Source organism: Symphalangus syndactylus, chromosome 2, assembly GCF_028878055.3.
Source record: "Symphalangus syndactylus isolate Jambi chromosome 2, NHGRI_mSymSyn1-v2.1_pri, whole genome shotgun sequence".
Classification (NCBI taxonomy): domain Eukaryota; kingdom Metazoa; phylum Chordata; class Mammalia; order Primates; family Hylobatidae; genus Symphalangus; species Symphalangus syndactylus.
Genome location: NC_072424.2, coordinates 118,096,596 through 118,168,684, shown reverse-complemented (window position 1 = coordinate 118,168,684; position 72,089 = coordinate 118,096,596). Strand labels below are relative to the sequence as shown.

The 72,089-nt window shown below is 36.1% G+C and overlaps 1 long non-coding RNA gene across 2 annotated transcripts; it reads left to right on the top strand.

Annotated features, from left to right (window-relative positions):
- The first annotated feature begins 46,164 nt into the window (after nucleotides 1-46,164).
- LOC134735882 (uncharacterized) lies at nucleotides 46,165-70,106 on the top strand. 2 transcript variants are annotated; one of them, XR_010119447.1, is made up of 3 exons: nucleotides 46,165-46,232; nucleotides 52,161-52,401; nucleotides 53,614-55,582. It is a non-coding gene; the product is annotated as an uncharacterized lncRNA (long non-coding RNA). The 2 variants fall into 2 exon arrangements; XR_010119448.1 differs by lacking the exon at nucleotides 53,614-55,582 and adding an exon at nucleotides 69,991-70,106 and having other exon boundaries at nucleotides 46,171-46,232.
- The last annotated feature ends 1,983 nt before the right edge of the window (nucleotides 70,107-72,089 follow it).

Below are 72,089 nucleotides of genomic sequence, written 5' to 3'. Positions count from 1 at the left end.
CTGCCCCACATTAACCAAAACCCCAAAAAACATCAAGGTCTCTTCATCCCTATCCCTATCTTACTGAGCCATACATTCATCTGCCTTCTCTCCACCCTAGCATCTTCCCAGACCATTTCTCCATTCTTTTTCCCATGTAGAACAATTTTGTTCTCTCTGCTTTTCCAATTTAGTAGACAGAGAATTCACCTTTAAAGAAAGGATTATAAACGACAGACAATATTATTTTTTCTGAGACATTGTTAGACACCAACAATGTCTTCTGATTTTAATAAAATAGTGAATACAATTTTACTACCAGGAAACCTAATTTCATTAAGAAACAAGTAGTTAAATATATACTGTGGATATTACTCTCTTGATCGGGCAGGAACAACTCATACTCTCTACAGGCCCCCAAGTTCTGTTGGGGCATTAGCAAAAGTATGCCTCAGAAAAGCCCACCGATCATTCAGTATCAGTTTCCATGTTAAATTCACAGTGTCTACTTTTACTTCCATTTGTGACAAGCTCTACAAGCTGCTTGAAGAAGATATATCAATACTCCTGTCCAGCCAGAGTAAGCATCATAAGGATACCAAATTCCACGGCAAAATTAGTCTCTCTGGATATTCTCAAAACCCCCATTAGATGTCAAAGAAGTACTGGCCTCCCTGTATAACTACTGTGAAATTAAGAAGAGCCACTGGGATGTTAGATTTGTGATTCGCAAAATACCTAATTTATTGCCTCATTTGGTTTTATATCAGCGCTTTGATGCTGTAAACAGGTTAAAGTGTATTAAGTGTATCTCCCAAGTTCACAGAATTATTAAATCATGGGGAATAAGACTCAAACCCTGGCTTTTCTTTCCAATGTTTCTGTTGTTTTTCACTTTTGAATAAATAAACTAAAAAACTTTATTTGTAGATTAATGCTTTTTGTGGCAGCTACCTTAGCAAAGTTGTCTAAGAAAAACTTAATAGGCATTGATAATTTTAAGTAATAAAATAGGTACATTATATAAATTCAAATCTGTCAGGAAAAAAAATTCTTGATGCCAATAGTTGATAAACTATTTTGCCAAAGTAGCATTTCCTCTGACTTGCCAATATGCCAAAATTTTTGAAAATAATTTCATAAAATCACTACAATTGTACCTTGTAGTTCAAAAAGAGTAATAGTTTTAAATAAATGTAGATTATTTAAATACATTGTTACAATAAATAATTTTAACAAATCAAATTATTACAAATTATTTAATACCAATATAAATGACACCTTATCATTTGTAAAACATATGGAGAACTCAGAAAAATAAACAACACAAAAACTAAAACTCACAATGATTCAGCACCTAGATATGACATATGACCTAAACTTTTTGAGATACTTTTTAGCCAGGAATCAATGATACAAAAGCATTTACATGAACTAATATAATCCAACAACAGAAATGAAACCTTAGAACTGCTAAAACAAACATACAGAAAAGACATGAGAGAGAGAAACTTTGTTATTTAGTATCTCAGTTGGATAAATGGTAATTTATAGAGGGAATAGCAAATTTAGATTAACTTCCAGATTGTAAGTATCACAGAACGAATGCCTATTGCACTATTTATGGCAAATTAAAAATCAGTTGTCTAAAATAATGAGCTATTGAAACAAAAAAGTGTTTGTTTCCCCCTAGGGATGACAATCGAGGATTTAGGGGAAAGGGAGAAAGAAAAGAAAGTGAGCCCCACTTATGATAACAAGTAGGTAGGTAGCTGTATATGTATGGCAACACACAGGAAGCATCAACTGCTCAAAAATAGTCTCCCACTGGCTTGTCATATAGTCTGAAATCCCACTACTAGAAATTATGCTTGGAGGTCTTAAAGGTCTTAAATAAATTTTCATACTCAAATAGAAGTATCTTGGAATGTAACAATTTAGCTTTGATTAGTCAATTTTATGGAGGACTTGGATTATTTAGTGAGAACCAGTCAAATAACGTTGATGCAGAACATCAATAAAGAGAGAGATTGCCTTGAGAAACAAGTAGGTAAATAATATTTGACATAGTTTAACTAGGACCTCAAGTCTGTTCTTTGAGCTCAATTAATCAATGTGATAATACCTATAGAATGTGTATGATGTGAAAGTCAAGATGTCAATACTCAGGAAGATCAAGAAAACCATAAGAAAATATCATACTTTTCTAAGAAATTTGCTTTCTTGTTGGAAAAATAAGACATACATCTGAAAAAAGTAACTTGCTGGTTCTAGACATAAACTGGTAATTTACACCACAGTGCATGGATGAAAATGTCCTATAAGAATTGAGAGGCATATTTTATTTGCCTGTATCTGGAACACTCCATTGGAAAACAGAGAAGCAAAAGTGATCTAATGTGAGTTCAATTTATTTAAATTGCAGAAAATTAAATTTTTGTATGATCTGGAAAACTGTATACATATAAATATCAATGTAAACACACAGAATAATATATTTAGATATAGCAAAAGTGAGTGAGTCAGCAAGAAAGAAATTCCTTGTCTTGAGTAATACCAAATGAGGTCCACCCCATTCTGCCAACTTAGTAAATTTTTCCTGCTCCTCTCTGATTCATAACTCTACTCCTATATGTTAATTCTTATTATTTTCTTTTGCTTTTATTGATACCTAATATTTGTACATATTTATGGGGTACATGTAGTATTTTGTTACATGCATAAAATGTACCATAAATAAGTCAGGGAACTAGGATGTCCATTACCTTGTGTATTTATTATTTCTATGTGTTGGTAACATTTTAAGTTCTCTTTTCAAACTATTTTGAAATAATATATTGTTGTTAACTAAAGTCACCCTACATTAGAACTTATTCCTTCTATCTAACTCTATGTCTATACCCATTAACCAATGTCTCTTCCTCCTGCTACACCCTTCCCTGCCTCTGGTAACTATCATTCTACTCTCTTAACTCCAAGAGATCAACTCTTTTCCTTCCTACATGAGTGAAAACATGTGATATTTACCTTTTTGTGCCTCACTTACTTTCACTTAATGATTTTCAGTTCTATACATGTTGCTGCAAATGACATAATTTCTTTTTTATGGCTGAATAGTATTTTATTGTGTATATAGACCATATTTTATCATTCATCCATTGATGGACAATTAGATTGATTCCTTATCTTTGCTATTATGGAGAGTGCTGCAATAAACATGGAGTGTGCCAGTATCTCTTTCATAGGATGATTTCCTATCCTTTGGATAAATATCCAGTAGTGGAATTGCTAGATTGTACTGTAGTTCCATTTTTAGTTGTTTTTGAGAAATCTCCATACTGTTTTCTGTAACAGCTGTAGTAATTTACATTTCCACTTACAGTGTATAAGAGTTTCCTTTCGCTTCATCCTTGCCAACATACATTATTTTTTGTACTTTTTATAATAGCCATTCTAACTAGGGTGAGATGATATTCTATTGTGGTTTTGATTTGCATTTTCCTGATGACATGATCACATGACTGTTGGTCATTTTATACATCTTCTTTTAGAGTGTCTATTCATGCTCACTTTTAAATGTGATTATTTAGTGCTTTGCTATTGAGTTGTTTGAGTTCCTCATATAATCTCATTATTAGTCCTTTGTCAGAAGAGTAGTATCCAAATATTTTCTCCCATTCAACCAGTTGCTTCTGAACTCTGTTCATTGCTTTCTTAGCTGGGCAGAATCTTTTAGCTTAATATAGTCTCATTTGTCTATTTTTGTTTTTTGTTGCCTTGGCTTTTGAGGTCTTTGACATAAAATCTTATTTTTAGAAGACTATTCTGAAGTGTTTTCCCTATGTTTTCTTCTAGCAGTTTTATAGTTTTTGGTCTTACATTTAAGTATTTAATTCACTTTCAGTTTATTTTTGTATAAAGTGAGATATAGGGGACTACTTTCATTCTTCTGCATATGGATATCCAGTTATCCCAGAATCATTTATTGAAGAGGATGTCCTTTACCTATTGTATATTCTTGGCACTTTTATCAAAAATAAGTTGGCTGTAAATATGTGAATTTCTGAGTGCTCTCTTTTCTTACATTGGTCTGTGTGTTTGATATCATGCTGTTTGGGTTACTACAGCCTTGTAATATATTTTGAAATCAAATTGTGTGATGCCTCCAGCATTGTTCCTTTTGTTTAGGATTGCTTTGGCTATTCAGGCTCTTTTGTGGCTTCATACAAATTTTAGGATTTTTTTTTCCATTTCTGTAAAGAAAGTCATTGGTATTTTGACAGGGATTGCATTGAATCTGTAGATTGCTTTGTGTAGTATGATCATTTTAATTATATTAATTTTCCAATTAATGGGCATAAGATGTCTTTGCATTTATTTATGTCCTCTTTAATTTATTTCATCATTGTTTTGTAGTTTTCCTTGTAGAGATATTTTATCTCCTTGGTTAAATTAATTCTTAGGTATTTTTGTAGCTATTATGAATGGGATTGCCTTCTTTCTTAATTTGTCTTCAGCTAGCATATTATTTGGTATATAGAAATGCTACTGATTTTTGTATGTTAATTTTTTATCCTGCAACTTTACCAAATTTATGTATTAATTCTATGAATTTTCAGGTAGAGTCCTTAAGGTTTTCTAAACATAAGATAATGTCAACACTGAAGCAGGAGGATGGCTTGAGTTCAGTAGTTTTAGATCAGCCTGGAAACATGGAGAGACCTTGTGTCTACAAAAACACAAAAATTAGCCAGGCCTGGTGGCACATGCCTATAGTCTCAGCTACTCAGGAGGCTGAGGTGGGAGGATTGCTTGTGCCTGGGAGGTGGAGGTTGCCATGAGCCAAAATATCCCCACTGCACTCCAGGCTGGGTGGCAGAGTAAGACCCTGTCTCAAAAAAAAATATGTATATATATGTATGTGTGTGTGTGTGTGTGTGTGTGTGTGTGTATTATATATATACATATTCTGCAAAGAGGGACAAGTTGACATCTTCTTTATTTGGATGTTTTTATTTCTTTTTCTTGCCTGGTTGCTCTGGCTAGGACTTCCAATACTATCTTGAATAGAAGTGGTGAATGTGAACATTCTTGCCTTTCTTTGGTTCTTAGAGAAAAAGTTTTTGTCTTTTCACTACTCAGTATGATGTTAGGTGTGGATTGACCATATATGGCCTTCATTATACTGAGGCATGGTCCTTCTATGCCTAGTTTGTTCAGAGTTTTCATCATGAAGAGATGTTGAATTATGTCAAATGCTTTTTCTACATCTATGATCATATGATTTTTGTCCATATGAGGTGTGATGTATCACATTTATCGATTTGTGTATGTTGAACCATCCTTGCATCTCTGGTATAAATCTCACTTGATCATCATATGTTATCTTTTTTATGTGGATTTTCATTACCTTTTCTATAGGGTTCACTTGTATTTTGGCTACAACTTTCACATCTATGTAAATCAGGGATTTTGGTATGTAGTTTTCTTTGTTTGCTGTGTCATCGTCTGCTTTTGGTACCAGGGTAATCTTGGCTTCTTAGAATGAGATAGGGCAAAGTTCCTCCTCTTCAAATTTGGGAATAGTTTGAGCACTGGTGTTAATTCTTCTTTATATGTTTGGCAGAATTTGGCATTGAAGCCATCCAGTCCAGGGTTTTTCCTTCAGGGTAGAGACTTTTTATTACTGATTAATTCTCATTACTCATTATTGGCCTATTCAGGTTTTCTATTTATACCTAATTCAATCTTGGTAGGTTGTATGTGTGCAGGAATTTTCTGTTTTCTCTAGGTTTTCCAGTTTGTTAGCAAATATTTATAATAGTCTCTGATGATCTTTGTATTTCTGTAGTATCAGTTTAATATCTCCTTTTTCATTTCCAATTTTGTTTATTTGAATATTTTTTATATTATTCTTGGTTAGACTAACTAGTAATTTATCAATTTTATCGTTCCAAAAATATAATTTTTTATTTTATTGATCTTTAGTATTATTTATTTTGCTGATAGTCATTATTTTTCTTCCAGTGATTTTAGGTTTAATTTGTTTTTGGCTATCTAGCTCCTTGAGAGACATTTTTAGATTTTTTTTTTTTATGTAGGTATTTATCTTAGCACTGCTTTTCTTGTATTCCATAGGTTTTAATTTGTTGTGTTTCCACTTTCATTTATTTCAAGAAACTTTTTGATTTTCTTAATTTATTAATTGGCCCAGGGGTTATTCACAGAGAAAGATTTTTAATTTCCTTGTATTTGTACAGTTTTTGAAGCTCCTGTGGTTAGTGATTTCTAGTTTTATTCCACTGTAGTCTAAGAAGATAGATGATATAATTTTTAATTTTAAAAATTTCATTGAGACTTGTTTTGTGGCCTAACATATTATCTATCTTGAAGGATATTCCATGTGCTGATGAGAAGATTGTGTATTCTGTATCTGTTGGATAAAATGTTCTGTAATGTCTGTTAGGTCTATTTGCTCTAAAATCTAGTTTAAAATCAATGTTTATTTGTTGATTTTACATCTAGACCATCTAATGCTAAGAGCAGGACATTGAAATCTCCAACTGTTATTGTATTGAAGTCTATCTCTCCTTTTACATCTAATAATATTTGCTTTATATAGCTGGGTGCTCTGGTGTTGAATGCATATATATTTAGAATTATTTTATTCTCTTGCTGAATTGATACCTTTATGTAATAACCGTCTTCATCTCTTTTTATTATTTTTGACCTAAAGTTTGTTTTATCTGATATACATATAGCAACTCCTGCTAACCTTTGGTTTCCATTTATTTGTATGGAATTCTTTTTGTATTCCTTTTCTTTTAGTCTAAATATGTCTCTACAAATGAATTGAGTTTCTCATAGATAGCATGTTGTTGGGTCATGTTTGTTTTAATCCATTCAGCCAGTATACATCTTTTATGTGGAAAATTTAAATTTGTTTATATCCAAGGCTATTATTAATTTGTGAGAACTTATTCCTATCATTTTAAAAATTGTTTTATTTGTTTCATATATATTTTCTTTCTTCTTTTCTTGTTTATCATTGATTTTTAGTGGTAATGCTCGAGTCCTTGTTCTTTTTGTCTTTGCTCTACCACTGAGTTTTGTCCCTTTCTGTGTTTTCACAATTATAGATATTGTTCTTTCATTTCCAGGTGTAGGTATCCCTTAAGTATTTCTTGTAGGGCCAGTCAGGTGGTGAAGAATTACCTCAGTTTTTGCTTGTCTGGGAGAGACTTTATTTCTCCTTCATTTAGGAGGGATAGTTTTGCTATGTTTAGTATTCTTGGTTAGCAGTTTTTTCTTTCAGCACTTTTATTATATCATCCTGTTCCTTTCTAGTCTGTAAGGTTTCTGTTGAGAAATCCGGTATTTGTCTGATGGAGGTTCCCTTTTATATAACCAGATGCTTTTTTCTCTTGATATTTTTAGAATTTTGTTATTGCCTTTGATTTTTTGGCATTGAATTGCTTCAGTGGCATCTATGATTTCCTCGGTGGCTTAGCTGCAATTTTTAGTGATGGCTGTGTTGAGGCTTTGCTGAGGATAAGGACGCCAGGTAGGTCAGACCTCAGGCTTCATGAGGCCAGTGGTGAGCCAACTGTGTCTATCCTTGGGCTTCCATGGGGGCATACACGGGCAGTGGTGTTAGCAGGTATAGGTGAGCCAGCTCTTGGGCCTCCTGGAAGCTCACTCATGTGCCAACTGTGGCAGGGGTCAAGGAGATGATTGGGCATATCCTAGGGCTCCTGAGCTGCATGCCTAGAGTGGGCAATGGTAGTAGTGATGGGCTCCTAAGCTGCACTCATTAGTGTTAGTAGTGTCTATTGTGGGCTGGGAAGGTCAGTACCCAAGCCCCTAGATGGTATGTGCAGGTTGGTGCCACCAGTGGTGTTGGTTGGAGGCATTTTGGGATGCCTCAAATATAAATTCCTTAGGCCCTTCCTCAGGTAACCAGAAGCACACAGATGCTGGTGGTGGTAGGCTGGGAAGGGTGATCCTCAGTCCCTCAGATGACCTATTCTGACACTGAAGGTGTAGTGCCAGGCCAGGCAGGCCTGTCATCAGGCCCCTCTGTGGTGCATAATGGCACAGGCTATGGTGGGTAGGGAAGGGAGATCCATACCAGTGGGTAGGGAGAGCCTTTCCTCAGAGTACATGCAAATGCTCAGCAGCCCTGCTGTTGGGGGACAGGGTTGCAATCAGTGGGAGTATCCCCAGGCAGGCAGGTGGGTTTCAGATTCTGGAGAGCATGTACTTTGGCCCCCTGCAACAGCAGCAGGCAGGGTACACAGGGAAAGCCTGTCTTTAGGAAACATGCTAGTGCTCATTGGCCCTGCTGCTGTGGGTGGGGACAGGGTAGTTGGGGAGCAGCCCCAGGCAAGTGACTCTCAGAATCTAGGTAGCACAAACTTGGTTTCCTTTGTTTTAGGGGCAGCTTCTTTGTTGCATTGCCCTGTCTATTCCCTGCGATGTAGAACTCTGTGTGGGCTAGAGTGCTGGGACCTTGCCACTGCCAGGTCCAGCCAGTGTTGTGCCACTACAGCCCTCCCAGGTGAATACAGGATAATTTCAGTGGAGTTCCAAGGATGTGGAGGTTCTAGGGCTGTTGGTCCCAAGGCATGATAAAATCTAATTGAGCTAGGCTCTCAAAATGGCACTGCCCTGCAGCTTCTTAGGTCTCAAGGTGTATATGGGATCCAGCATAAGCTTCCTCCATACAGCAATGCTGTTATGCAGTATCCGATAGCTCCCTTTGCAAGTCTCAGGACCAGCAAAGGATGAGGAGTTTTCCCATGGCTAGGGTTGCAGGAGTCCCTGGTGGGAATGTGGACCACTGAGGCTCTCTCATTTACCCTTTCTCCACACAGGGGAGCCTCTTTGGGTTCTCAGCCAATCCAGGCAAAGTTGGCTGCCTGGCTTCCCATTCCTTGCATGTATCAGGTGTTTCCTGTCATTTCTTTATTGAATTTCAGTATTATCTGTTAGATGTTCTATTCAAAATGTAATTGTCTATTCCCTGTTTTTTTACTTCTTTGTGGAGGAAGCAAGTGCTGGATGTTTCCAGTCAACCACCTTGATCCTTCCCCTCCTGTTAATTCTATTTTGTGGCAACACTGTGCATAATCTGTAATGCAGGTGCAATGTCCTAATATGTTATTTTATATAGTTTTCCCTAAAATTTCTCTGTGATAGGAAATTTTCCCCCTTCTATTTAAGTACTTTCTTGGCAATAAGAACAAAAAAAAAACAAAAATCTTCTATTAGCTGTTTTGCCTCCTCTACCAGATCATGAATAAGTCCAGCTGATGTATCAATAATCATGATTTTTGGATGCCTCAAACATAAATTCCTTAGGCAAAAATCAGAATGGGCTCATCTAAGTTGTCTTTTTGCATTGTGGAAACGTATTACCAAAGGGAGAGCAACAGAGCAAGTCCACTGATGATAGTTTTTCCATAATCATTTTACACCAAGGTCAGAAGGGTCCTGATAAAACCACACTGGTCTAGACTGACTTTTCTAGTTTAGAGCCAGAATGAAATGATATCCTCTGCCCTCTTGTCCCATGGGAATGTGGTTTTTGAAAGAATAGATGAGTCCTGTGTTTCTTAGGCCTTTCAACCCATTATATTCTTGTCCTTCCGCTGTGAATGCTACTTTAATTCTAACATGCTTACCAAATGAGATATCCTTATAGGTAACAACAAATAAATGTTATTACTGTTGTTGCCTGTGAATGTCAGCTCTGTTGAGCATCTGAAACTAAGAAAACAGTTGATTGTATTTTAAAGCAGTAAAAAGGTAAACTGGCACCCTAAATATCTCAAAACTGTACTGGCACCTTCCTTTCTATTTCCCCCATCACAATAGGTATAAATCACCATTGCCTAGTTTAATCAAATCCTATTCAAATATGCATTGCACAGAGTTTCAGAGATCTGATACATCTTATAAAATTGAAACAGTTCAGATCTAATTTCATCACTTTCATTAGAAAAACCAGTCATCGTAAAAGTGAAGTAAAATTAAACTATGATCAATAAGACCTGTTTTGGTATGGATAAAATGATCAGTGGTCAAAATAACAGACTTACACAGCCAAATTCATCTGGAAGAGTTGCAAACTGTTTCTTTTTTCCAGCTATCTTTTTCCTATACTCTCTAGTCTATCTTTCTAATTGAAAACAATTAGACCATAGTGCAAACAAATTTCTAATTAAAATTTCATGGCATTTTATTCTTAGTACTGGATGGCTGGACCTGCTATTGCTACTTGAACTATGAGACCAAAGGACATGGCAGGGACTGATTCTTGGTAGAAATGCAACATCTGCAGATAAACAAGTGTCTGGCATTTTGTTTTATGAAAGAAACCCCAAACAAGCTAGATTCTCAGTGAGATCATATAAAGCACTGGCTGGCACACAAGAGATTCATCATCACACTTCATTTAACATGGAGGAGAAAGGTCTCTGGCCCTAAATTTATAACTCTGAAAATGCCAGGTTTTATCAAAAAGTTATTGCACGAACCTTTCTCCTATTTTCAAAGTGATGATATAATTCAATATTACTAATCAATAAAACAGAACAAACTACTGATACATCCAATAGCATGAATAAACTTCAAATGCATTATGCTGAGTGAAAGAAGCCAGATTCACAAGGCTATGTACCGATTAGATTTTAATAATATTCTTGCAAAGGCAAAATGATAGGGATAGAAAACAAATCAATGGTTTCAGGTGCTGGAAAGTGGAAGGGAGGGTGCTTGACTATCTGGAGGCAGAGAAGAATGTTTTGGAGTTATGGAACTATTCTGTGTCTTGATTTGTCAAAACACACAGAACTGGCACAAAAAGGTTAAGTTTTACAGAATGTAAGTTACAGCTTAACAAGAAAGATAATCTCTGTTTCAGTCGCATGACTGAATCAAAGACTTAATCTCCACCCAGTGCTCTAAAAGGGAAAAGAAAGAGAGAAAGAGAATTTTACCACAACTGTTCTCCTTATTCCCTCTCCTGTGGACCCAAAGTGAGGTGAATATATCAGGAGACAGGTATAATGTTAATAACCCTCCTTCATCACAGTTGAAACATTATTTTTCTGTGCTTTGTAATACAGTAGCTAAGACACCACTTATGTCAAAGGACTAAAGCTGTCATATCTGAAGGAAAAGTTTAGTTTCTCCTTAGTGGTTTCATGTAATGTTGATGAAACAAATGTAATGCATACATAGAAATTAAAAATTCATAGCCCAAAGTCAGTAGCTCTACTGCATAATTTCTGATTATTTATAAAATTTAACAAGCACTCACTATTAAAGAACAGAAACATATTAATTATTGCTTTCCCTGGTGAGATAATCATGGCAATATTTTTTAGAAAATTCCCTACAAAATAAACATTCTTTTGTTTACCTTACAACTTAACAGGAAATATGCACCAGCGTATCTTTAAAAAATATGTCCTGTGTAGGGTCATACTTACACAAAGAGGATGTTTTCTATGGAATATCAGTCCCAGAAGGCAAGCTGCAATGATCTGGGAGGGTCAAATATTGGAGGAGCGGGGAAGACAATAAAGCAATCAGTATTTTGTCAGTCTCCTTGTGCTCACTCAAGAGTTTATTATGGCCTCGATGACACACTTAAATCAAGTATTTTCTAAACCAAGAAACACATTACTGATTTTTTAGGTGCTTGATTTTTAAATCTTATTTGTGGATTTTAGAAGATTCATAAATTCTCTTGAATTGCCCTTAAAATTTATTTTTGTATCTGTGTATATGCTTTTTGGGTTTTTGTTTGTTCCTGGGAAAAGAATTCTTCATTCTTTTCAAAGAAGCTCGAATCACTACTTGAGAAAGTATCAAGAGGTGTTCACATTGTACATTGCCAAAAGATTACCATTGCATTAGAAGATATCCAGAATATGGCAAGAACAGTATGTATGGGAAGGCTGGCATAATGGTCGTGTAGGCAATTATCCAGAGTCTGAACACAATCTTTCAATGCCTGAGCCACAGAAAAAATAAATGTAATGATGGTAGGCATTATGTAATGGTCCCTATCACACACACACTCACACACACACACAACACACACACACACGCGATAAGAATCATTTTACATATGTCCTTCTTTTCCTGTCCTTTTATCCCTAAGTGCTAGATTAAGTTATAGTGAGTATAGGGGTTATATTGTGATACCCAGTGATCACTTTATTTCTATACCGTAATGGTCTTGGAAATTACATTTGAAAAATATCAAATTAATTTTAGATAAAATAAGGCTTAAGAGAAAATAATTTATGGCATAGTTGGATAACATCTACTTAGGACGGTGCTGCATGCTTGATGGAGGCTTAGAAATAGTTTGTTCAGCCATTTGGGAGGTTGAAGTAGGAGAATTGCTTGAGCCCAGAAGTTTGACGCTGCAGTGAGTTATGGTCACACCACTGCACTACAGCATGGATGACAAGTGAGACCCTGTGGAAGGAAGGGAGGAAGGGAGGAAGGGAAGAAGGGAGGAAGGAAGGAAGGAAGGAAGGAAGGAAGGAAGGAAGGAAGGAAGGAAGGAAAGAAGGAAGGAAGGAAGGAAGGAAGGAAGGAAGGAAGGAAGGAAGGAAGGAAGGAAGGAAAGAAGGAAGGAAGGAAGGAAGGAAGGAAGGAAGGAAGGAAATAAGAGAGAAATAAAAGAGAAAAAGAAAAAGAAAGAGAAAAAAAGCAAGCTTGTTCAATTTCCCAAGAATTATGCTTTTATTCTAAAACATACAGAGCCTGATAAATAACAGACACTGCTCTCTCAGTCTGAGTTCTAAACCATTTGTTAAATGATAAAAAAAAAATCATGTGTATAAAGAGCAAAATATCATTGATTACCAGTGAAAATTAGGTAATCAATTAGGTAAAAAAAATTAGGTAAAAATATAGGACATAGCAAAGGTGTATGTTGTAACAGTGGACTTTCTAATATCAAATGGCATAATTTGATAGATATTTCCCCCCACTGTACTCCCAATCACAGGCAATGCTATAAAATCCCTCCACAACTCCCTTGTTTATGAAACATTACAATTAAGGCATGGTGTTGCAGTACAGAATCTGTGTTAGTTAAGCTGAAGGGAGGGAGAAAAAGACTGTATACTCTTTATCCCCCTAACTTATCAGTAAAGTAACTCTCTTTTCCTTCCCTGGAAGAAGCCAGGAGTGTTACAGCAATGTAGACCCCTCTACACGAAGGGAAATGTGTGTGGTAACAGTGTTGTCTTCTTACAAGAAAGGGTCTTATGAGCTCAGAGGCTGTTTGTTAGCCCCAATCCATGAAGAGATGGTGTTACCAACACAGCTGTAGATCTTAGCTGTGCCTTCTCCCAGCACATTATTTCCCAAATATTTGTGGTAGCAGGAAGAGGAGGAGGCAACTCTAACCCCAGAGCAGCTGAGTTAGCTACAATCACCAAGTACAGCCACGTCTCCTGGGATTTGCATGATTTGAGAGAGCAGCTGCTATCTTATTCTAACATTGGTATAAGAACATGGGTTCAAGGGAAAATCAAGTAGGTTTTCTTCTTTTTAATTCCCTAAAAAGACCTTGTAGCTAACATCTTCCTAAGCTTCAAGTAAGGGGGAGGGGAATTATGTCCTTCAAATTGAATTAAAAATAGTGGATTATTGATCTTCCTATAAACATTTTTCTAATATTTGAAAATATCTGCCATTTTCCATCATAATGTTTAACCTGAGCATTGCTTCTTACATTTGAACCTATGACTTTATTGTTCTTCCTTGGTTACCAAAGTGAACAAGCTTTCTTTTTCCTTATCAGCTCAAAAAAATAGTACTTTTCAGGCTTGTAGATTGCTATCACGCATCCTGTAGATATCTATTTCCTATACTTGTGTCATTTTATGTTGTACTTTCTGTGGTCATAAGAGGTCATATAAACTTTATTAAGCATGTGTGGTAAAATACTATATTCAGAAATACTAAATTTATTTCCCAAGGCTTCACATTGCTATCTGATTGTTGGTGATGGTGTAGTTTAGTGTCACACTTAAGTAGATTTTTGTCATAAATATTGTACAGAGTAAAAGAAATCACAGATACAACCTAGACCCAGAAATGAAAGTGAGGATACCAGACATCAACAGAGAGCTCTCCAAATTATTTTTGATTTCTGTTTCATCAATCCTGTAAGATGATATTCAATGGATACCTCAGCACTATTGCTTTAAGGAATACAAAGGTTGAAATAGAAGACCAAAATCAGATAGAAGGTGATTAAAAGATCGCAGTAAGGTTCTTAGCCAAAGTTTGTACAACAAACGTAGTGCCAGTCCAAGTAATCACCTCCCTAAGCAAAACCAGACATCCACCCAGGAGTTTTCTTAAACTATTTCTTGAGGATCCTATCAGTGAATCCAGTGTCCAGCTACTACCCCTACCCCTTTCCTTCTAAGTCTAACATTAGCTTCATGCTGCCTCATGGAACTTGAACAAATTAAACATGGATCTTTAAAATCCTTAGTCAGACAAATGTTTCTAATTTTAGAGGGCTTAGCAAAATGATAAAATTGTGAAAATGTGCAAACCTAAAGTAATCACTACTGGTTATAATTCAGAGAAAGAAGAATAACTTTGACATCAACATATTTTATCCTAAGGGGTAATAATAAAAAATAGTATAGATAAAAATTCCAATTTCTTATTTTAATCCCAAAAGCTCCTTAGTCTATACATTTAAGTTATTTTGTAAGAATATTTGTAAGAAATAGCTCTCATGCAATTGTTTTTTGGACCAAAATATAAAATCATATATGAAGATTCTGGTCTAAGTCATGCATTTGGAAAATAAAGAAAACAATATGTTACATAATAGTAAGTTAGAATTAATCTATTAAATTCATTTTATTAGAATAGCTAGATGGCAGGCAAACAGGAAAGACCCTTGCCAGTTTGGATAGCATAAAACAAACATATCAGAAGGACCAAATTGGAATATGGATCCTCCAAAATAGAAATCCTGGGTTTCAGATAAGCCGAAGTATGAACAGTCTGAGTCTTTCCAACATTCACATGGCATTTGAAATACAGAAGCCCGCTATGGCATGCTAGAACTAACTTGTGAGTGCCAATTGTTCAATGTTCAGAATTGTTCAAAACCATTTAATGTTACTTTGGTATCTTGCAATAGGCCAGAATAGAACTATGTACATATGGAAAATCTCTAATGCTACAAATCAGAGCCATTTTGCTTTCCTTTCAAAGAGCTGGTTATTAAATATTTACTCGCAAAAAATAAGAATATCCTATCCTAAAACAATTATTATATCCATTAGAAGGTACCATGATCTCTAAAACAAACAACTACATTAAATAGCTAAAATACATATTTTGGTTACCTGAAAAAGGAATATTATGTTCTATCTTCAATACCAGACCTAAAATAAGCTCCATTAAACCAAAGAATGGTAGTAAATCATGTAAGAATACAATTATAAAACGATCTAAATGTGTTAGAAAATAGTTGGCTGAAACTGAAATAGGATGAATGGTACCCAGTGGGAATATAAATAACACACTGTGGCAATGTTGCAAGACTTTACTTGTGTTCCTCCCTCAGGGGTGATGAAAATGTGAAAAACAAATACACCTGCAGATGAAACTATTTGATTTTACTGTTGTTAGAAATTAACTAATGCTGAAACCAAGGATTGCTTTATCTGGATTTTATCTTAAATGTGACAGAAACAAAAGATGCTTTGTAAAGTAAAAATAGTAGAAAGTTATTAATGTGTAAGAATAGTGGCAAAGAACAAATATGGCAGTGTTGACTTTCTTAAGACAAGTCAGTTTCTTACCATAGGTCATAAGAATTATGCAGAAATATTTCACATCCCAAAAGAAACCAAGAAAATACTAGGAGAGCTTATAACCTAACAGATTATGTATACTATAAAATAATAAGTAAAAAGTAAAATGTTATTTTATTAATGTCAACTGAACTGCCACATAAAAGTGAAATGAAAGCCTTTCACAAATAACAAATATATCTATCAAAATAAGAAAATATTATAGAAGAGCACATTTTTATTCCCTTTTAAAGTTATGCCCTTAGGAACAAACTCACTTATAAATAGAGTAAAATCTATCTTGAAGAGGAAGAAAAATATTGCAGGAGTAGCATACACTTTGAATTAGTAGATAATAGATTCATTGTTAGGTGCCTAGGAACAAACTATATAAACTATTATTTTATTCAGACTCTATGAATAAATTAGTAGATAACAGATTCATTGTTAGGTGCCTAGGAATTAGTGGGTAACAGATTCATTGTTAGGTGCCTAGGAACAATCTATATAAACTATTCTTTTATTTAGATCTATGCCTACAATATTTTACTAGAGGCCATTAAATTAGTATTTATTTTGATAGTTTAAGGAAATCAGATTATTATTGTTATTATTACTATTATTATGAGACAGAGTTTCACTCTTGTTGCCCAGGCTGGAGTGCAGTGGCACGATCTCAGCTCACTGCAACCTCTGCCTTCCTGATTTAAGTGATTCTCCTGCCTCCGCCCCCCCCGAGTAGCTGGGATTACAAGTGCCCACCTCCACGCCTGGCTGATTTTTGTACTTTTAGTAGAGACAGGGTTTTACCATGTTGGCCCAACTGTTCTGGAACTCCTAACCTCAGATGATCCACCTGCCTCGGCCTCCCAAAGTGCTTGGATTACGGGCATGAGCCACCACGCCCAGCCCAGATTATTTTTATATTAATAAAAATGAAATAATAACAGAAAAATAAGCAATACAGAAAAGTATAAGGAAATGGATAAAAATGATTCCAAATCTCTTCAGGTGGAGATTATAGTCACTATGTTTTCATACTTTTTTAATGCACATGTACATACATATGTGCTTTTACATAAATTATTACATATTGTTTGTTCATGCGGGAATGTAATTACATGCAGTTTCTAAACATTAACTAAAGTCCATAGTTCACATGAGGGTTTCCTTTTTGTGTGGTGCAGTTCTATGAATTGTGACAAATGTACACCATATATTCACCATTATAGTATCATGCAGTGTACTTTTACCAGCCCAAAAATCCCCTTTCACATATGCATCTGTCACTTCTTCCCCCAACCCTTGAGCAACCACTGAACTTTAAATGTCTCCATAGTTTCACCTTTTCCAAAATGTCATATAATTGGAATCATAGACTAGATATGACTATTTGTTTCTTTCACCTAGAAATACACATTTAGGGTTGCTCCGTGTCTTTTCATGGCTTGGTAGCTCGTGTGTTTTAATTGTTGTACTGTTGTACCCCTGTTTATTTACCCATTCACCTATGAAAGAAACATCATTATTGCTTCTAGATTTTAGCAATTATTAACAAAACTACTATAAATATTCATGTGCAGAGTTTTATGTGGATATATGTTTTCGACTCATTGGGGTAAAAACCTCTGAGTTCAATTACTGGAATGTATGATAAGACTATGTATAGCTTTGCAAGAAATTACATAACTGCCTTCTAAAGTGACCGTGCCACTTGCGTCCCTAAGCAATGAATGAGAGCTCCTGTTGCCCTGCACCATTACCAGCAGTTGGTATGTGTTAGTTTTACAGATTATAGCCATTCTACCAGGTGTGTAGTGGTTACTCATTGGTTTAACTTAAAATTCCTTAGTGATATATAATGTTGAACATTTTTATATGCTTATTTGCTATTTGTATATCTTCTTTGGAGGTATGTCTGTTCAGATCTTTTGCATATTTTTAAATTGCATTGTTTGCTTGCTTTTTTTTCTTTTTTTTTCTTGAGAGGGCATCTCGCTCTTTCACCCAGGCTGGAGTGCAGTGGCGAGATCTCAGCTCACTGCAACGTCCGCCTCCCAGGTTCCAGCAATTCTCCTGCCTCAGCCTCCCAGGAACCCACGACCAAGCCCGGCTAATTTTTGTATTTTTATTAGAGGCAGGGTTTCACTATGTTGACCAGGCTGGTCTTGAACTTCTGACCTCGTGATCCACCTGCCTCGACTTCCCAAAGCGCTGGGATTACAGATGTGAGCCACTGCATCCAGCCGCATTGTTTGCTTATTGTTGAGTTTTAAGAGTTATCTGTATATTTGGGATACATATCCTTTATCAGATGTATCTTTTGCAAATATTTTCTCCCAGCCTGTGGATTCTCTTTTCACTCTCTTAGGAGTGTGATTGACAGAATAGAAGTTTTATTTTCAATGAGGTCCAAGTTTTCACTTTTTTTCTTTCATGGATAATACTTTTTGTTATACCCAAAAATTCACTACCAAACCCAAGATCACTTAGATATTTCTACTATATTATCTTTCAAAAATTCTATACTTTTCCAATTTTATCTTTATCTCTATGATCTATTTAAGTTAATTTTTATAAAAGGTCTAAGGTCTAGGTCTAGACAAATTTCTTTCTTTTGTGTGTGTGTGTGTTTGTTTTTGTTTTTGCACTTGAACGTCCAGGTTATCTCACATCATTTCTTGGAAAGACTAAATTATTTTACGTATTTGTTTGGGTCTGTTTCTGAACTTCAATTCTGTTTTATTAATTTATTTGCCTATAATTTCACCAATAGCAGACTGTCCTTATCAAAGTACTTTTATAACAAGTCTTGCAGTAGGGTAGTGTCAATCCTCTTACTTTTCTCTTCTTCACTATTGTTTTGGCTAGTGTGTGTCTTTGCCTTTCCATATAAACTTAAAATTAGTTTGTTGATATCCACAAAATAACTTGCTGGGGTTTTGAGTAAGATTGTGTTGAATTTATGGATGTAGTTGGGAAGAACTAACATTTTAACAATATTGAGTCTCTCCATGAACATACAATGTCTCTCTATTTTTTAGTTATTCTTTGATTTCTTTCAAGGTTGGTAGGTTTGTTCATATCAATCTGGTATATAATTTTAAAAATGTATATCTCAGCATTTCTTTTTCTAATTTTAAATTTTTGTGCTAAAATAAGTCACATTGTTTTAAATTTCAAATTTCTATAACTCATTGTTGTCACATACAAAAGGAATTGACTTTTGTATATTAGGCTTGCATCCTGCAACCTTGCTATAATCTATTAGTTCTAGGAGTTTTCTTGTTGCTGTTGATTCCTTGGGATTTTCTACATGGACAAACATATTGGGTACAAATAAAAAGTTTTATTTTATTCTTACCAATATATATTTTTTAGTTCTTTATCTTATTGCATTAGCTAGTACTTTCAGTATTATCTTGAATAGGAATAGTGTTAGAGGACATCCTGGCTTTGTTCCTAATGTTATAGGAAAATTATGACCATTGAGCATGATGTTAGCTATAGTTTTTTATAGATTTTCTTTATCAAGTTGAGGAATTTCTCCTCTATTCCTAGTTTGCTAAGGGTTTTTATCAGGAATGAGTATTCAACATTATCACATGCCTTTTCAACACCTATTAATATTATCATCTGATTTTTCTTCTTTAGCCTATTGATACAATAGACGACATTATTTGACTTTCTAAAGTTGAATGGAACTTGCATACATGTAATAAATTCCGCTTGGTTGTGCTGTATAATAGTTTCTATACTTTCTTGAGTTTGGTTTGCTAATATTTTCTTGGGGATTTTGCATCAATATTCATGAGAGATATTATTCTGTATTTTCTTTGATAGACATGAGCACATTCAGATGATTTATTACTCATTGGGTAAACTTTAGTAGGTTGTGCCTTTGGAGGAATTGATTCATTTTATATAGGTTATCAAATCTGTGGGCATACAATTGTTCATAACAGTCATTTATTATGCTTTTAATGTCCATGGTATCAGTAGTCATTGATCTTTTTTCATCTCTGACAACATTAATTTTTTCTCTCTTTTTCACTTGATTACCCTGACTGGAGGTTTATGAATTTGAACTTTTAAAGGAACCAGGTCTTTATGTTGTTGATGTTCTCTGTTAATGTCCTGTGTTTAATTTTACTGTGCTATGCTCCAGTGTTTATTATTACTTTTCTTCTGCTTGTTTTAGGGATATATTGCCTTTCTTTAGATTATTGGTTTTAGATATTTCTTGTTTTTAAATACACGCATTCAATGCTATAAATTTCATTCTAAAGACTGCTTTTGCTAATCACACAAATTTTGATGTTCTATTTTCATGTTTATTTAGTTCAATATATTTTTAACCTATCTTGAGACTTATTCTTAATCCATTTGTTATTTAGAGGTATGTTTAATTGCTAAAGCAATTGGTTTTTTAAGAAAAGTAAAAATTATCAGTATTTACCTACTAAAGAAAATAACAAAGAATGCCAATCCTAAAACTGTCTTTAGTGAAATCTATCAAAACGTCAAGAAACTGATAACTTTACTATGATAACTTTACTTCTAGAACATATGTAGAGAAGAAAATATTTCAAATTTTATTTATGGAGTGATTTTTAACATTAATATACAAAGCAGAAAAATATAGTAATGAAAACTCAATGACATTTACAAAATACTTCACAGTGTCAATTATAATGTAGTAGTAACATATTAAAATGCAAAATGCCATTATCAAATTTGTTGCATGCTAAGGTTTTACAGTATTAGAACAGCTATTATTGAAACTTATCACGTTAATAGGAAAAGGAAATAAAACAATATTGTCAGCCCCATGAATTCCCAAAAGTCATTTGAAAAACTCCCACATTCATTTCTGACAAAACTCTTAATAAAAAAGAATAAAGGGTCACTTAATATTATCAAAAGTACGTGATATTTTGAAGCAAAAGTCAGCTTTATACTAAAGAGCCTGATAATATACGGTAGTTCTCAAAGTGGGGCCTTTTTCCGAGTGTGTCAGATGCACCTGAGAACTTGTTGGAAATATATATGCTTTGCCCCATCCCACACCTACAGAATCAAGATTGGTGTGGAGAGCAACAATCTGTGTTTTAACAAGCCCTTTGTATGAATTGTTCCATGCTAAAGTTTGAGGACCATTTGTCTAGGTGGCATTAAAATCAGAAACAATAGAAATATGTCATTAGGACCACTACTGTTTAACACTGTAACACAAATATTAGAAAATTTTACTGGAGAGTAGAATAAAATATATGTGTAAAAACTGAAAAACAAGAGGAAGACTATCATTTTAGAAGACTTTATAATTTTATACCTGGAAAACATTTATAAATTAGCTTTAAAAAGCCTTAGAAACTACAGCAAGTTTCAGTATGATGGAGGCTGAATATGAAATTAATCTATAAAAATAAACCGCTTTTCTACATAGAAACTAAAAATAGTTATGTTTTCTATGTATTAGACTAAAGAATCCTATTAAAAATAAAGAATATACTTTTATAAAATCTCAATTAAAAAGTCAGCAGTATTTTTTGGAAAGATAAGAAAGCTAACACTAAGATTTGTTTGAGAATAATTAGGAAAATTTTGAAAAATGATGAGTAATGAATGGGGACTAATTCAATTATGCATCATAATGTAAAGAGCTATAGCAATTCTAAAACTGTGGCACTGGCACAAGAAGAAACAGAGTACTTGAACAGAATAAAGAAAAGCAAAAATATTTAAATAGTTAATAAATAATCAAAATAACATTTTAAAGCAGTGCAACAATAAGATTAATTTAACAAACTCTTTTGAGTTGACTGAGCTTTTTATTTAGGAACTAAAATCCTGATTCTCAACTTATAATGTATATCAAAATAACTTTTTCATAAATAAAATATTTAAATATAAAATATAAAATTGAAAATGTGCTGAGGTAAACATGAAAAGTTATTTTAGAAATGTCTATGGATCCAGAAGTCATACAAAATTACATTTAACTGCATAAAATCTAAAAGCCTTTGAACAACCATTATAACAGAAATCATAAAATATAAACAAGAAACTGAGCAAAAATAGCTACAATAAGGATATACTATTAAAATGAAATTTTCTAATATATTAATTTTTTAAAAGAAGGCAAAAAAAGTAAGTAAAATCCTAAGATGCAGTGGATCATGCCAAGCAAATAGTGAGATACATCCTCTCACAGATACGGAAATTAAATGACTGTGTTGATGATTATGTGGTAAATCACATATAAGCACATACTCTGTTGAAAACGTATATTGGCAAAATTATTATGTACAGCAGGTTAAGAATATCTATAAAACATTTAAAAGACATTCCTCATTGAACTAGAAAATATAATTGCATGAATTTGCTCAGATATATTTATCCATGCATTAAAATAAACACACACAGTATAATATGTGTGTGTTTACACATATTTGAATATATCTGTGTGAATAGATGTATGTCAATATATAATATGTGTATTTGAATATGTGTGTGTATCAACACACACATATAAACATTATTTAATCATTCTATATATGTACATGATTATCACAGCATTGATTATGATTTAAAAAAAGAAAGAAACAGCTTAGAATCCATGAATGAAGAGACTGGTTATGTTTACACAAGGCAACTGTCAAAATCAATGAGCTTCTCCTATATTTAGTGAAATATAAAACTGTCAAAATATATTAAGTGAAACAAGGGTAAGGTATAGGTCAGTTTCTATTAGTATGTGCTGATTTGTATTAGAGAGAAAAGAGGAAGTATATACATGTACATGCATAGAATATGTGTGAAACTATGCCCACAGAACCAGAGATGGCCATTTATCTCTGGAGACTTAGGACCATGGACGGGAGAGGAGAGTGGGTTTCTCTTTCCATTGCATGACCTTTTGTATTATTCTTTGACAGTGCATAAGATATAAACATAACTTAAAAATAACCAAATCAAACAATATTTAAACAATAAAATACCACTGTAAATTCTGGGAAGTATGAAATATCAATAGCTAGTATATTGGGAGATTTACATGATTGACGTTCTTCTAATGGTTCAGATATATTAATTCCTTAGTTGTAAAGAATATCCTAAAAGCAGTTACTTGAAACTAGTAGTTAAACATTTTACATTCAAGAGAACAAAGAATAGAAAAGTTAAATCATTGGTCAAACAGCTGGTGACCAGCAAATTAAGAATTCTGACTCAGGTAATAAAATCCAACATTGAAGCCCATAGCTGCTAAGCTAATCATCTAGCAAGCACCCCCGGCATATGTTAGGCTGTCAATAGATGTTTGTTTGTTTGTTTATTCTGTCTTTATTTCATGATTGAATTGATTCATGGATCTATGTCAATCTAGAAGGGGAAATCTATCAGCCAATCACAGTATTGTCCAATTTAACACTTGTATTAACTACTTGCACAAGAGCACAGAGGGCTAGGCAATTAATTTTACTGAAAGATATTCAAAACATGAAATGAAAGAAAGTATATTCAAATGATAAAAATAATATTGCTGAGATAGCCAACGAGTTATGTAATGAATGGAGGTAGATGCAAAACTCTGGCAAGAACTCATAGCTTCAATTTGAATAATTATCTATATCCAAGGTCACTTAAAACAGATTTCAACTCTATTTACACATTTTAGGGAGAAAAATGTAAAATCTAGAAGTGAAATTTAAATAATCTGCATTAATCACTCTAGATATCTGTAATTAAATGACTTGTGAGACAATTATTTTTCTAATTTTTGAAGACTTCATGTTATTCACAATATAGTAAATAATAAGAGCAGAATTAGTTTTTTTCTCTTGAAATATATGACAAATTTAAATTGAATTCATATCATCAAAAGATTTAGAATCAAAACATTATAGAAAACTCAGCAAATTTGATTTGAGAGTTAAAATAATCATATAAAATATAAATGATTATTAAATACTGTTAATATAAAGAAAAATAGTCATGAGATCCATGTTATTCTAATATTTTATTGCCTTTTGCCATGTAAGCCACTGAGGTCAGAGAGCATTGTGGAAGAACAGCTTGACTTAGGTTCTTTTAATCAACTGTCATGTAGAAGGTTGTAATTACAAACAAATTCTTAGGGATAATGTTTTATTAAATAGTTGAATTTTCAACAGTACCTAACTTATGATTTACCCTTTGTACGTAACAGAAACTAAAATTAATGATTTTATCATTCCTCTATGAAAGACATCTGAAAATAATAAAAAGTTACAGGTTAATAATCTCATATAGCGAAGGTCAGATGCCAGAAACTTTTTACAGCACTTTCTAAAAACAACTATATATTACATCAAAATGTAGTCAATGAAGCCAGCCCATAAATTTGCAAGGTGTCTAGGTTCAACAGACCTAAAATCAATAAAGCCATTGAAATCAATACACCTTTCTCATGAATACAGTCTGTTAACTAATCAGGGTTTAAATGGTTTAAATGATCTTGCCTGCTGGAATGTAAATGTCTCACTGCTTTGAATGTAATATTTGAATCAAACCGTTATTCATTAACATGCCAGATTCATTAGAAATAGCCTATTGATTCCACAATCAATGAAGCATATTCACAAATTGCTGAAAAGATTGTTTATTAAAATCCTGTATTATAAATAAATTCATTGATCTCTAACTATTTGGGTAATGGGTAAACTAAAGGTATACACATTTAAAGTCTCTATATACTGTAGAAATAAAATGTGTTACCAGGCTTTATACTTTTTTATAATAATTATTAATTTTTTCAAATTCTAAATGTAATAAATGTTGACTGCAGAATTGTTTTTAAATATGGAAGATCATAAGTTAAAGTTTATGAATAGTCCTATCATATTCTAATAAACACACATACATACTTATATGCACAAACATGTATGTGTGTGTGTGTGCACATATTTAATTTATTTAAATTTCATTTCTGAATTTCACATTTTTCTGCCTAAAGTGTGTAAATAGAGTTGAAATCTGTTTTAGGTGACCTTGGATACAGATAATTATTCAAATTTAACCTATGAGTTCTCACCAAAGTTTTGCATCTACCTCCACTGGTTACATAACTCATTGGCTATCTCAGCAATATTATTTTTATCATTTGAATAAAATTTCTTTCATGTCTTGAATATCTTTCAGTAAAACTGCCTAGCCCTCTGTGCTCTTGTGCAGGTAGTTAATACAAGTGTTAAATTAGACAGTACGGTGATTGGCTAACAGTTTTCCCCTTCTAGATTGACACATACACACACGCACACCCACACCCACACACACACCCACACACATATATACACTTTAAAATTAAACAAAAACAGGTATTTTGTTTTCTTTCTAAACAAACGCACTTCTAATTGTTTCTAAGCAGAAATTAAGGCTTTCTTAAAAATTTAACTGTGTATTATGTAAATTTAACTTAAAGTATGCAGAGAAGAAGAAAGGATAGTGTAATAAACCCTCTGTGATCATCACTCAGCTGAAAGTATCATATTTTCTCAACATTTACTTCTATATTCTCTGTTAGTATATTTGGACTCTACATATCTTATCACTCGACATATTTTAAAGGGATCAGATTTATCATAAACATTTTTATTAACAATATGTAGAAGGTGTTTTTGTAGAAGAAAATATTCTTCCATCATATAATTTCATAATGGTGGCAGAGTATTTGAATTTTTCACTATTATATAAGTTACCTACCCTTTCCCTTGCTTTTGAATATTTATTTTTCACTATTCTAAATACAGTTTTTAAACTATATTCTTTTCATTAGACCTTTGCACATATTCATTATGGCTTCCATTGAATGAATTTCTAGAAGCTGAGGTTCTGGTCAAAGGGCATACTAAGTCTAAAGGTTTTTTTGATATATATTTGACACTGGGCTGTATTTAAAATGAAAAGTTTAATATTAATGGGTTAAATGTCGAATTATTCATTAAAAATATGACAGATAACTTCAGACTGAATATCTTAGCTTTTAAAATCTGGCATTGGCTTGTGGTATATAACAATGTTTGGGTTTCCTTTATGATGTGTGCATTTCTGTGAAGGAAAAAAGCTAGACTATGTAGATTGTCTTTGCAAGTATCAACCAATTAATTTTCCCTTTAAACCTATTAGCAAGGCAATATTATTATTAGCCTCCCATCTTGTTACTATGTTAATGAAATAGTATAGTCGACTGTCCTGGGGCCATGTCCTATTGATCTTTTAATGCAGATGATCTGAGCACAGAGATTGGCTACTTATGAATAAAGACTTCAGACCTGGTTTTTAGACAGGCTTCCAGAAAACAGAATAATAAAAAGAACAGCCAGAACGAGGAGTTAAATTGGAATTGGTTATCAGATCATGATGAATCAATAACTAATAAACACTCAAAATGACTAGAGTCCCATCTAGCTATAGACCACAAGAAAACATGATCAATGTCTTCAAATAGCTTAAAATATAAGCAAATAAAAATGAGTAAAACATAAATAAAGCAACATGATTTTGGCCATATTAGCTCCAACTACTTTTTAGGCAATTTATTAAAGTAATTTTTATAAAAACATTGTGGTATCTTTAATCCCATAACGTGTATAAATATAAAATGCAATTAGTAAATAATTTTCTTCTAGAAGTTGGCACAGTTTTCAAGAAGAGTTTTTTTCTTTCACTTAAAATTTTAGGGTTGCTTTTTTGGCATTTATTATTCAGTATCTGGTGACATGTTTCAGAACAACAACAGAATGAATAGTTTGTTCTACTCTCTGTTCTTCGCTAAACTTTTCTACAGATTTCTTGTAGTGCTGCAAACACATCTCCCTAAAAAGCAATTTAAAACAAAACAAAACGCTACAGAGACAGCCTGTTCTTAGCAAAATTTGGTGTACAAGTCATAGAGAGCAGGTGGTTGATTCAAAGAGCCTTACACTTGAGTATTAAACTATGCGGTACTAATGTGGGAGGCAAACAAGGGAGTGAGGGTTGGGGGGCTCCTAGAAAGCTAAAGGAAAGAATTTACAAGAGCCAGTCAAAGCCCTCTTGGGCAGGTGACTTTGTAAGTATCTATTGCTGCCTTCTTATGAGCACAAGAGAAGAACAGAAAACAGCCATTTATAAATAGAGATTAGCATAACCTTTTAACCTGAGGAAGTGTGAGGAAGTGTGAGGAAGTGAAAGCCAGAGACTCATTCATTTTCTATAGCCTCTATGAGAACAATGTGACAAGAGGGGAAAATCTAGCCAGCTTGAGAGAAAACAGACCAGATTTGGCCACAGCTGATTCCTGAGGAAAGATGGAAAATTAAAGCTGTTTTCTGACATAAACATAGCGTATGTCAATAACATACTATAAATACATTTTGGAAATGAATAAATCCTTAAAAGAACATTTTAAAGGGCTGAAAGTACATTTCTATAATAAAAATATTCCAATTTGATTACCCTTATTACTACTCACTGTAGGTCACCATAATGAAAAGACTTCTGAAGGATTCAGATTTCATTCTATAAAGCTAGCTACAACTTCAGGTGAATGTCTTTTAGATACTTCTGGACAGTGCTTGAGAATAACAGTTTGAGATTTGGACATAACAATTGTTAAACCTTTACTTTCTTTGATTTGTGTGAAGTTAATCTAGTGGATAAAGAAAGATAAATAAATTATGGAACCTGAAACAAAATGAGTAGAATAATATTGAGTAGTTTGCATTTTCTGTGTTATAACTGGATTATAAGCATCTCACAAATATTTATTTTAAAACCACTAACAGATTAAGATGCAGTATAGTTTCTATTGTAGACAAAGCACAAGTTGGTGCTTCCATTACATCTTCCACAGACTATTACAGCAGGTATTAGCTTTACTCTGACCCCTTTGCCCATTCTAATGGCAGTTAGAATAATCTTTTAAAAATATAAATCGGATTCATTAATTCCCCTTAATTCATGTTAGCAACTTCATTGAGTTGTTGTTAGATCAATTAGGATAATATATACAAAGTGTTGAGTATCTAGTACATAAACAGGTCATAGTCATAGCTACAAAAGCAGGAGGAGCTACCATCACTATCCTCACCATCAGCACCACCATCATCATTATCATTAACAGTGACTAGCTGCTGGTGATTTTAGGCTGAGAGTGGGCTAGTGTCAAGCAATGTAAACATTCTAAGGTTTTATTCTACATATAAGCTAGCAAGTTAGCCTGTTACTATTTCAAGGGTCCTGGCAAAAGAGATGAGAGTCCTGAGCAACAGACAAAAGCCTCTATCAAACAACAAAAGCAGTAGTCAGACATTTATGTTTGTAGCCGTTCCCCATACTGCTTCTGCTCAAAACCACAGGAGCAACACAAAAAGCTTATATTAGCTCAGGCTGCCATAAGAAAGCATCAGAGGCTGAGGTGATTAAAACAACAGAAATTTATTTTCTCACAGTTCAGGAGGATAGGAAGTCCAAGATCAAGGTACCCGCAGAATCCATGGCTGGACAGGGCTCACTTCCTGCCTTCTTGAGAAGACAAAAAGATAGATCTCTTCTTCTTCTTCGTATAAGGCCACAGTCCTTTGGGATTAGGGTCCCACTTTTATGACCTCATCTAATCTTAATTAATTCCTAAAAACCCCATCTCCAGGTACAATCACATTGGGAGTCAGGGCTTCAACATATGAATTTTGGGGGTCAGAATTCAGTCCATAACAGGACCCATACTGTATGCCTACATGTGCAGTGGGTTGCATTCTTGGAGAGAACTACCAGTTGTAAGGCTCTATGGTTTTTCTTGTTGTTAGTGGAAGGAAGCTTGCCCTGGGACTGAAGATAGACATTACCCCATTCCACAAGGTTGCTCACTGCAAGCACAACTCAGAACTGATCCAGGAAAGAGCATAGTCAGGGCTTGGCATTCTTGGCCTACCCAGCAAGAAGAAGCAGGGGAAGCTCAAGGCCCACGGCAGATTGCCTCTTCCAACACCACGGTAGAAATGAATCTCAGTGCCTGTATTTCTGTCTACCTAGGATTATCAGTACAGGTCTAGCTTCATCTGAAACCATTCTGTTAGCACTGCACGTCTGCATTGTTTTATGGAAGAAGGAGAAAGAAGAGAATTGCCAAAGAACTAATCATCTCTGGTGCCGAGGTGTTAACAGTAATTCAGTGAACAAAGGATGATTCACACAGAATAAGGAACAACAGGAGAAAGAAGTGTACTCTTTAGTCTCTGTCAGTTTGTCTAATTTAACAGAGGACTTCTCTTCAAAGTGAAACTGTTATTTTTTTTTTTTTTTTAAAAAGGGGAATATATTTAGCCTGCAATGGCAATTTATTTGCTTGTTGGATCATTTCTTTTTCTTGGGTGTTTTCTGTGAGTCATAAAGTTTTATTCTCAGAAACACAAGTGGTGGTCATTCCAATCAGAATTTGATATGATCTTGAAAGTAAAATCACAGCTATACCTAAACTAAACAGATTGATATAAAGAATCAATTTCTTTTTGGGTATTACAGATTTATTCTTAGCAATGCCTTACAAGCAGGAAGCCCCACCACAGTTATACCACTAGTTTGCATATTTAAAAATATTTTTTAACATAAAAATTACTTTTTTCAAAACAAACAGCATTTTCTGTAACAAGAACTTATTCATATATTTTAATAAATGTAAGCCATTATTTATTTTCTATACTTATTTACAGACTAATTCTTTAATGGATAAGGACAGATCATTGGAATAAACTATGAAAGGGTATGAAAAAGAGTGAAATCTCTTGACTGATATTTTTGGATATCTGATCTATTTTATTCAATATTGCTGTTGCGGTGTCTCTGGACTCAGTAATCAATATTTGTTTTGAATGCTTATTTTTCTTTTCATGGATCACTAACAATGTATCTTCTCTAGACTGAGAGCTCCTAGAATTGGTGATCTCTCTAGGTACAATCAGAAAACAAAATTTCTCTGGTCAATCAGAAAACACAAATTCTCTCTGATTATGTGTAAACTGTAGCATGGTTTTAATTTTTTTCAAACAAAGTACATGTTTTTAAAATCATTTCTTTTTTCTTTATTTTTTCAGGTATCTTTCTGCATTTCTGAAGTGGTCCCTGTAAGACTAAAATTTGTATTCCTCAATAATTGAATTGAATTTGGTGAGGACACAACCTAAAAATTATGTGCTGATTAAATAGAGATCACATTTAGGGGTGTGTGTATATATATATACACACACACACACACATATATACACACACATAACATATATATACACACACATCTGTATACACACACATATACAAACACACCAAAGTACGTTTTAGAAGAATTTTATAAGTATCAGTATAATAAAACTTTAAACAAAGTTTTTGTATGAAATGTAAGTGTACCTAAGTATTGTGCTTCAACTTATGGCATGTTTAGCCACTCTAAGGAAAGAAGAGGTTGTCGAGAACTTTTTAAATATAATAGATAAAAATATTGCATATATAAACATTTATTTCTATGTATGTTACAATCCCCCAAAATTATGCTTTGCAATGCCTAAAGAAAGTCTCCACATAAAATGCATACACACAAACAGAAAGAAATATAGTAAAAATATAGGTTCATTGTTTAAATTCTAAAATAATTCAAAAAAAGGCAGGGAGCCGGGCGCGGTGGCTCACGCTTGTAATCCCAGCACTTTGGGAGGCCTAGGCGGGCGGATCACGAGTTCAGGAGATCGAGACAACGGTGAAACCCCGTCTCTACTAAAAATACAAAAAAATTAGCCGGGCGTGGTGGCGGGCGCCTGTAGTCCCAGCTACTCGGAGAGGCTGAGGCAGGAGAATGGCGTGAACCCAGGAGGCAGAGCTTGCAGTGAGCCGAGATCACGCCACTGCACTCCAGCCTGGGTGACAGAGCAAGACTCCGTCTCAAAAAAAAAAAAAAAGGCAGGGAAATAGATCATAGAATTAAAAAACAGTAGATTGACAAACGGAAAATAATAAAATGATGGAAATAAATCTACCCATAGAAATAACTACTTTAACTGTAAATGGTCTAAACATACTAGCTAAAAGACAGCTATTTCAGGTCAGATAAAAAACAAAACCAGACATCAAAATATACTATTTAAAGAAACCAATGGTAAATATAATGATGAACAAAGGTTTAGAATAAAAGATGAATAAGGATATAACATGAAACACAATTTATTTTTTAAAAAACTGAAGACAAAGTAGACTTTAGAACAACAACAACAAATCACTGGGAATAAAGAAAGATATACAGGGGAAAAATGCCAATTTTTTCAAGAAGACATAACCATGCTAAGTGCATATGTACCTAATAACAGAGATTCTAGATACATAAAACAAAACATATTGAAGGAAATGAAGAACTAGACAAAGCTGGTATACTTAAGAGACTTTAGCACAACTCTCTCAGTAACTGATAAAAGAAGTAAAAATAAATCAGTAAGGATACAGAATATTTGAACACTATCATGTAGAAAACTCCACCTAACTATAGCACAATATATATTCTTTTCAGGTACACATGAAGCATTCACCAAGTTAGACTGTATTTGTGAATCACAAAACAAGACCTAGTAAATTAAACCTGATGAGAATTATTCAAGGTAGGTTTTTACCATAAAAAATTAAACTGGGCCAGGCGCGGTGGCCCACGCCTATAATCCCAGAACTTTGGGAGTCCAAGGTGAGTTGACCACTTGAGGTCAGGAGTTTGAGACCAGCCTGGCCAACACAGCCAAACCCTGTCTCTATAAAAATACAAAAAGTAGCCGGGCATGGTGGTGCATGCCTGTAATCCCAGCTACTCTGAAGGCTGAGATGGGAGAATCATTTGAACCTAGGAGGCTGAGGTTGCAGTGAACCAAGATCGCGCCACTGCACTCTAGACTAGGCAACAGAGTGAGACTCTGTCTCAAAAAAATAAACTAAAAATCACTAACATAATTAAACTGAATTAACAACTAAAATAAACAAGAAATCAATTCCCCAAATATTTGGAAATTGAAAGTCACACTACATAATTTGTAAACAAAGACATTTCAAGGGAAATTAGAAAATATTTTACAGTGAATATTAAAATACAATGTATCAAAATGTAAGGGATATAAAAACATTTTTGACAGATGCTGCCAGAGAAGAGCTTAGAGGGAAATGTGTAACTTTAAATGCTAATATTGGAAAAGAAAAATGGTTTCCACTTTAAGAAACTGGATAAAACAAAGAGTAAACTAACCAAACACAAGCAGAAAAAAGGGAATTATAAAGATAAGAGGAAAAATAAATCTGAAAACAGGAAGATAATAGAGAAAATATTAAAACCAAATGCTGGTTTTTTGGAAGGATATGAAATTTATAAACCTCCACTGATAAATTTTAGTAAAAATTCAAAAAAGATAAGTAAAATTGACAAACCTCCATTGATAATCTTCCAGTTAGCAAAGGAATAAAAAAGAATGTATCAATTAAAAATAGAAAAATAATTCATATAATGTGACTGACCCAGTGAACATTCAAAGGATAATAAGGAAATACTGTAGACAACTCTATGTATATAAATTCAACAACCTAAATGAAATGGACTAATTTATTGAAAGACACAAACCCTCAAAACTCACGCTAAAAGAAGTAGGCAACATAGTTCAATAGAAAGATAGATAGATAGATAGATAGATCAAATAGGATTTATAGTTGAAAATCCTCATTAAAATAAAAGAAAAATCTAGGCCCAGATATCACTTGAAAATTCTGTCTAACATTTAAAGTGGAAATTAACACCAGTTCCACAAAAAAAATGTCCAGAAAAATAAAAAAACAGTAAATGTTTCCTAATTCATTTTGTAAGACCAACCTTATCCTGGTAGCAAAACCAGACAAAATGATTACAAAAAAATAAAAGCACATTGAGAAAAATTGCTCAACAAAATAGAAAATTAAACCCAGCAGTATTTAAAAAGAAATATGCATCAAGAATGAGTGGGATTTACCGCAGTAATGTAAAGCTGGTTTATAATTTGAAAAATCAGTTCACCATATTAACAGGCTAAACAAGCAAAACCTTATAATTAAATCAAGGCGTAAGGGAAACATATCTGACAAAATTTAACATGTATCCTTGATTTAAAAACAAAGTTTTAGAAATAAAAATACTCTTAGAAAACTATTAACAGAAGAAAACTCCCTTAATATGAGAAAGAACATCTATAAAAACCTGCAATCATATCACAGTTCACAATGAAAGTGAAATACACATAAGGTTAGGAACTCTGCATAGATGTTCACTCTTATCACAGCTATTCAATAATCTACTGAAAGTCATAGCTACTGCAATAAGATACGAAAAGAAATGAAAGATATTCACATTGGAAAAGAAAATAATTAAAACTGCCCCTACCCTAGGTGAAATATTTGTCTTTGTAGAAAATTCCAAAACATTTTCTAAAAATTTCCTAGAAGTCAATCAGCTTACTAATGCACAGGATATAAGATCAGCAGTGTAAATTTGGTCATATTTCTATGCACCATTATTAAACATTGCAAACCAAAAATTTTAAAATACCACATTACTTATAATACTTCCCAAAAATAAATACCTGTGTATAATTCTAAAAATATATAGAATTTAGGATCTGGATACTGAAAACTAAGTAAGTAGAAAAACATGTACTACCTATGGACTGGAAAACCTAACATGATTAAGATGCCAATTTTCTTCAAATTGATCTACAGATTTTGTACAATCTAAGAAAATCCTGGCAGAATGCTTTAAAGTTATAGGAAACCTGATTCTAAATTTTATATGCAAAGGGAAAGGAATTGGAACAGACAGAAACCTTGGGGAAAAACCCACCAAGTTGGAGAACTCTTAGTGCCTTATTTTATTTTGAGACAGGATCTGGCTCTGTTGCCCAGGCTGGAGTACAGTGGCAATGCTCACTGCAACTTCCACCTCCTGGGCTTAAACCAACCTCCCACCTCAGCCTCCCAGTAGCTAGGACTACAGGCGTGCACCACCATGCTCAGCTGATTTTTGTATTCTTTGTAAAGAAAAGATTCTGTCATGTTGTCCAGGCTGGTCTCTAACTCCTGAGCTCAAGCAGTCCACCCACCTTGGCTTCCCAAAGTGCTAGGATTACAGGTATGAGCCTGGCCACAATGTCATATTTTAAGATACACTAGAAAGATACTATACTCAAGACAGTACAGTATTGGTGAAGGAATAACCACATGAAAGGATGGAATAGAATGGAGATTTCAGAAAACTGACTCACAAATGTGGTCAATTGATTTGTGTAAAAGGTACAATGCAATTCAAATGACAGTCTTTTTCCAAAAACCATGCTTGAACTGCAAATCCATATGTCAAAAAACCCCACAAACTCACAAAAAACAAAGCCAAGAAAGCACCATGCTATATATCACTGCACGTTTTTAAAAAAGAAATTTGAGAAATCATAGGCTTACATGTAAAATGTGAAACTATAAAAATCTTAGGAAAAAAACCATAGAATATCATCATGACTTTTCCTGATTTTGGTATTAGGAAATGTTGGCCTCATAAAATAAGTGACATATCTACTTTATTTCTGCTCTGTTTTCTGGAAAAAACATTTTACAAAATTGCTATCAAATTTCCTCAAAATTGTTGAAATCAACTGAGACTAACATTTTCTTCATTAGAGTGTTTTTAATGATGAATTCAATTACACACTCACACAAGCTCACATTTTATGTTAGCTGCAACCCTCACATTTTGACGCAGAGGCCAAGAAGGAAGCAAAGTACAGCAGTCCTCTGGGTGTGTTCACGGAAACCCAGCCAGGGAAGTTGGCCTGGATGGAGGGAGGAGTCACTAGGTAGGAGGTGTCAATAGGAGAAAAAAGATCGAATTTGAAAGATTCTTTATCTTAATGGAAATAAGAAATCATACCACTCTGATAAAAAGGATTCCTGCAGAAAAAAAGGTAAAATGCTAGTGAAAGGTAAACTGGAGTATAAGAAGAGACTACAGTTAGGAAGAGAGGCTCAAAAAGTTTGGCAGAAGTTGGCACAAGTGATGAGCACGTGAACTAAGGTGCAAGGAGTGGGAACAATAATGAAAGCCTGTATGCTTCCTGTGCTCACGTTTGGTGGCTTGTCTGCTAAGTGCTTTATATACATTATCTTCTTAATACTCACAACAAGCCTCTGAGGAAACCTGGGCTTACAGAGATGTTACCTAACTTTCTTAAAGACACACATCTAGTAAGTGGATGAGCCAAGATTGGAACTCAGTTCTGGCTATAAAGTTGCTTCTCCTTGAATGACAATGGGGGAATGCATATAAATACTTTAAAAACAAAAACATCAGGATTTTTGAATAACTAGATAAACTGAAAGGATAGAAAAATGAATCAAATGGCTACATAAAAGGATAAAAGAGAGGAAGAGAAATCAAATGAATGTGAAGTTTCTAATTTATGAGTTTGAGTAGTTTTTTTTTTAAAAAAGAACATGAGCAGAAGGAGGAGGGGTTTTTATTGCTGGGAAGGAAGTGAATAGTTTGGTTTTGGATATTTAAATTTGAATAAACATAAGACATCCAGATGAAAATGTCTGATACGCTGCTGTACACAGTCAGAACTATGAGGCTAGAATTTAGTAAAACTACATGGTTTGCCACATGATTGTCTTCATAGCATAGAATAGGTATTATCCATTTTCTTAAGTTGTATTCCTGGTACCTGGCTCCTAGTAGATGATGAGTGAATATTCCTTGAAATAAATTACTAATTTTATCAAAAACTTTATACTACATTAGATCTTTATAAATATTTAGGGATATGTGTCAGGCCTCTGAGCCCAAGCTAAGCCATCATATCCCCTGTGACCTGCACGTACACATCCAGATGGCCGGTTCCTGCCTTAACTGATGACATTCCACCACAAAAGAAATGAAAATGGCCTGTTCCTGCCTTAACTGATGACATTGTCTTGTGAAATTCCTTCTCCTGGCTCATCCTGGCTCAAAAGCTCCCCTATTGAGCACCTTGTGACCCCCCACTCTGCCCGCCAGAGAACAATCCCCCTTTGACTGTAATTTTCCTTTACCTACCCAAATCCTATAAAACAGCCCCACCCCATCTCCCTTCACTGACTCTCTTTTCGGACTCAGTCCGCCTGCACCCAAGTGAAATAAACAGCTTTATTGCACACACAAAGCCTGTTTGGTGGTCTCTTCACACAGACGCGCATGAAATTTGGTGCCGTGACTCGGATCGGGGGACCTCCCTTGGGAGATCAATTCCCTGTCCTTCTGCTCTTTGCTCCATGAGAAAGGTCCACCTACGACCTCAGGTCTTCAGACCCACCAGCCCAAGAAACATCTCACCAATTTCAAATCCAGTAAGCGGCCTGTTTTTACTCTCTTCTCCAACCTCCCTCACTATCCCTCAACCTCTTTCTCCTTTCAATCTTGGCACCACACTTCAATCTCTCCCTTCTTTTAATTTCAATTCCTTTCATTTTCTGGTAGGGACAAAGGAGACACGTTTTATCCATGGACCCTAAACTCCAGCGCTGGTCATGGACTGGGAAGGCAGCCTTCCCTTGGTGTTTAATCATTGCAGGGACGCCTCCCTAATTATTCACCCACATTTCAGAGGTGTCAGACCACGCAGGGACGCCTGCCTGGGTCCTTCACCCTTAGCGGCAAGTCCTGCTTTTCTGGGGGATGGGCAAGTACCCCATCCCCTTCTCTCCATGCCTCTACCCCTTCTCCGCCTTTCTAGGGGGCAAGAAACCCCCAACCCCTTCTCCTTCACCCTTAGCGGCAAGTTCCGCTTTTCTAGGGGAGAGGCAAGTACCCCAACCTCATATTTCTGCAGCCCTATCCCTTGTTTCTGCATCCCGACCCCTTATATCTCTGTGCCTGGATCCCTTATTTCCACGCCCCAACCTCTTATATCTCTGCGCCCCGATCCCTTATTTCCGCACCCCAACATCTTATATCTCTGCACCCCAATCCCTTATTTCTGTGCCCTGACCTCATATCTCTGTGCCCCAAACCCTTTCCCGCTTTTCTGGAGGGTAAGAACCCCCGAACCCCTTCCCTCCGTGTCTCTACTCTCTCTTTTCTCTGGGCTTGCCTCCTTCACTATGGGCAACCTTCCACCCTCCATTCCTCCTTCTTCTCCCTTAGCCTGTGTTCTTAAGAACTTAAAACCTCTTCAACTCTCACCTGACCTAAAATCTAAGTGTCTTATTTTCTTCTGCAATGCCACTTGACCCCAATACAAACTCGACAGTAGTTCCAAATAGCCAGAAAATGGCACTTTCAATTTTTCCATCCTGCAAGATCTAAATAATTCTTGTCGTAAAATGGGCAAATGGTCTGAGGTGCCTGATGTCCAGGCATTCTTTCACACATTAGTCCCTCTCTAGTCTCTGTTCCCAGTGCAACTCATCCCAAATCTTCCTTCTTTCCCTCCCACCTGTCCCCTCAGTCCCAACCCCAAGCATCCCTGAGTCTTTCTAATATTCCTTTCCTACAGACCCATCTGACCTCTCCCCTCCTCCCCAGGCTGCTCCTCACCAGGCCAAGCTAGGTCCCAATTCTTCCTCAGCCTCCACCCCTCCACCCTATAATCCTTTTATCACCTCCCCTACTCACACCTGGTCCGGCTTACAGTTTCATTCCGTGACTAGCCCTCCCCCACCTGCCCAGCAATTTACTCTTAAAAAGGTGGCTGGGGCTACAGGCATAATCAAGGTTAATGCTCCCTTTTCTTTATCCCAAATCAGATAGCGTTTAGGCTCTTTTTCATCAAATATAAAAATCCAGCCCAGTTCATGACTCGTTCGGCAGCAACCCTGAGACACTTTACAGCCCTAGACCCTAAAAGGTCAAAAGGCCGTCTTATTCTCAAAATACATTTTATTACCCAATCTGATCCCGACATTAAACAAAACTCCAAAAATTAAATTCCGGCCCTCAAACCCCACAACAGGATTTAATTAACCTCGCCTTCAAGGTGTACAATAATAGAAAAAAGTTGCAATTCCTTGCCTCCACTGTGAGACAAATCCCAGCCACATCTCCAGCACACAAGAACTTCCAAACGCCTGAACTGCGGCAGCCAGGCATTCTTCTAGAACCTCCTCCTCCAGGAGCTTGCTACAAGTGCCAGAAATCTGGCCACCAGGCCAAGGAATGCCTGTAGCCCAGGATTCCTCCTAAGCCGCGTCCCATCTGTGCGGGACCCCACTGGAAATCGGACTGTCCAACTCACCTGGCAGCCACTCCCAGAGCCCCTGGAACTCTGGCCCAAGGTTCTCTGACTCCTTCTCAGCTTAGCGGCTGAAGATTGACGCTGCCCAATCACCTTGGAAGCCCCGTAGACCATCACAGACGCCAAGCTTCGGGTAACTCTCACAGTGGAAGGTAAGCCCGTCCCCTTAGTCAATACGGAGGCTACCCACACCACATTACCTTCTTTTCAAGGGCCTGTTTCCCTTGCCTCCATAACTGTTGTGGGTATTGACGGCCAGGCTTCTAAACCCCTGAAAACTCCTCCACCTGGTGCCAACTTGGACAACACTCTTTTATGCACTCTTTTTTAGTTATCCCCACCTGGACTGTTCCCTTATTAGGCTGAGACACGTTAACCAAATTCTCTGCTTCCCTCACTATTCCTGGACTACAGCTGCATCTCATTGCCGCCCTTCTCCCCAATCCAAAGCCTCCTTTATGTCTTCCTCTCATATCCCCCCACCTTAACCCACAAGTATGGGACATCTCTACTCCTTCCCTGGCAACCGATCACATGCCCATTACCATCCCATTAAAACCTAATCACCCTTACCCCGCTCAACGTCAATATCCCATCCCACAGCACGCTTTAAAAGATTAAAGCCTGTTATCACTCACCTGCTACAGCATGGGCTTCTAAAACCTATAAACTCTCCTTACAATTCCCCCATTTTACCTATCCAAAAACCGGACAAGTCTTACAGATTAGTTCAGGATCTGTGCCTTATCAACCAAATTGTTTTGCCTATCCACCCTGTGGTGCCCAACCCGTACACTCTTTTGTCCTCAATACCTTCCTCCACAACTCACTATTCCGTTCTCCATCTTAAAGATGCTTTTTTCACTATTCCCCTGCACCCTTCGTCCCAGCCTCTCTTTGCTTTCACTTAGACTGACCCTCACACCCATTAGGCTCAGCAAATTACCTGGGGTGTACTGCTGCAAGGCTTCACAGACAGCCCCCATTACTTCAGTCAAGACCAAATTCCATCCTCATCTGTTACCTATCTTGGCATAATTCTCATAAAAACACATGTGCTCTCCCTGCTGATCGTGTCCGATTAATCTCCCAAACCTCAATCCCTTACAAAACAACAACCCCTTTCCTTTCTAGGCATGGTTAGTGCAGTCAGAATTCTTACACAAGAGCCAGAACCACACCCTGTAGGCTTTCTGTCCAAACAACTTCACCTTACTGTTTTAGCCTAGCCATCATGTCTCCATGCAGCAGCTGCTGCCGCCCTAATACTTTTAGAGGCCCTCAAAATCACAAACTATGCTCAACTCACTCTCTACATTTCTCATAACTTCCAAAATCTATTTTCTTCCTCACACCTGATGCATATACTTTCTGCGCCCCGGCTCCTTCAGCTGTACTCACTCTTTGTTAAGTCCCATAATTATCATTGTTCCTGGCCCGGACTTCAATCTGGCCTCCTACATTATTCCTGATACCACACCTGACCCCCATGACTGTGTCTCTCTGATACACCTGAGATTCACGCCATTTCCCCATATTTCCTTCTTTCCTGTTCCTCACCCTGATCACGCTTGATTTATTGATGGCAGTTCCACCAGGCCTAATCGACACACACCAGCAAAGGCAGGCTATGCTGTAGTACAAGCCACAAGCCCGCCTCTCAGAACCTCTCATTTTCTTTCCATCATGGAAATCTATCCTCAAGGAAATAACTTCTCAGTGCTCCATCTGCTATTCTACTACTCCTCAGGGATTATTCAAGCTCCCTCCCTTCCCTACACATCAAGCTCAAGGATTTGCCCCCACCCAGGACTGGCAAATTAGCTTTACTCAACATGCCCCGAGTCAGATAACTAAAATACCTCTTAGTCTAAGTAGACACTTTCACTGGATAGGTACAGGCCTTTCCTACAGGGTCTGAGAAGGCCACCGCAGTCACTTTTTCCCGTTCTGTCAGACACAATTCCTCAGTTTAGCCTTCCCACCTCTATACAGTCTGATAACAGACCAGCCTTTATTAGTCAAATCAGCCAAGCAGTTTTTCAGGCTCTTAGTATTCAGTGAAACCTTTATATCCCTTATGGTCCTCTGTCTTCAGGAAAAGTAGAACAGACTAAAGGTCTTTTAAAAACACACTTCACCAAGCTCAGCCACCAACTTAAAAAGGACTGGACGATACTTTTACCACTTTCGCTTCTCGGAATTCAGGCCTGTCCTGGGAATGCTACAAGGTACAGCCCATTTGAGCTCCTTTTTATTAGGCCCCAGTCTCATTCCAGACACCAGACCAACTTGGACTGTGCCCCAAAAACTTGTCATCCCTACTATCTTCTGTCTAGTCATACTCCTATTCTCCATTCTCAACTACTCATAAATGCCCTGCTCTTGTTTACACTGCCAGTTTACACTGTTTCTCCAAGCCATCACAGCTGATATCTCCTCGTGCTATCCCCAAACCGCCATTCTTAACTCTTAAACTAAATAAATAATCTTTACTGGCAAGGCTATGCAGAACCTCCTTAGGCACTCTCTAATTAGATGTCCTAGGTCCTCCCAATTCCTAGTCCTTTAATACCTATTTTTCTCCTTCTCTTATTCCGTTTAGTTTTTCAATTCATACAAAACCATATCCAGGCCATCACCAATAATTCTAAATGACAAATGTTTCTTCTAACAACCCCACAATATCACCCCTTACCACAAAATCTTCCTTCAGCTTAATCTCTCCCACTCTAGGTTCCCACGCTGCCCCAATCCCACTCGAAGCAGCCCTGAGAAACATCACCCATTATCTCTCCATACCACCCCAAAAAAATTTTCACCGTTCCAACACTTTACCACTATTTCATTTTATTTTTCTTATTAATATAAGAAGACAGGAATGTCAGGCCTCTGAGCCCAAGCTAAGCCATCATATCCCCTGTGACCTGCAGGTACACATCCAGATGGCCGGTTCCTGCCTTAACTGATGACATTCCACCACAAAAGAAGTGAAAATGGCCTGTTCCTGCCTTAACTGATGACATTGTCTTGTGAAATTCCTTCTCCTGGCTCATCCTGGCTCAAAAGCTCCCCCACTGAGTACCTTGTGACCCCCACTCTGCCAGCCAGAGAACAACCCCCCTTTGACTGTAATTTTCCTTTACCTACCCAAATCCTATAAAAGGATCCCATCCCTATCTCCCTTCGCTGACTCTTTTCGGACTCAGCCCACCTGCACTCAGGTGAAATAAACAGCTTTACTGCTCACACAAAGCCTGTTTGGTGGTCTCTTCACATGGACGCACATGAAAATATGTAGTTTGTGAGTAACTATACAGCCCAATTGGAGACATTTAACTGGATACCTCACACCTTCAAGGATAAAAACATGAAGGGTATTTATAGGTTCTTTGAAAAAAGTTCTCTACATTCAAGTACCTGAAAAGATTGTAGGTAAGAGCTGTCACCTTTTTACCCCACTTTGACTACTAAAATCTTTGAAGATGAAAGATCTTTTTGAAACAAAACACATTTTTTTTCATAAAATGCTTATGCACAATACTTTCATTGTTTATTCTTAAAACCTCTGACTAATTCTTTATAACACACCTTGGAAAGAAATATTAATAAAATATTTTGCTTTTAACTTTTTATTGACACCATGGGATTTTTAATGCACCAGATTAATGTTCAATGGTTTCCTTAAATTATACTACAGAACAAGTGTAAAATATGTTGCATAATTTTTTCTTATTTTTTTAATATTGCACATTGTAAAAAGGTACTTTATTCCTCTTTCTTCTCTGAGGACGTTAATTGGTTTAAGTATTCACCCACATTATATGGAGAAGAAAATATCTGTTCCTTCTGTTGCTAAATTTATATAATAGTATCACTTGGACATCAGAATAATCCAGATTGGTCTGTTAAGCTTAATAATACCCAAAAGGACTAGTAGATAAATTCCTAACATGCAATTTTTCTAAAGAGTTTTCAGGAATATCAGGAAACTGAGTTTCCTTCCTCTGCTTCTCATCCTACGTCCCTACAAGAAAGCCAGTTAGCTAACCAGTGACCAGGAAAATTTCCAATATTTCTCTAAGTGAGTCTAGTCCTGATTGCAGTTATGAGTGGTGATGATATGCTAAGTAAGATTCTCATTTTCTGGGAATACCTATGAAGTTGCTTACAGAACGTTTATGTCCCTTTGGGCTTTGTTTTTGTGGGAGGCTGGCATTATTTTTATGCAAACCAAATTAAGCCTCCACCCCACATATGATAACCCCCCCCAAAGAAAACATGCCAGAATTGCCATATCCCAGAAGTTACCTAATGAAAGCAATTAGTCAGCATTCCTGCATCTGAATACAACTTACAGTGTTGTATTTCTTTGGAGGCTTGGTTATGGTTTTGACCTAGGCTACACATTTTTCTTTCTTATTTAAATTGACCTTCTCGAGATGACATCATATGGTAATGTATTACATTACACAGAAATACTTCTACTGACCTTAGCTTGATGAAAAATAAACATATTGATTTTTTTTTCTGGTTTAAACACTATCTGTCGAATAAGCTAGATATTGGTATATCTCTCCTTTGCATGGCACTGGGCCACATCAAACCAAATTTCACCTTTTCATATAGCAGACAAGAAAAACAAATCACATTTTCGATGCATCCAAGAAACAACTGGCCAAGACAGTATATTTTTTGTGTGTGGGGTTTATTTGTTTCTTTGGTTCATTGGTTTTGGTTTTGGTAATTTTTGGTCAATAGTTTTAAAGTACAAAAGCAGTCAAGCTTTTTTGCTTACCAAATCATTGTTCTTAAATTTATTCCTAGTTTTGTTTTATTGTTTGTTTCCCTCATTGCATATTATGAGTTAACATTTTTTATTATATCTAAAATTATTCAAAAATATAATCTTTGTTCTAAATAATTTTAATGGGGTAAATAGAAATGATTCTAAATTCTAAAGTCAAGTTTTAGCATGGCATATAAGTTGATTATTGGCTACTGCTCAATGTGATTATTTTAATAACAATTTCAACAGGCATATGAGAATGTTGCTGTTTATGAATGCAGAGCAAGATAAAATAAACACAGTTCTTAGTTTCCCAGTACAATTTAACAGAGTTCCAAAAATAAGGGAAAAGAAGATTGGATAGTAATCAGGCATTAGAAATGTTAGAACAACACAAAGAGAATAACATTAACTATTAGCCACTTCAAATTCTTGTTTTGAAATCAGTTGGAGATTAAAGTAGAAACAGAAAGACTGGAAGATAAGCAAGTGATGGTGGTACAAGAAGAAAGGGAGGAAAGAAGACAAGACAGGAGAAAGGAAAGAAAGGAGAAAAAGAAATAATTTTTCATCTTACTGAAAAGTTACTTGTGTTTATATGCAATGCCCCTACTTAGTCAAGATTTCTCACCATAAACCTAGCCCAGGTTAGAATATTCATTATCATTCTCAATAGTGCTCTTTTGATACAGCCTATTGCTGCCTGCAAGTCCTAACATTTAGGTCACTGAAAGTCATGTGTAACTGCTCTTCTTCCACATTTTCTGACATATCTCAGTTTATATGATCATAATCTATCTCTTCAGACTCCTCCGTGATTGTCTCTTTCCTACGCTCTTCCATTCTAAAGCAAACTCCAGACTGTCAACATAGCTCTCTCAAAAATATGCCATCAATCATGGTATTCCCTGGCCCAAAAGGGTCAGACAACTTGCCATCACCCTGACCAATTTTTCTGTCTTAATTCCTGTCATTTTCTCTGTTCCATGTTTTAATCTAAAAAAAATTCAACCTTACAACATTTTCTGCACCACCTGATTAATATCTTGTCCATGTTCTCTTTCACTGGACAATTTCCTGGTTATCTTTAAGGCATAGTTCCATTGTCAAGCCTTTGCTTGAAAATCTTCAACTTACCTGGCAAAATCAAATTCTCCTCATTCTGTACCTCAGTAAGGAATCACTTTGGTTATTCCACTAAAAGTGTTTGTACCACCATTTCTCAAATGCAACTGGATTGTCAAATGATTTGAACTTCAAGGGGGTGTAAACATAAAACAATTTTTCTCTAATAATTGGCTTCCAATCATGGTATGTCACATCTTTTTTTTCTTGTCTCTTAATAACGTGTCAGACATATTCTGTATTTTTTCTGGTCACTTTTGGTAATTAAAAAATTATATTTGGCCACTTTTGATAATTAAAAAATTTATATTTAGTCCAGTCTAAATCTGAAAACTCATATGTAGTTTAGCAGTCATCTGCACCACAGTGACATAGAAATCCAGTGCCAACCAGATTTTGGCCCAAGGGAACGCAAGTGAGACAGAGCGTGATCTGCTCTTTCACTTTTATCCTCTTCTTTTTCAGGTTTTAGCTATTTTATGATTTAGATCTGGCCAGAGGAATGACAGGAAAATGCCCAACATCTATTTACTGAATAAGAATACAACTGCAATCAGCTGTTGGTCCCGCTGTTTCTCAGCTATCATTTACTTGCTGATGATATTCTTCTCCAGGCATGACCTGTGGGGTCTTCCCCATAGCACATCTCCCTGGCAGGTGAGATTTTCCCTGACTTGATCTCTTTTGCCTTTCCCTCTGACTCTGTATTGAGTCTCTTGAGTGGGGCACTGGCAGCCTCACCTAAGATTTTCCACGGGTGGCATGCCAAATGATGGGGCAGAGTGGAAAAGACTGGCAAATCCTCTTCTGACCTGTCTCTCTTTCTCACTCCCTTACTTTCCATTTCTTCTTTTCAGTGTTTATATGGATTCAGCATATTTTACCAGGCCTGGTGCATGTTCAAATAGGGCTTAAAATGCCAATCTTACCTCCAAGTATGAAAATATCATTCTTACCAATTATTATCCAGCATATTATTCTCTGTTTGTTGATAGAAAGATAATTATTCTCCATTCTCCAAACAGTTATCCCTAATTCCATTACAATAAATTGGGACTCTGATACTGTCTTCTAATCTTTATAATTACCCTTACTTTTCTCATTTCAATAGATGGGGGAAGGAGAATCAAGAAGTGGGAAAAGGTGAATAAATAGTTTGAGAAGCAGAATTCTTAGGAAATCTCTTTCCCTCTTTAAAAAGTAGAGTACTTTTTGCTTTCTGCTTTTCCAAACTTGAATATTATTTTATATTTCTAGAGAAAGAAAAAGTTTTCCACTTGATAACCTCATTGTAGGTAGTATTTGTCCTATGAAGCAATGAATCAATAAATTAGTCAGTTTTTTTCTAAGTTTGAGTTATTAGAATTTACATTATCAGATGGAATTTATTAGAGAATTGGGTAACTCTCAGATATTCTGAATGGCCAGGGAAATAAGTTTGGAGGCTATACAACCAGGAATAACACAATCACTAAATAGATGCTACTACTTTCCTAAAATTGTTCTAAAAGATACCCTACTGTTGAACTGCAGTCTTAATCACAAAACAAATTTTTGATTAGTCATCTCCCAAACATACCCCTCTTCCCATACTCAAAAGCAAAGCAACTCTAGCAAAAATCACGTATCTTACCTAATAGACTTTAACTATCATCATTCAAATGAAACATGCTCACTCCTCAACAAAAAAGGTCCATATTCTCATCAGATACCACATGCATTGTTAGGTGATATTTTTTTCTGTCCATAGTTCAGTCACTATCTTAGCAAGGTGTCCTCTAATTTATGTACTAAATTACATTTAATTATCTACTACATTATATTAATCAATAAGGAAATGAGTTTGAAAAAAATGTGAATGCATCTGATTATACACATAACTCAGTAAAGAAAACACTATGGGTAATTTTATGGTTTTGTTCTGCATCCCCACAAAAATCTCATGTCTAATTGCAGTTCCCAGTGTTGGGAGAGGGACTTGGTGGGAAGGGATTAGATCATGGGGGAGGATTTCCCCCTTGCTGTTCTGATGATAGTGAGTCAGTTCTCACGAGATCTGGTTATTTAAAAGTGTAAAGCAATTTCCCCTTAGCTCTCTCTTTTTCTCTTCTGCTGCCACGTGAAGACATGTTTGCTTCTCCTTCATCTTCTGCCATGATTGTAAGTTTGTTGAAGCCTCTCAACCATGCTTTCTGTACAGCATGTGGAACTGTGAGTCAGTTAATCCTCTTTGCTTCATAAATTACCCAGTCTCAGGTAGTTCTTTATAGCAGTGTGAGAACGAATTAATACAGGTAGCTGCTATTGCTTTTATTTCTGGAATTCTTCACAAGACTGTGGTTCGTATTTATACCTTCTTTTCACTACACCTATATCCATTTCATATTCCATTTTCTCTCAGAAAGCATCTTGACTAGCTATAGTTCTTTAACTGAAGAGAAAATTTTAAAAACTTTATGCTCAAGGTAACTGTGCAGTCCTGTCTGCATGAGATAGAGACAGTATTTAATTAATAGTTAGCATAGATTGTGTTGCAAGCATGATTCTCCCTCCTCTCATTGTATTGCATCATGTGCACATCACTTGCTAACTGAGTCAAGATGTTTGCCTGGTGGTATGACCATCCAGTGGCAGGAAAAGCAAGGGAAAAAAATGGCTGGTTGATTGTTTCAACTTTTTGTTCAAGGGCAGCAACACATGCATTGTTGGAGGTATTGATTTCTTGTCTTATAAGATTTCTAAACCAGTACTGTATAAAGTTACAAGAATAGGAAGCAAAAAAGTAGCTCTCTCTCTTTCACCCTTTGGTTCCCAGATCCGTGCCTTCCGGCTATGGGGAAATGTCACTATATATCATTTGCTGGTTAAGAACCTGTTCTGCATTCTGTAGGGAAACACCAAAACTCCTTAATGCATTTTTCCCATCTGGTTCATTATTTTGTCTTAAATAAGGATTTTATTTTTATAAGGTAAGGGGCTATTTGGTAATAGAATACATGAATTTTTAAAAAGTTTAAAAAATGAATTCCATGAGCACTAAAAAATGTCCTTACTTCTTCTGTGGCAAAACAAATTCATTGGTCAGAAACTATATTTTGTTTTGCTCATATGGTTTTAATAACAGAAAATCAGAAAATATATTTATGAATAACGTCTCTGCAGAAATAAGTTAGGGGCTCTGCATGGTGGCTCATTCCTGTAATCCCAACATTTTGGGAGACCAAGGAGGGAGGATTGCTTGAGCTCAGGAGTTGGAGACAATCATGGGCCACATAGCAAGACCTCATATCTAAAAAATATATAAATAAATAAATAAATAAAAGACAAAATAAATGTTAGGAAGAAAGGAAAAATTCATATCTAGAATAAGAGTCAATTATAATGAGGACAAGACACTGCCCTTTCAAAATTGAAGTCTCCAACATAACTGACCTTCTCTAAAGTGGAAGATTATTCCCTCCAAATTATGGTGCTATAGCAAATGTTCAATGTACATCCCACACTTGGCAGGTTGGGTACTCAAGAATACCAACATCAGCCAGGCACAGTGGCTCACGCCTGTAATCCCAGCACTTTGGGAGGCCAACGCGGGCAGATCATGAGATTAAGAGATAGAGACCATCCTGGCCAACATGGTGAAACCCCGTCTCTACTAAAAATACAAAAATTAGCTGGGTGTGGTGGCGGGCGCCTGTAGTCCCAGCTACTCGGGAGGCTGAGGCAGGAGAATCACTTGAACCCAGGAGGTGGAGGTTGCAGTGAGCCAAGATCACATCACTGTACTCCAGCCTGGTGACAGAGCAAGACTCTGTCTCAAAAAAAAAAAAAAAAAAAAAAAAAATACCAACATCAAGAACACCCTCGAGGAGGGTTGTCTCATGCTCATAAGCCTATCTGTAGACTATCAGTGTGGAACATTGTTCATGATTGATTACATAAAATAAGAGCTGGGATGAGTGCAAAAAGAGACTGCCTGACAGAAACAAAAGTGAATCTTTTAGCTGATTACTGAGAGATTCCTCTGTAGACAGAACCATCTGCTGATCATTTACATGGGGCACAGATATTTCAAATGTGAGACCAATTTACATAATTTTCCCTCAAACCTTACTATTAATCTCCCAAACTTGTCCTTTCAAATCCCTGATCATCTGGCCAAAAACTGTAGCTCATAAATTTAAATAGAGCCACACCATGCTTATCATTCCTTCTAATCAAAGAGAAAAAATATCTATACTCCTCAAAGTTTTGCTTACTGAGAGGATTTCTTTACTGAACTGTCATCCAAGGTCAATTGTAAATTATATTTCTAGAGTATTCTACATTCTACTCCTGATTGGTGCCAGAACATCTTCCAGAGGTATTCACAGTTAGATTTCAAGTTTATCATCCTCAGTCATGAGGCACATAGAACTCCCTGAAGCTCCAAGAATTGGTTGAGGAAGAGGTAGCAATGCAGCAGGAGCAAGCACATAGAGAAAGTGATCACCTATTCATTTCCCTTTCTCATACCTTCAACATCTTCTTGAGTTTATTCTCATCTATACCACTTCCTGGCTTGCCAAAAATTATGTGTTTTGTGGATAAAATAACACAAACCATGATGGGAAGCTCAGGTCATATGATTACTTGGCATCTCATGAATATCCATAGAATATCTAACAGAGGCAAGAGCTATTTTTCAAACTATTTTTAAAGGATATAGCTTTACTTAAAACCTAGAAGCTGGTAGTATTCTTTTCTTCAGGCTTGTCACAGGCTCCTTTCAGTATCCCAGTGGGTCACAAACATGTCCAATATCGCTAAATCTGTTTGCTCATATAGACTAAGTGGAAGAACTGCTTATCCTCCAGCCCGAGGAAGCTAGAAGGTCTTCTTTTGTGTTTTGTCCCAGTTAAAAACTGGTAGCCTAATTATCCAATAGATAGGTTGAGAGTACAGATACACCAAATGAGACTACAGATATACCAAATACCTACTGCTTCCAAAATTCAAATTCGAATTTTTTTAAGGCTGGATATAGCTAAAAACAGTGTGATTTTTACATTGAAAACAAGATCCCAATATACTTCAAACTATTGGGTCTTCGGAAAAATTGATATCCTTTTGAGATTCTAAATTTCCTTAGAATTACATCTTACCCTCCTGCATGCATGTCTCTTATCAAAGCATCTAGGTACCTGTTATGTCTTCCTCCCTATATTCTATTCACACACTCCATCAGTGAAAAGGACTGGTGTGACGTTTTGGGTGATGTTGAAATTATAAGATTCTCTGCAGATATAATTACGGTCCAGAGGTAGAGAAATAACATATTTCTAAAGTTAGACAGTGAAGGTATAGTATTTGCCTGACCAGATGAAATAAATTCCTTCTAGTGTTCTCAACTTATCAAAATAGAAAGTTGGCAAAAAACAATAACTGCATATAAAGTGTCATGGTGACATATGGTACTTATTTGTTTTATTAAAGAATCATATACCCCATAAGATATTAAAAACATCAGTTTAAACCATTTTGTCTCCTATATAGGCAATCCGGTCACTTAAATTGGGAAGAGTAGATGAAAATTCCTATATCTTTTAAGTCAGTCCTCAATTTTGTTACTTTGTGCTCATTAGCTCTTCCTTACAAGGAAAAAAAATAGCTTTTTCAGTACCCAGAAGATTAGCAGTAACTCCGTGCCTATTTTCCAATGATCTAAAAACAATCTGATTATGTCCCTTTCCCACTGCACAATTACTTTGGTGAATGGTCATAGGTTTTTCGAGCAAGGCTAAAAAGAAATCTTATTTTATATACTTAGGCTGTTTCAAACATCTTCTTCCAACAGATCTGGCTTTGCATTCCTACAAGCTGTGCTGTATCTCTAAACTTATTTGGGTTTAGCAATTGAGTGGGTAATAAAATTGGCCATTTTGCAGCTCAATTTAGGCCTCAGTTTAGTAGACTATTTTGTCTTTTTAAAAATTTTTTTGAGTGAGAGAAGTATTAATAGCAATTAGGAAGGACTTAGGAACCTGGCTATCTATTTTGGTACCAAAGCCTTTATGACATATTGGAGGTCGACAAAGATCTAGATGGACCAAAATATTCTGCTTACCATTCTTTCTTTGTTGTCCATCATTATAACCATGCCATTTTATCTGGCAGTGGAATACTGATATTTAGCCTCTTCAAACATGAAATAAAAAGCCCACTTCAATGGCAACCTCTCCTACTTTTATTTCAGGCTAAAGGGAACAACTGTCACACTGCTTTTCAAAGATTCTAGTGCTATCCCAAGTGCCATAGAAAATGTATTCTTTGGGTTGTTCTGAGGACTGTATTTGAGGGTAGATGGGGTGTACGTACTAAATGCTCTTCAATATTCCTGTCGCTCAAAGTCATTGCATTCCTTCCTCTGCATTTTTCTACAAGGATATTTTTGCTATGTAAACTTCATTGAGCACAAACCTCATCTGAGTAGTAGAGGCTGGGCGCGGTGGCTCACGCCTATAATCCCAGCACTTTGGGAGGCCGAGGCGGGTGGATCACGAGGTCAGGAGATCAAGACCATCCTGGCTAACATAGTGAAACCCCGTCTCTACTAAAAACATACAAAAAAAAAAAAAAGAAGTATCAGTCAACTAATAAAGCCAATAGAACCACTGCTGCTCTTTCTGGCACACGAAAGTCCAGAATTTTTTAGTTCCCTATACAAATAAGTTTGTCAATAATTGTTTCTCCCTCTTCTGCCTCAAAACCCATTCAAACTCATATTTAACAGGTTTTTGCACAATCCTTCCTAATCAATTCTCTAACTTTTGCAAGGTTGTGAATTCAATTAGCCAATCATTATAATACAGCAATACTAAAAACTAAATTCTGCATCTTATTTTCGGTGATGTCAGTGTTGCCCTTTGGGGACATATTTCTTTCTTCTTCTTTCCTTTTTTTTTTTTTTTTTTTTTTTTTGTTCAATCATGGGATATTATCTGGTGGCAGTTACTCTAGCCAAACATTTAAAACCTTAATTATGTTATTTTTTTCCCCATAAGATCACTATGAAGTCAGAAATAGCCAACTGATCTCATAAGTTCATATGCGTTCTGACTTTCAAAATGAACAGCTATCATATCCATTCAGTCTGCAAAAGCCTTGGCTTTATGAGAAAATTCATTTGAATTGACAAGAGGCATAATTTAAGCAGATCTCTGTCCCCCATGGACTATCAGTATCTCGTTCTCTAATGCTAACCAGATCCTCACTGTTCCAAGCTCCATCTAGGTCAGAAAATCAATTCTAGGTTCCATATAATTGACGTTATATTACTTGAAGGCACTTCTATTTTGGCCAGCATTCTTAATTGCAGACAACAGTATCCTTTCTATAATTTGTTTAAACTAGCAAGATGTTATTAAGAGCTAAAAAAAAAAAAAAAACTGTCTTGGAAGCATTGGTAAATCAGCTTGGTTTTTACACAAGAATATTGAAAAAGCCCCACTAGTCCTGTAATGTGTTGTTTGGCATCTACACTACTAAGCCCTGGATGGTAGAAATGCTAACAAAACTTCCCAAAATATAATCTTCCCAGTCGTGATGGTTAATTTATATGTCAACTTGGCTAGGCTGTGGTGCCCAGCTGTTTCATCAAACACTAGTTTAAATGCTGCCCTGAAGGTATTTTTTACAACATAGTTAACATATATAATCAGTTGACTTTAAGTAAAGCAGATTATCCTTCATAATGTGGGAGATTATGCTCCTTACCCTCATAAGGCCTCATTCAATCAACTGAGGGCCTTATAAGCAAAGAGAAGTTTCTCAAAAAAAGAGAAAAATTCTGCCTCAAGTCTGCAATATAAAAATTCTGCTTGAGTTTTCCAACCTGCTAACATGCTTTATAGATTTTGGAGTCAATACTACAACTCTTACCTGAATTTCCAGCCTGCAACCCTTCCTTACAGAGTTCACACTTGCCAGCTGTCATAATTGTGTGAGCCAATTATTTAATAGTATTAAATGTGTACAGACGCATTTATATGTATGTATGTATATACACATATCTATGCATATATTTATACAGCTATCCTTTGGTATCTGCAGGAAGAATACCAACATTTGTGCATACTCAAGTCCTGCAAGTCCTGCGGTGTGCCCTGTGGAACTCAAGGACACGAAAAGTCAGCACTCCATGTATGGAGGTTTTGTATCCCACTAATGCCGTATTTTCCATTTGCTTTGAGTTGTGGATGTGGAACCTGCTGATAAAGATGGCTGACTGCATTTATTGAAAAAAAATCCACATATAAGCAGACGTGTGAGTTTCAAACCCATGTTGTCAAAGGTCAGTCAACTGTACATATATACACCATATTGTTTTGTTTCTCTGGAAAACTAGTACACTAGGTGTAGCTGCCATCTCACATTGTTTATCTTTGGCTTCCAAGTCTTACGTGGGTTTGTCTGCTGAAAATATCCTGGAGTACGTGCAGAAATCTAGCTGCAAAGGAATCCAGAAAACGTGCTCATTAGTTGTCTAGCCCCTGTGGAAGAGAAAAGCATGTAGAAGGGTACTGGAAATAGTACTTAGTGAGTCAATCTGAAGAATCTGCCACAAAGATTTGCTTATTAGCTTTCCCTAGTCATCAGCCCTGAATCAACAGTTGTAACCTCATACCAGCCATCAAATCTGGCCATATGTTTTTTTAACAAATAAATAAATGATAAGATATATTTGCCCCTGATTTACCAGCTACAAAGGACTTAAACTATATACTTAGTTTTTGTTTGTTTCCTTGATGTTATTAAATATATCTGCAAGAAAAAGAAAATGAGTATAAAAATTAGAACTCCATTTTGAGGACACAGACGCTATGTGGCCGAACAATTTAACAAAAGTAATTTAGCAATTTAACTCGAGAAAGTAACAGAGTCTGGTCTAGAATGCAGGCTTTGCAAGTTCTAGATTAGTGCCCTTTGCAGGCTACCATGCACAAGTAAACATTATAATCTACAAGGAAATATTTACCTAACTAAAGTTGGACGTGTCCATGTGTAAATAAACCAAGGCGATAGGAAGAAATGTGGATTTGAAACAGAGGAAATTGCAAATAGACAAAAGCTCTGGGGCCAAATCTCAAACTTCATTGTTTTACAGAGGGATGAAATCCATGGGGCATATTCTTTTCCTTGAATGTTTAATTTGTTATCCTTTTATATGTAGAAATTAGAAAACAGTCCAAAATTCTAACAGCAGTCTGCGTTCTTTCACTGAATTCAAATAGTCCACTTTTATTGAACATTTTACTAAGCTCAGTTAAATCAGAGAGATTATCCCAAAGCATTCAGCTCATTGTAAAAAACACCAGAGAGACCTTTAAAAGGATTGTAAAGACTCTCAATCAAACTAGTTCTCACAGAAAATGTGTAAAAGGACATGGGACACAGTTAAAAAGCTGAAAGCAGGATCCATTTTCACAGCTACCATTTAAATCCAGGCCTTTGTTACCTCCATCCAGAATTCGTTAACAGCCCTCTAATTGTCTCTCTTTTCTAGTCGTTCCTCTTCAATTCTACCTGAAGACACTGTTTCCAGATTAGTCTTGAATAAATCATCATGCCATCCTACTCCTTAGGCAAAGTAATGAAGAACTAAAAGCCAAGAAATCTTGGCTTGAGTTCGGGTCCTGCCACCTAAAAATCTGATCTTGGACAAAATATATCTTTTCTGAGTATATTTTTCTGAGTTTCTCATAATATCTATCTCTCTCTCTCTCTCTCTCTACCCACCCCCCAACCCCAAACCCCCAGCCCCTGCTGACAACAATCACTTCCATAATACATGGTTCTTATGACAATCACATGTAGTGAATAATTTGAGAAAATATTAAACACTTTGAATTACAAAACAGAAAATAGTAAAATACTTGGGGGCTATCAACTCAACAGTCTAAACTTAAAATCAGTAGTCAGCCTGTCTAATTGTAATTGTGACCATATATAGATTCTGATATATAGTTTTCTTTTTTTAATATACAACCCATGAAAATAAAATTAATTTTGTGAACTTTTACATAAAATGTTATTAGTTAGTTCAAGGTCGCTTTCCTTAGACTGTTTATCCATGACACTCACCATGCTTTAACAGTTTTATCTGTAGAACACTTTAGCCATTATTTCAGTATTCTTATTTTTCTTGTTTTTTTCTTCTCCTCCCAAATATACACATGTGCCTATGCACACACACATATACACTCACGTTCAAAGCCACTGTGCAAACCATAGAACATTTTATTGAATACATAATGAAGCAATCAAATAATTTCAAGGGCAATGGTAAGAACTACTTCCAAATATTTTATTTAAAAGAGAATTTGTGGCTGTTATATAACTTAATGATATTTAAACAATCCTGAGAATTTGGAAGGTAAAAATGATTGCACTCTCTTAACATGCTACAAATCAGAGTAGTATTCTCCAATGAAATAAAGATGCTTCTAATGCCATGTTACCAATGGGTTTCCTCTCTTTTTACTCTTTCTTGAAGAACTCAAGCCACACTGATATATCTACAATCAGAAAGCTCTTGAAATGCACATGTTAGATGGTTGGCTATTGTGTGAATCAAGGACATCTACACACTTACTTATTCTCCACCCCACTAAACATAGGACAAATCTGTTAAGTAAAATATGAAGCCAAAATTAGCATCTCCTGGCCAGGCATGGTGGCTCACGCCTGTAATTCCAGCACTTTGGGAGGCCGAGGAAGGTGGATCACTCGAGGTCAGGAGTTCAAGATCAGCCTGGCCAACATGGTGAAACCCTATCTCTACTAAAAAATACAACAATTAGTCAGCTGCAGCGGCACACGCCTGTAGTCCCAGCTACTCGGGAGGCTGAGGCAGGGGAATCACTTTAACTCAGGAGGCAGAGGTTGCAGTGAGCCAAGACTGCACCACTGCACTCCAGCCTGGGCAACAGGGCAAGAAACTGTCTCAAAAAAATAAAAAGTAGTATCCCTAGAGTTTTATCTCAAAATGATTTAGAATAGTTAAGATAGTTTCATGTTAATTGATTTAAAACTTTTCGTGCTTTCTCAAATAAGATTGTATTTTAGAAGGTAAACTAATGTTATGAAATATGCAATGCATAAAAAGTCTAAACAAGTGTGTGCATGAATTTATGTATATTCAGTTATAGCTTATGATGTTAATATAATAAACACCTGAGCTATCAAAACACAGGTTAAAATACAGAACTTTATAGTTCCTCAGAAGCTGTCTGCATGTATGCCATTGTTCTCCTCCTGAAGACATAATCATGATCCAATATTTTGTATTAAACATACCTTTGCTGGAACTTATAATTATACAACTTAATTATGCATCTCGTAAAAAGATATTGCTTGTGCCAGTGGCTTTTAAAATTTGTATAAGTAGACTCATACTGTACTGAACTCATGCTGTATTATCCTGTGACTTACCTTTGAAAAAACTGAAATATATAATAAATCTGATAAACAGATTTATTCATATAGCTGAATATAGTTCTCATACAGTTCTCATGGCTGTATTGTACTTCCTTATATAAATATACTGCAATAACCTAATTTTCTATTGATACATATTAGAGGCATTTCAATTTTAACCTTTATGAAATTACTTCCAAGCATAGAATTACTGGGTCACAGAGTGTGTGCGCTTTCAGTTTTATAAGGAACCGCGGATTGTGTAGATTGCGCCTTTGTATCATATCCTTGAAACCTTGTAAATTCATTTCAGTTCAAGTTACCTGAGGTCTGACTGAAGCCCTTAGGCTAGAAAAAGACTTTGACACTTGCTAACTCTGTGCTTACCTGTTTCATCTTATTTGAGCCTATTGAATTCCTTTTATTTGGACCATGTACTTTTTAAAGTATGTTCGATTGTCTAGGATGTTACATGTGTCACTTTGAATTTTGGTTTTATTTACTTTTTTGCTTAATTTTTCCTAATAACGATGTTGAAAATAAATATGCAGTTATATTCTAGTCATCTTCCCTTGATGTACTTTGATCTTCTACATTTATTTTTCTCTTACAAATTGTCTTGCTTTTTTCTACTTTTAGTTTTATTATTTACAAAATTAGCCCTTTTAAAAAAAAATTCCATCTCTATCTCTCACTTTCTTTGTGATTATTTTAAGTGGCTTACGTTAAAGTGCTTTAGGAAAGTTGTAGATTTGCTATAAATCTGTCTTCATAGCAAGGAACAACGGTCATAGATTATGTCATAATAATTGGTGGTGGCAGGAAAACAGTCATTAAAATCAATACAGTGTGTATCAGTCAGGGCTGGGCACCATGGCTCATGCCTGTAATCCCAGCACTTTGAGAGGCTGAGGTGGGAAGATCACTTAAGGCCAAGAGTTTGAGACCAGCTTTTGCAACCGTAGCGATACGTCATTCTACCATAAAATAAAAAATAAATTAATAAGCTGGACATAGTAGTGCATGCCTGTAGTCCTAGCTACTCAGGAAGGTGATGCAGGAAAATTCCTTGAGCCCAGGAGTTTGAGGGTGCAATTAGTTGTAACTACACCACTGCACACCCACTAGGGCAATAGAGACAGACCTCATCTTTTTTTTTTTTTTTTTTTTTTTTTTGAGACGGAGTCTCGCTCTGTCGCCCAGGCTGGAGTTCAGTGGCGCCATCTCGGCTCACTGCAAGCTCCGCCTCCCGGGTTCGCGCCATTCTCCTGCCTCAGCCTCCTGAGTAGCTGGGACTACAGGCGCCTACCACCTTGCCCGGCTAATTTTTTTGTATTTTTAGTAGAGACGGGGTTTCACCGTGTTAGCCAGGATGGTCTCGATCTCCTGACCTCGTGATCTGCCCACCTCGGCCTCCAAAAGTGCTGGGATTACAGGCGTGAGCCACCATGCCCGGCCAACAGAACCCATCTCTTAAAGCGAAAGAAAAGAAATAAATAAAATGAACTATTAACTACAACATGGCACTTGAATAATGAGGGATTATCTACCAAGGGGAAAAGAGAACTGTAAAGAATAGAGGAATAGTAGATATAAGAATCAGCCACTATTTCTAGGGCTGTGTTAGAGCATCCAAAGAGGAGTCCCCATCCCCATGACTGAGCTCCAAAACTTGCTGGAAAGAGCATGGTTTGGCACCTAAATGGCCAAGAAGTCACCGTAGTATCACACTGGAAAGACTTGCTGGAAATCACCCTCTGAAGCCTACCAAATCTTCCTTCTGTGGTGCCAGGAAGAGTTGTTCTTACGGAATTGTCTTGCTGGAGGCATTCTGCTGCAAAACCACTCAAAAAAGCTGCAGGGAAAAGCTGTTTGCCATTGGGTGCTGCGGTCCACTGTGTACTGACTTCTACCAACAACCACCTGGGTTTAGAAGAGGGCCCTGAGCGCTCAAGAATGGAACATTGTCCAGCCAACAGCAAGACAGTAGCCTTGTGGAACCCAGAAAAAAATAGCCAGGCTAAGCTGGACTCAAACTACTGAGATAATATATTTATTGTCTCTTGGAGACAGTTTAAGCTGTTGTTTGTTGTAATTTATTACACAACAGTAAGTTTTATGCAAAAGAAGTATACTGACCATCTATAGTAACATTATTCCTGAGACCTTCGCTAGTTTCGGCCGTAGCTGGCGGATAAAGATCCATGTTTTGCCAAAGCAGAGGGATGCTACTACAGTAACAAAATTGAAGATATGAGGACTTCAAACACACAATGAATTTTCCTCACCAGGCATTTGCTTAATTATGAATTTGGTTAAAAACAAAACAAAAAAAACAGTAGAATAAAATCCTAAATGACAATCCTCTAAAATACTGATCTTAATTTTTGGCAGTCTTTTGATATTAAGAAACAAGAAAACCACTAGAGAGGAAACTACTAATCACCCTATGCGTAGAGAGTTATAATCTAGAAACTGAAAAATAGATATGGATTGACTATGGACATAGCTTAGCTTAATCCCTGATTAGGTTAAGATGGTCAGCCCCCATTGTATCTACTTCACAAATGAAAATACAGACCCACTCCCTGTTACAATGTAATAGACATGAAGAACTTAAAAATCCATATTTTTATGTGCAATGTCTGGAATATAATTTTTAAAATTCAACTTTAAAAATTTATCTCAAGGTTAGGCACAGTGGCTCATGCCTGTAATCCCAGAACTTTGGGAGGCTGAGGCAGGTGGATCACTTGAGGTCAGGAGTTTGAGAAGCCTGACCAACATGGTGAAACTCTGTCTCCACTAAAAATACAAAAATTAGCCGGGCACTGTTGTGCACACTTGTTATCCCAGCTACTTGGGAGGCTAAGGTGGAAGGATCATTTGAACCTGGGGATGTAGAGGTTGCAGTGAGCCAAGATCACATCACTGCACTTGAGCCTGGGTGACAGAGTGAGACCCTGTCTCAAAAAATAAAAATATAAATAAATAAATTTAAATTTAATTTAATTCATCTCCTAAGAAAGTACAGTGTAACAAAAAATAGAACAGATCTGTAGATGATCTAGATTTCCCAGAAAGGGATACAACTATGACTAGTATGTTTAAGAAAATACAGAAAACTGGCTAAAACCGTAAAATTTCAGGGGTTTTATAAGAAAATTTGACTCTGCAAAATATAATAAGATAGCAATTATAAAACTGGAACTATTAATATGTGAAATTAGATGAATGCATGATAATAACAGTAAATTTAGATATAAGAAAAAAGAATTAGTGAACTGGGAGACAGATCAAAATGAATTATTTATACAGATACATGCAGAGAGACAAAAGAAAAACACAGGAAAGACTGTAAGAGACTAGTGGAATATATATGAACTAAACTACTTATAATTCGAATTCTAAGAGATGTAACAAAGAATTGGGCAGAATAAATATTTGAATAGATAATGAATTTTAAAAATACCAACAGAGGATATTCAATCATAGAACTGAGAATCTCTACAAACACCAAGAAAGATAAATAGTAATAAAATTAAATAATATACTGAAGTAGCATCATATTCAAAATTCTGAAAACCAAAGAAAAGCAGTGTAAAAAGCAACCAGAGGAAAAATACATATTACCTGCAAAAGAGAAACAATATTATTGACAGCTGACATCTCTCTAAAAATATAGGACCCAAAATAAAGTGCTGGAAGCAAATAAATGTCCCCTCATAATCCTATAAATGACAATGTCTCTGTAATACAAAGACAATTTTTTTTTTTTACTAGCAGACCTGCATTTTTAAAATGCTAAGGGGAATTATTTGGTCAGAAGGAAAATGATACCAGAAGAAAAGACAGCAATGCAGATGAAAGTAAGGTTATATAAAAATAAGTATGTTCTATAAATTTTTAAATATATATAACTAATATTCATAAAAATAACACAAAAAGGTGATGGGCATAAATAGAATTGGTAAAACTGATTATTTATATTAGATTGTAATAAGTTAAATGTGTATGCTATAATATTTAGAGTAATATACTACTACAATCCAATAAGGACCAGACAGATAATCCAACAGACAATTTCACAAAACACTTGAATATGAACTTCACAAAAGAGGTAATGCAAGTAGCTAACAAACATTTGAAAACTGCTCAACATCACTAGTCACCTGGGAAATACAAAAAAAGGGGGCACAAAAATTGCACGATCCAATATCACTACAAACACACAAGAATGGCTAAAATGTAAAATACTGACAATACCAACAATCGATGAGAAGGTAAAGGAAAATGTGAATGAAACAACCACCTGCTTTTACAACCACTTTGAAAATCTGTTTGATGGTATTTACTAAAGCTGGATATATTATCACCTTTTGACCCAGGAATTCTGAACCTAGATAAATGCCTAAGAGAAATCATTGCTTTTGTTGATCAAAAGACATGTATCAAATGTCCATATAAGAAAGACAATCAGTGCTACATGACTTCTGTTAAGTTTACTCATGTATATATAGCATTGGGAAACGTCTAGAAAGATAGTCATACAAACTTTAAGATGCTTTTTACTGCGTCAACGTAACAGTGATTTTAATGTGTTAATTACACAGTTTTTACTCTATTATTTAACTATTTGCAGTGAATAAACTTTTATAGTTTGAAAAAACAACAAGTCTAGGTCGCTATTTTGGTAACAGTCAATCTATATCCTTTTTCCCCAGTTTCTGGATTATAACTCTCTTTTATCTTTTATTTTTTCTTTTCTACTACATATTCTCCCTGTATACCATGCCTTCATCTTTCAGCAGCTAAATTAATTACATAGCTACACTGGAAATTATTTAGCTTCCTTTTCCCTCTTTAATAAAAACAATTTAAATTTCTAAAAATTTAAGCCTTTTACTTAAGGAATCAAATCAGATTAAATAAAACTGATTGGCACCTAATCAATTATATTATATTTCCATTTTTAAAGATGCAAAACTCTGAGGTACAGAATATTTTAATTACTGCTGAGTTAGTGACAAAATTTGGTTAAAAGCATTGCATATTCTCTTTCTTAGTGTAAACATAAGTGCTGCAAAGCATAGGATAAAAATAGTTCTCTTATAAATGAGAATGAACTAATGTAGAGCAAAACCTTTGGTCAGAATCCTTGCAAGTATTCCAAACCAAAGTAGAATTTCCTTTCTATAATCCTTTACTGATAGGTTTATATATAAGTTTATTAGGTTTATCAATCTTCCTTAACACACTTACATGCCATAAAACATCTGGTAGGAGTAAAGGCAAAAACAGCTAGACATACCAGGTGTGTCTGTTTGTATTGATATTTATAAGCTGGCACTCATCAACACTCCTGTTTCTTCTTTCTCTGGGAAGAAGTGTGGGTTAACGGGTGTGAGTTGTGGGAAGAATTGCCCTCGTACCTCCTGGATTTATTATTTTTCTCAAATACCAACCAGTAAGATCCCAAATAACTTCAGAAAAATTGTTTCCTGATCTGTCCACTTCTGGTGTCAAAGATTTTACTCATCTTCTTAGTACATTCTATGTATTTTATACGTATAATTTTATACAATTAAAAATAGATTTTTGTCTAGTGAAAAAAAAAAAACAACATCTGGTAGGAAAAAACAGAACACAGTATTTGCCTTAATGTTAGTGTAGTCAGGATATGTATTTCTTATTATATTAGTAACAGACACAATTCTACAATACAATAAGTAAAAATGTTTCCTCTTAAAAGCAAAGAACTCCCTTCTTGGAAATAAATTACCCTTGCTAGCACCATCATGGGGCTCCTGAGAATAGGTAATTCACTTCAAATGAATTAGCCCTCAACTACAGGGTAAGTGTTTCTACTAGCAGATTTTAAGCCACCACTTAACTTTCTGCCTCAGTTTCCTTATTTAGAAGGTGAGGTAACACAAATTTCTTATTTAAAAAGTGAGGCTAATACTAGTCTATTAACAGGAAGTTGTGAATATATTGAAACAGATTTAAATATATTTAAATGGTAAATCCTATACAAATGCTGAATAATAAATGATCCAAAATTAAATTTATCCCTCATGTGTTTTTATTCAACCTAACTCCTCAGCATTGTCTGAAATATACCTATATACCAGATGAAAATGCTCCTAGTATTTCAACACTTCAGCAGCATCATTAGATGAGTATCTCTTGAGTTGAATATGAAATATTCTGGGGTTGTTGGGTTTTTCTCCCTACTGTAAAAGGGCTATAACTGTTGGGGCCTCAGGGTTAGAATGAGCAATTAATGCCTTTTTCAACCATGCAGCACTTATAAAATTGAATGTTTCAGATTCATCTGAGTGCTTTGTTTATTCACTTTTGAGTGAGATATTTTCAACTGGAGTTTTAATATTTACTTGTTTTTTATACTTTATGATACAGATTTGCATGCATACCTTTGACACAGTACTTAAAAAGTAAACACTTTATTGACCTATTTTTGGATGTTTTGTGTTTCCTTAGACACTATTTATATAATTTGATTTTGAATTCTAGCTTGAGGTCAGAGATGCATGAAAGTGAAGCCCTGATTACTGACTAGTATGAATAGCATCAGTAGGAGAAAATGAGCACCTCCCTTCAGCCCTGTTCAGCCCCTCACTTCTAAACTCACATCCTCTCATTTCTTCTTTCCTTGGCTTTCCTTTGGAAGATGTATGGTCATGTCAGATCATATTTAAATGTGTGGAGGTTAATGATGTGTTCCCTCTGTTTCCCTTCTCACTTGGCACTGCTCGCATCTAAATAGATTTTCTTTCCTCCCTAAGACATTGTAAACAAAGCACAGTCCCTCAGAATGCCTTAGAGACTCTCATAGGACCATTACCGAGCTAGAGAAATTACTTCAGCAGAAAAGGATCTTCATAAGTCTTTCCCCAGCTCTTCCTCTCTTTCCCCTTTTCTCTCACTGTCTCACTGTCTATTTCTCTATCTTTATCTCTCTCTCTCCGTCTCTCTCTCTGCCTCTCTCTGTCTCTCTTTGTTTCTCCACCTCTGTCTCTCTCCCTTTCTTTCCTATATTGCAGAATAAGAAACTCAGTTGGACAATGATGGATCTTCCAGTGCAGAAAGAGAATGGAGGAAGAAGAAACTACCAATTACTGGGTACCGGACACATGACATTTAATCAAAAGGCTGAAGTTGATAGCAAGACACTCAATAAAGTGTGGCATATAGACCAAGAACAGGTTAAAAATGAGTTAATCCCAGCTCCACTATATGAAGCTCCCAGCTCCATTATAACTATATGACTTCAGACAAATTTACTTAAAATCTACAAGTGAGCATCAGTTTTCTTATCGGTGTAATGGAGATAATAATCTCTGCCTTGAATAACAAGTTTTCTCTGACATTTTTTCTTCAATATAACCTTTCGGCATTAATAATCCTCAGGCAAGGTGTGTTGTTTCTACCACATATTCCAATCTACTGAAAGGCAATTTTTTTTATTATACTTTAAGTTCTGGGGTACATGTGCAGAATGTGCAGTTTTGTTACATAGGTATACACGTGCCATGGTGGTTTGCTGCACCCATCAACCCGTCACCTACATTAGGTATTCCTCCTGACGTTATCCTTCCCCTAACCCCCCACCCACCAACAGGCCCCAGTGTGTGATGTTCCTCTCCCTATGTCCATGTGCTCTCGTTGTTCAACTCCCACTTATGAGTGAGAACATGCAGTGTTTGGTTTTCCGTTCTTGGAATAGTTTGCTGAGAATGATGGTTTCCAGCTTCATCCATGTTCCTGCAAAGGACGTGAACTCATTGTTTTTTATGGCTGCATAGTATTCCATGGTGTATATGTGCCACATTTTCCTTACCCAGTCTGTAATTGATTGACATTTGGGTTGGTTCCAAGTCTTTGTTATTGTGAATGGTGCTGTAATAAACATACGTGTGCATGTGTCTTTATAGTAGCATGATTTATAATCCTTTGGGTATATACTCAGTAATGGGATTGCTGGGTCAAATGGTATTGCTAGTTCTAGATCCTTGAGGAATCACCACACTGTCTTCCACAATGGTTGAACTAATTTACACTCCCACCAACAGTGTAAAAGCATTCCTATTTCTCCATACCCTCTCTAGCATCTGTTGTTTCCTGACTTTTTAATGATTGCCATTCTAACTGGCATGAGATGGTATCTCATTGTGGTTTTGATTTGCATTTCTCTGATGACCAGTGATGATGAGCTTTTTTTCATATGTTTGTTGGCTGCGTAAATGTCTTCTTTTGAGAAGTGTCTGTTCTTATCCTTTGCCCACTTTTTGATGGGGTTTTTTTTTCTTGTAAATTTGCTTAAGTTCTTTATAGATTCTGGATATTAGCCCTTTGTCAGATGGGTAGATTGCAAAAATTTTCTCTCGTTCTGTAGGTTGCCTGTTCACTCTGATGATAGTTTCTCTTGCTATGCAGAGGCTCTTTAGTTTAATTAGATCCCATTTGTCAATTTTGGCTTTTGTTGCCATTGCTTTTGGTGTTTTAGACATGAAGTCTTTGCCCATGCCTATGTCCTGAATGGTATTGCCCAGGTTTTCTTCTAGGATTTTTATGGTCCTAGGTCTTACATTGAAGTCTTTGATCCATCTTGAGTTGATTTTTGTACAAGGTATAAGGAGGGGGTACAGTTTCAGTTTTCTGCATATGCCTTGCCAGTTTTCCCAACACTACTTATTAAATAGAGAATCTTTTCCCCATTGCTTGTTTGTGTCTGGTTTGTCAAAGATCAGATGGTGGTAGATATGTGGCATAATTTCTGAGGCCTCTGTTCCGTTCCATTGGTCTATATATCTGTTTTGGTACCAGTACCATGCTGTTTTGGTTACTGTACCCTTGTAGTCCAGTTTGAAGTCAGGTAGCGTGATGCCTCCAGCTTTGTTCTTGCCCAAGATTGTCTTGGCTATGCGGGCTCTTTTTTGGTTCCATATGAACTTTAAAGTAGTTTTTTCCAATTCTGTGAAGAAAGGCTGTGGTAGCATGATGGGGATAGCATTGAATCTATAAATTATTTTGGGCAGTATGGCCATTTTCACGATATTGATTCTTCCTATCTATAAGCATGGAATGTTTTTCCATTTGTTTGTTTCCTCTCTTATTTCCTTGAACAGTGGTTTGTAGTTCTCCTTGAAGAGGCCCTTCATATCCCTTGTAAATTGTATTCCTAGGTATTTTATTCTCTTTGTTGCCGTTGTGAATGGGAGTTCACTAATGATTTGGCTGTCTGTTATTGGTGAATAGGAATGCTTGTGATTTTTGCACATTTATTTTGTATCCTGAGGCTTTGCTGAAGTTACTTATCAGCTTAAGCAGATTTTGGACTGAGACAATGGGGTTTCCTAAATATACAATCACATCTTCTGCAAACAGATAATTTGACTTCCTCTCTTCCCATTCGAATACACTTTCTTTCTCTTGCCTGATTGCACTGGCCAGAACGTCCAATACTATTTTGAATAGGAGTGGTGAGAGAGGGCATCCTTGTCTTGTGCCAGTTTTCAAAGGGAATGCTTCCAGTTTTTGCCCATTCAGTATGATATTGGCAGTGGGTTTGTCATAAATAGCTCTTACTATTTTGAGATACATTCCATTGACACCTAGTTTATTGAGAGTTTTTAGCGTGCAGGGGTGTTGAATTTTGTGGAATGCCTTTTCTGCTTCTATTGAGATAATCACGTGGTTTTTGTCATTGGTTCTCTTTATGTGATGGATTGCATTTATTGATTTGCATATGCTGAACCAGGCTTGCATCCCAGGGATGAAGCCGACTTGATCATGGTGGATAAGCTTTTTGATGTGCTGCTGGATTTGCCAGTATTTTATTGAGGATTTTCGCATCAATGTTCATCAGGGATATTGGCCTAAAATTTTCTTTTTTTGTTGTGTCTCTGCCAGGGTTTGGTATCAGGATGATGCTGGCCTCATAAAATGAGTTAGGGAGGATTCCCTCTTTTTCTATTGATTGGAATAGTTTCAGAAGGAATGGTACTAGCTCCTCTTTGCACCTAAGGTAGAATTCAGCTGTGAATCCATCTGGTCCTGAGCTTTTTTTTGGTTGGTAGGCTATTAATTACTGCCTCAATTTCAGAACTTGTTACTGGTTTATTCAGAGATTTGACTTCTTCGTGGTTTAGACTTGGGACGTGTATGTGTCCAGGAATTTATCCATTTCTTCTAGATTTTCTAGTTTATTTGCATAGAAGTGTTTATAGTATTCTCTTGTGGTAGTTTGTGTATCTGGGGCATCAGTGGTGATATCCCTTTTATCATTTTTTATGGCATCTATTTTATTCATCTCTCTTTTCTTCTTTATTAGTCTGGCTAGCAGTCTATCTATTTTGTTGATCTTTTCAAAAAACCAGCTCCTGGATTCATTGATTTTTCGAAGGGTTTTTCATGTCTCTATCTCCTTCATTTCTGCTCTGATCTTAGTTATTTCTTGTCTTCTGCTAGATTTTGAATTTGTTTGCTCTTACTTCTCTAGTTCTTTTAATTTTGATGTTAGGGTGTCAATTTTAGATCTTTCCTGCTTTCTATTGTGGGCATTTAGTGCTATAAATTTTCCTCTACACACTGCTTTAAATGTGTCCCAGAGATTTTGGTAAGTTGTGTCATTGTTCTCATTGGTTTCAAAGAACATCTTTATTTCTGCCTTCATTTCATTATTTACCCAGTAGTCATTCAGGAGCAGGTTGTTGAGTTTCCATGTAGTTTTGCAGTTTTGAGTGACTTTTTTAATCCTGACTTCTAATTTGATTGTACTGTAGTCTGAAAGACAGTTTGTTGTGATTTCTGTTCTTTTACATTTGCTGAGGTGTGCTTTACTTCAAATTTTGTGGTCTATTTTAGAATAAGTGCAATGTGGTGCTAAGAAGAATGTATATTCTGTTGATTTGAGGTGGAGAGTTCTGTCAATGTCTATTAGGTCTGCTTGGTGCAGAGCTGAGTTCAAGTCCTAAATATCCTTGTTAATTTTCTGTCTCGTTGATCTGTCTAATATTGACAGTGGGATGTTAAAGTCTCCCACTATTATTGTGTGGGAGTCTAAGTCTCTTTGTAGGTCTCTAAGAACTTGCTTTAGGAATCTGGGTGCTCCTGTGTTGGGTGCATATATATTTAGGATTGTTAGCTCTTCTTGCTGCATTGATCCCTTTACCATTATGTAATGCCCACCTTTGTCTCTTTTGATCTTTGTTGGCTTAAAGTCTGTTTTATCAGAGATTAGGATTGAAACTCCTGCTTTTGCTTCCCATTTGCTTGGTAAATATTCCTCCATCCTTTATTTTGAGCCTATGTGTGTCTTTTCACATGAGATGGGTCTCCTGAATACAGCACACTGATGGATCTTGACTCTTTATCCAATTTGCCAGTCTGTGTCTTTTAATTGGGGCATTTAGCCCATTTACATTTAAGGTTAATATGTTATGTGTGGATTTGATCCTGTCACTATGATGCTAGCTGGTTGTTTTGCCTGTTAGTTGATGCAGTTTCTTGATAGTGTTGATGTTCTTTAAAATTTGGCATGTTTTTGCAGTGGCTGGTACTGGTTGTTTCTTTCCATGTTGAGTGCTTCCTTCAGGAGCCTCTGTAAGGCAGACTGGTGGTGACAAAAATCTCTCAGCATTTGCTTGTCTGTAAAAGATTTTATTTCTCCTTCACTTATGAAGCTTAGTTTGGCTGGATATGAAATTCTGGGTTGAAAATTCTTTTCTTTAAGAATGTTGAATATTGACCCCCACTCTCTTCTGGTTTGTAGGGTTTCTGCGGAGAGATCTGCTATTAGTCTGATGGGCTTCCCTTTGTGGGTAACCCGACCTTTCTCTTTCGCTGCCCTTAACATTTTTTCCTTCATTTCAACCTTGGTGAATCTGACAATTTTGTGTCTTGGGGTTGCTCTTCTCAAGGAGTATCTTCGTGGTGTCTCTGTATTTCCTGAATTTGAATGTTGGCCTGTCTTGCTAGGTTGTGGAAGTTCTCCTGGATAATATCCTGAAGAGTGTTTTCCAGCTTGGTTCCATTCTCCTCATCACTTTCAGGTACATCAAACCTAGATTTGGTCTTTTCACATAGTCCCATATTTCTTAGAGGCTTTGTTCATTCCTTTTTATTCTTTATTCTCTAATCTTGTCTTTCTTTATTTCATTAAGTTGATCTTCAATCACTGATAGCTTTTCTTCTGCTTGATCAATTCGGCTATTGAAACTTGTATATGCTTCACGAAGTTCTTGTGCTGTGTTTTTCAGCTCCATTCCATTTATGTTCTTCTCTACACTGGTTATTCTAGTTAGCAATTCGTCCTAACGTTTTTTTAAGGTTCTTATCTTTCTTGCATTGAATTAGAACATGCTCCTTTAGCTCGGAGGAGTTTGTTATTATGCACCTTCTGAAGCATACTTCTGTCAATTTGTCAAACTTGTTCTCCATTCAGTTTTGTTCCCTTTCTGGCTGGGAGTTGTGATCCTTTGGAGGAGAAGAGGCTTTCTGGTTCTTGGAATTTTCCGCCTTTTTGCACTGGTTTCTCCCCATTTTTGTGGATTTATCTACCTTTCGTCTTTGATCTTGGTGACCTTTGGATAAGGTCTTCAAGTGGACATGCTATTCCTTTCTGTTTGTTAGTTTTCCTTCTGACAGTCAGGCCCCTCTGCTGCCAGTCTGCTGGAGTTTGCTGGAGGTCTACTCCCAACCCCGTTTGCCTGGGTATCACCAGCAGAGGCTGCAGAACAGCAAAGATTGTTGCCTGATCTTTCCTCTGGAAGCTTCATCCCAGAGGGGCACCTCCCAGATGTCAGCCAGAGCTCTCCTGTATGAGGCGTCTGTCGGCTCCTACGGGGAGGTGTCTCCAAGTCAGGATACGCAAGGGTCAGGTATCCACTTGAGGAGGCAGTCCGACCCTTAGCAGAGCTTGAATGCTGTGCCAGGAGGTCTGCTGTGCTCTTCAGAGATGTTTAAGGCTGCTGAAGCTGCGTCCACAGCCACCCCTTTCCCCAGGTGCTCTGTCCCAGGGAGATGGGGGTTTTATCTATAAGTCCCTGACTGGTGCTGCTGCCTTTTTTCTTTCTCTTGCCCAGAGAAGAGAAATCTGGCATTCTGGCCATAGCAGCCTTGCTAAGCTGCAGTGGACTCTGCCCAGTTCAAACTTCCCAGCGGCTTTGTTTACACTGCGCTTGTAAAACCACCTACTTGAGCCTCAGCAATGGTGCATGCCCCCCCGCCCGCCAAGCTCCAGTGTCCCAGGTCAATCTCAGACTGCCACTGTGCTGGGAGTGAGAATTTCAAGCCAGTGGATATTAGTTTGCTGGGCTCCATGGGGATGGGACCCACCGAGCCAGACCACTTGGCTCCCTGGCTTCAGCACCCTTTTCTAGGGGAGTAAATGGTTCTGTCTCGCTGGCCTTCCAGGAGCCACTGGGGTATGGAAAAAAAGGAACTCCTACAGCTAGCTTGGTGTCTGCCCAAATGGCTGCCCAGTTTTGTGCTTGAAACCCAGGGCCCTGGAGGGGTAGGCATCAGAAGGAATCTCCTGGTTTGCAGCTTGCGAAGACCATGGGACAAGTGCAGTATCTGTGCCGGAGTTCCTCAGGCTCAGTCCCTCATGGCTTCCCTTCGATAGGAGAGAAAATTCCCCAACCCCTTGAGCTTCCTGGGTGAGGCAATGCCCCACCCTGCTTTGGCTCACCCTCCATGGACTGCACCCACTGTCCAACCAGTCCCAATGAGATGAACCGGGTATCTCATTTGGAAATGCAGAAATCACCCGCCTTCTGCATCAATCTCGCCGGGAGTTGCAGACCAGAGCTGTTCCTATTCAGCCATCTTGCCAGTAATATTTACCCTTGTGTCTTTAACTATCTTCATTTTTATGTCAATAACTCCAAAATGTATTTACAGCCCAGAATTCTCCTCGACCTATTCCACATGTCCTGAAAGTCTTAACTGCACTTCATATATATAAAATTCTAAAACCAAACTAATGATCTCCCACCTGGCTCTAAAGTAATTCCTTTCCACTATTTTCTTTCTAAGTGAAGGAGAAATCTATCAATTGCCTAATTTAAAAACCTGGGAGTTATCCTTGACATGTCCAATGCTCTTTCTTTTTGATGTCTTTCAAAATTTGTGTAGTTGGCTGTGTCTCTATTCTCACCAACTGAATCCAAGAACCACCCCAGGGTGACAGTAGATGTTTAACTGCATTTTCTGCCATCATTGAGTATCACAGTTGAGTACTCCGTACAACAAGCAGAGTGATCTTTTAAACTATAAATCTGATATTATATTCTGTCTTAAAATTCAATTATAATATGGTTAATGTATATTAAGTATTTACTATGTTCTAGGCCTTGCTCTAAGGACTTTATGTATATTACCTCATTTCATACATGAAATATGTATCATTTTTATCATTATTATTTTCATTTTACAGCTGAGAAGGCTGGAACACAAAGAGACTAAGAAACTTCCTCATGGACACACCACAATTGAGCAGTAGAGGCAGAACATCTAACACTCGCGTTCACATTCTAACAGGCCTCTGCAATGATTTCCAATAGCTTCTGTTTACTCTTTGGGAGAGGCAAACTTTTAAGAGCATATATACATCCAGAGTGTTCTTATTATGCCTCACCTTGTGCTACATTTAGTGGTGTGTGTGAACTGGCTTGTATTGCATTGCAAGAACTCATCATTAAATTTTCAGGAATATTGCGAGCCCCATTGTTAAATATGGTCATCAGTAAAAATTAAATTTTATACATGAAAAATTAAATAAATTATATTTAAAACATAATAATTTCTCAAAACTCATTACTTTCTAATTATTTTATGTTCTTGAGGTTATTTGTTTATTGTTTATGTTTATTGTATTAGTATGGTGGAAATATGATATAATGGTGAATTACTGCACATCTCTTTCCAATTCATGTTTGATGATGCAATATTGGTAGCATGAAATTGCTAATAGTTACAGTACTAACTCCATGAAAATCTGTAAATGCTTAGCTTATCACTTTTGTATTCTAGACTTACCAAAGTGATGGATAAAAACGTTTAATACAGAATAAATTTAGTAGAAGTGACTAGCAGTCTGTTGTGACTAACACAAAAAATTTAAGGAAATATACCCTCTCAGATCAAGAGTGAAAATTTTCAATTAATTAGACTTGTGCAAGAAATAGATGTGTAGCAAGTTATCTATTTCCAGATCTATATTCTATGTGTATAAAGTTAACTATCCACAAGATCTATATTCAACCAACTGATAAATGTACACTGGACATATGTGTATAACTGAAGGTTTCATGAGATTGGATGAGGTTGCCCCAGTATTCAAAAACTATTATCTACTTAAGTAAAAAAGTCTCTCATACCACTAATGAATAGTTGTGACATATATATTTTTTTCACTTTAATCTTACTTTTTCATGTAAATTTAAATACCAACTAACATTCATGTGCAGGTTATATTCTTTCATGTTTTGCAACCATAGGTTACCTACAAATGCACTAGATTGGCAAAAAACATAGACAAAAGTATATTGTTAGAATCAATCAAATGGAATTGATTTTACTATTATAAATAATATATAATAGTAAAATACGTACATTGTACATACAAAATAAGTATATTTTGTTTTTATCAATTTCAAATTATTGTTAAATTAACTGTTTCAGTAAATAAATCATTTTCTTTTTAACAAAATTGCTAAATCCTTACTGTAAGTTATTTTTTAGATTCTAAGTCATGTACTTTGTAAATAATGAAAAATCTTATTTTTCTATTTAAATATAGCCCACGAGTTTTTCTGGAACTGTTGGACTTGATAACTCTTTTATATGTTGCAAGGTGCTATGTGATCTTGACATACACTTATTTGACATTGATCCTGGTCCAGGCAAGAAACCAGGTAGACAACTTAAAGAGATGACTTATGAGTATAGAAAAAGTGAATGACAATCACTAGAAGACCACATGAGTTTGCTCAACTCAAGTAATGACAGATACCCAGATGAACACTTTCTGAAAAAGTGACTACCTTGTTAAATTGTTGAAATGCAATTGATATGTAATATATTTTTGCTTCAGTAAAGTATTTGAAGACTCAAGATATTGTGTAAACAAATGTTGAAATATGGATTTAATGGTAGTACCAATAGGTATAATTACATGAGACAGATATCAACTTAAGAGTGAGAACTTTCAATTAATTATACTTGTGCAAGAAACAGATGTACAGAGAGTTATCTATTACCAGATCTACATTCTCTGTGTAGAAAGTTATCTATCAGCAGATCTATATTCAACCAACTAATGAATATCCACTGGACATAGGGTGTGTAACTGAAGGGTTCATAAGATTGGATGAGGTTGCCCTAGAATCTATTTCTGAGGGCCTCTTACAATTCTTGAGTTGGTTTCAAGTGTTTGTGTAAGTTGCAAAATATTCATTTCTAAAGAAAAGCATTTTAAATATTCCTGTGAAAACATGATGAAAGGTAAAGATTCATAAGCCACTTCTAGCATTC